The sequence below is a fragment of the Mauremys reevesii genome, unplaced genomic scaffold (assembly GCF_016161935.1).
Source record: "Mauremys reevesii isolate NIE-2019 unplaced genomic scaffold, ASM1616193v1 Contig78, whole genome shotgun sequence".
Lineage (NCBI taxonomy): Eukaryota > Metazoa > Chordata > Testudines > Geoemydidae > Mauremys > Mauremys reevesii.
In genome coordinates, this window is record NW_024100893.1 from 1,769 (window position 1) to 72,239 (window position 70,471).

The window sequence follows — 70,471 nt, forward strand, 5'->3', positions numbered from 1 at the left end:
TGCTAGAAAGCGACATGGCCCGCGTTCAGCGTGCTACGGGCGTGCTCAAAGCGACCGCGGCAGCGTTCATTGTGCTCACGGGCTCTGCTAGAAAGCGACACTGCCCAGCGTTCAGTGTGCTCACGGGCTCTGCTAGAAAGCGACACTGCCCTCACGGTCAATGTGCTCTACGGGCTCTGCACAAGCGACCGCCCAGCGTTCGGCATGCTCACGGGCTCTGCTAAGCGACCACGGCCCAGCGTTCCAGTGTGCTCACGGGCGTGCTCAGCGACACTGCCCAGCGTTCGGCGTGCTCGGGCTCTGCTAGAAAGCGACACTGCCCAGCGGTCAGCGTGCTCACGGGCTCTGCTAGAAGCGACACTGCCCAGCGTTCCAGTGTGCTCGGGCTCTGCTAGAAGCGACACTGCCCAGCGGTCAGCGTGCTCACGGGCTCTGCTGAAGCGACACTGCCCAGCGGTCAGCGTGCTTTTTCACGGGCTCTGCTAAAGCGACACTGCCCAACGGTCAGCGTGCTACAGGCTCTGCTAGAAGCGACACTGCCCTACGGTCCAATGTGCTCACGGGCTCTGCTAGAAGCGACAAGGCCCAACGTTCCAGTGTGCTCACGGGCGTGCTCGAAACAACACTGTCAACGTTCAGTGTGCTGGGCTCTACTAGAAAGCGACATGGCCCAAAGTTCGGTGTGCTCCCGGGCTCTGCTAGAAAGCGACACTGCCCAGCGGTCAGCATGCTACGGGCTCTGCGAGAAAGCAACACTGCCCAGCGTTCAGTGTGCTACGGGCTATGCTAGAAAGCGACACTGTCCAACGTTCGGTGTGCTCACGGGCTCTGCTAGAAGCGACACTGCCGGCGTTCAGCGTGCTCACGGGTGATGCTCGGCGACACTGCCCAACGTTCCGGCGTGCTACGGGCTCTGCTAAACGACGCGGCCCAGCGTTCAGTGTGCTACGGGCTCTGCTAGAAAGCGACCTGCCCAGCGTTCAGCGTGCTACGGGCTCTGCTAGGAACAACACTGCCCAGCGTTCAGTGTGTGCTGGCGTGCTCGGCGACGCTGTCCAGCGTTCAGCGTGCTCACGGGCTCTGCTAGAAAGCGACGCCCAACGTTCCCGGTGTGCTCACGGGCGTGCTGGCGACACTGCCCTACGGTCAGTGTGCTGCGGGCTCTGCTAGAAGCGGCCGCCCGCGTTCATTGTGCTCGGGCGTGCTCAAGCGACGCGACAGCGTTCAGTGTGCTACGGGCGTGCGGCGACACTGCCCAGCGTTCAGCGTGCTACGGGCTCTGCTAGAAACGACATGGCCCAACGTTCAGTGTGCTCACGGGCTCTGCTAGAAAGCGACCACCCAGCGTTCAGCGTGCTACGGGCTCTGCTAGAAGCGACACTGCCTACGGTCAATGTGCTATGGGCGTGCTCAAAACAACACTGCCCTGCGGTCAATGTGCTCACGGGCTCTGCTAGAAGCGACATGGCCCAGCGTTCGGTGTGCTCACGGGCGTGCTCAAAGCGACACTGTCAACCTTCAGCGTGCTACGGGCTCTGCTAGAAGCGACATGGCCCAACGTTCGGTGTGCTACAGGCGTGCTGAAATGGCCTGCCAGCGTTCAGCGTGCTACGGGCTCTGCTAGAAGCGACATGCCCAGCGTTCCGGTGTGCTCACGGGCTCTGCTAGAAAGCGACACTGCCCAGCGTTCAGCGTGCTCACGGGCTCTGCTAGAACGCCACTGCCCAGCGTTCAGTGTGCTACAGGCGTGCTCGAAGCGACACTGTCCAACGTTCGGCGTGCTCACGGGCTCTGCTGAAAGCGACACTGCCCAGCGTTCAGTGTGCTACGGGCGTGCTCGGCGACGCTGCCCTGCGGTCAGTGTGCTGCGGGCTCTGCCGGGCGACCTACGCGCGTTCAGTGCTGCGGGCGTGCTCGGCGACGACCCAGCGTTCAGCGTGCTCACGGGCTCTGCTAGAAGCGACTGCCCAGCGTTCCCGGTGTGCTACGGGCTCTGCTAAACGACGCGGCCCCAGCGTTCAGCGTGCTACGGGCTCTGCTAGGCGACACTGCCCTACGGTCAATGTGCTATGGGCGTGCTCGAAACAACACTGCCCTACGGTCAATGTGCTACGGGCTCTGCTAAGCGACATGGCCCAGCGTTCAGGTGTGCTGCGGGCGTGCTCAACGACACTGTCCAACCTTCAGCGTGCTCACGGGCTCTGCTAGAAAGCGACATGGCCCAGCGTTCGGTGTGCTACAGGCGGTGCTCGAAATAACACTGCCGCGTTCAGCGTGCTACGGGCTCTGCTAGAAAGCGACACTGCCCAGCGGTCAGCGTGCTCTGGGCTATGCTAAACGACGCAGCCCGCCGTTCAGCGTGCTACGGGCGTGCTCAAGCGACCGACCCAGCGTTCAGTGTGCTACGGGCTCTGCTAGAAGCGACACTGCCCAGCGTTCAGTGTGCTCACGGGCTCTGCTAGAAAGCGACACTGCCCTAGGGTCCAATGTGCTCACGGGCTCTGCTAAGCGACACGGCCAACGTTCAGCATGCTCACGGGCTCTGCTAGGCGACACGGCCCAACGTTCAGTGTGCTACGGGCCGTGCTCGGCTTGACACGCCCAACGGTCAATGTACTCACGGGCTCTGCTAGGCGACGCGGCCCAGCGTTCAGTGTGCTACAGGCGTGCTCGGCGCGACACTGCCCAGCGTTCAGCGTGCTACGGGCTCTGCTAGAAAGCGACACTGCCCAGCGGTCCAGCGTGCTACGGGCTCTGCTGGCGACGCTGCCAGCGTTCAGTGGTGCTACGGGCTCTGCTGAAAGCGACACTGCCCAGCGGTCAGCGTGCTACGGGCTCTGCTGAAACGACACTGCCCAGCGGTCAGCGTGCTACGGGCTCTATGAGCGACACTGCCCAACGGTCAGCGTGCTCGGGCTCTGCTAAGCGACACTGCCCAGCGGTCAGCGTGCTCGTGCTCTTCTGAAAGCGACACTGCCCAGCGTTCAGCGCTACGGGCGTGCTCGAAGCGACACTGTCAGCGTTCAGCGTGCTACGGGCGTGCTCGGCGACACTGCCCAACGTTCAGCGTGCTGCGGGCGTGCTGAAAGCGACACTGCTTAGCGTTCAGCGTGCTACAGGCTCTGCTAGAAAGCGACACTGCCCTCGGTCAATGTGCTACGGGCTCTGCAAGCGACAAGGCCCAGCGTTCAGTGTGCTACGGGCGTGCTCAAAACACTGTCAACGTTCGGTGTGCTACGGGCTCTACTAGAAGCGACATGGCCCAAAGTTCAGTGTACTCACGGGCTCTGCTAAGCTTGACACTGCCCAGCGGTCCGGCGTGCTACGGGCTCTGAAACAACGCCCAGCGTTCCAGTGTGCTGCGGGCTGTGCTAGAAGCGACACTGTCCAGCGTTCGGTGTGCTCGGGCTCTGCTGAAGCGACACTGCGCGTTCAGCGTGCTACGGGCGTTTCGAAGCGACACTGCCCAACGTTCAGCGTGCTCACGGGCTCTGCTAGAAGCGACATGGCCCAACGTTCAGTGTGCTACGGGCTCTGCTAGAAGCGACACTGCCCAGCGTTCAGCGTGCTCACGGGCTCTGCTAGGAACAACACTGCCCAGCGTTCGGTATGCTACAGGCCGTGCTCGAAACGACACTGTCCAACGTTCAGCGTGCTACGGGCTCTGCTAAACGACACTGCCCAGCGTTCAGTGTGCTCACGGGCGTGCTTCGGCGACCTGCCCTACGGTCAGTGTGCTGCGGGCTCTGCTAGAAGCGACCGCCCAGCGTTCATTGTGCTACGGGCGTGCAACCGGCTGACGACCCAGCGTTCGGTGTGCTACGGGCGTGCTCCGACACTGCCCAGCGTTCAGCGTGCTACGGGCTCTGCTAGAAGCGACATGGCCCAGCGTTCGGTGTGCTCACGGGCTCTGCTAGAAGCGACCGCAGCGTTCGAGCGTGCTGCGGGCTCTGCTAGAAACGACACTGCCGCGTTCGGTGTGCTATGGGCGTGCTCGAAACGCACACTGCCCTACGGTCAATGTGCTACGGGCTCTGCTAAGCGACATGGCCCAGCGTTCGGTGTGCTGCGGGCGTGCTCAAAGCGACACTGTCCAACCTTCAGCGTGCTTCGGGCTCTGCTAGAACGGCGACACGCGGCGCGTTCAGTGTGCTACAGGCTCTGCTAGAAGCGACACTGTCAGCGTTCAGCGTGCTCACGGGCTCTGCTGAAGCGATGGCGTGCTCATTGCTGGCTTGACATGGCGGTCAGCGTTCCAAAGACGCTACGGGCTCTGCTCAAACTTGACACTACGTAACGGTCCAGCGTGCTACGGGCTCTGCTAGAAATGACACTATACAGCGAGTCAAGGCGTGCTCACGGGCTCTGCTGAAAGCGACACTGCCCCGGTCAGCGTACCTGCGCTCCTTCCACAAGCGTACTGCCATAACGTTCCCAGCGATGCTACGGGCGTGCTCGGCGACTTACTGCCCAGCGTTCCAGCGTGCTCACGGGCGAGCTCGAAAGCGACACTGCCCAGCGTTCAGCGTGCTCACGGGCTCTGCTAGAAAGCGACGCTGCCCTCGGTCAATGTGCTACGGGCTCTGCTAGAAAGCGACAAGCAGCGTTCGGTGTGCTCGGGCCGTGCTCAAACAACACTGCTTATCAGCGTTCCAGTGTGCCGGGCTCTACTAAACGGCATGGCCCAAGTTCAGTGTGCTACGGGCTCTGCTAAACGACACTGCGCAACGGTCAGCGTGCTACGGGCTCTGCTAGAAGCGACACTGCCCAACGTTCAGTGTGCTACGGGCGTGCTCGGCGACACTGCCCGCGTTCGGCGTGCTCACGGGCTCTGCCGAAACAACACTGCCCAACGTTCAGTGTACTCAGCTGGGCGACATGTTGGGTTGGTAGTACTCACGAAGATACACGTGCGCAAGCGTACTGCCCAGCGTTCAGCGTGCTCGGGCTCTGCTGAAGCGACATGGCCCAACATTCAGTGTGCTCGGGCTGTGCTAGAAAGCGACACTGCCCCGCGTTCAGCGTGCTCACGGGCTCTGCTGGCGACACTGCCGCCGTTCAGCGTGCTCACGGGCGTGCTCGGCTGACACTGCCCTACGGTCAATCTTCTTGCTGGGCTCTGCTAGAAAGCGACCATTGGCCCATTAGCGTTCAGTGTGCTCACGGGCGATGCTTTGGCGCTGACACTGCCACGGTCGGTGTGCTACGGGCTCTGCTAGAAACGACACGCCCAACGCGTTCATTGTGCTACGGGCGTGCACCGGCGCGGCGCGACCCAGCGTTCAGTGTGCTACGGGCGTGCTCAGCGACACTGGCGTTCAGCGTGCTCGGGCTCTGCTAGAAAGCGACGGCCCAACGCGTTCAGTGTGCTACGGGCTCTGCTAGAAGCGACACGGCCCAGCGTTCGGCGTGCTACGGGCTCTGCTGAAACGACACTGCCCAGCGTTCAGTGTGCTATGGGCGTGCTCGGAAGCGACACTGCCCTACGGTCAATGTGCTGCGGGCTCTGCTAGAAACGACATGGCCCAACGTTCAGTGTGCTACGGGCTCTGCTAGAAGCGACACTGTCAACGTTCAGCGTGCTCACGGGCTCTGCTAGAAAGCGACACTGCCCAACGTTCCGGTGTGCTACGGGCGTGCTCGAAGCGACCGCGTCCAACGGTCAATGTGCTATGGGCTCTGCTAGAAAGCGACGTGGCCCAACGTTCAGTGTGCTCCCGGGCGTGCTTTCGGCGACACTGTCAATGTTCAGCATGCCACGGGCTCTGCTAGAAAGCGACATGGCCCAGCGTTCAGTGTGCTACGGGCTCTGCTAAGCGACACTGCCCAGCGTTCAGTGTGCTAGGGCCGTGCTCGAAACAACGCTGCCCAACGTTCAGCGTGCTACGGGCTATGCTAGAAACGACGCGGCCGCGTTCAGCGTGCTCACGGGTGCGTGCTCAAAAGCGGCCACGGCCCAGCGTTCAGTGTGCTCACGGGCTCTGCTGAAAGCGACACTGCCCTACGGTCAATGTGCTACGGGCTCTGCTAGAAACGGCGCGGCCCAGCGTTCAGTGTGCTGCGGGCGTGCTTGAAACGACCTGCCCGGCGGTCAATGTGCTACGGGCTCTGCTAGAAGCGACATGGCGTTCAGTGTGCTACAGGCGTGCTCAAAGCGACACTGCCCAACGTTCAGCGTGCTCACGGGCTCTGCTAGAAAGCGACACTGCCCAACGGTCAGCGTGCTACGGGCTCTGCTAGAAAGCGACACTGCCCAGCGTTCAGCGTGCTGCGGGCCGTGCTCGGCGACACTGCCCAGCGTTCAGCGTGCTCACGGGCTCTGCTAAACGACACTGCCCTACGGTCAATGTGCTACGGGCTCTGCTAGAAACGACCGCCCAGCGTTCAGTGTGCTACGGGCGTGCTTGAAGCGACGCGGCCCAGCGGTCAATGTGCTCACGGGCTCTGCTAGAAACGACATGGCCCAACGTTCCGGTGTGCTACAGGCGTGCTCGAGCGACACTGCCCAGCGTTCAGCGTGCTGCGAGCTCTGCTAGAAACGGCACTGCCCAGCGGTCAGCGTGCTACGGGCTCTGCTAGAAACGACACTGCCCAACGTTCAGCGTGCTACGGGCGTGCTGCGACGACACTGCCCAACGTTCAGCGTGCTGCGGGCGTGCTCGAAGCGACACCGCCCAACGTTCAGCATGCTGCGGGCTCTGCTAGAAACTACACTGCCGCTGTTCAGCGTGCTGGGCTGTGTCATTCGTTGTGGTACGGGCCGTGCGATGAATGACCTGAGGTGCCGTTCGTTGTGCCACAGGCTGTGCTACGTGCTGGGCAGTCGTTCCTCCCCTGCCTCTCCCCAACATCCCCGCCCCAGGTGTCCCTAGGGCTGGGGCTCTGCCTGCCCCAATAACCCCCTCCCGGTGCTCTGCCTCAGACTCCGCCCTGCCCCGGCCCGAGGAACAGACACTCACCGGGGAGGCAGAGCAGGACACGCAGAACCTCGCGGGCTCGGGGCAAAACCAAATGGCGACTCGCTCCTAACTCTGCGGGCGGGCGCGGGTCCGCAATATGCAAATAATATCCCGTCGCAGCCTGGGATTGGGTGACAGACCCTGCGCGGGGCGGGGCCGGGCCGGCGGCGGCTGGTGCTGGCTCTGCTCAGCACAGACCCAGAGGCGGGCGCGTCTGGACAGGAGCTGGAGACCTGCCGCTCCGCTCCCTCGCCGGGCCGGGGGCTCTGGCTCCCACCGTTCCCCAGAGTCGCCCCTCAGCCGCCCAGCACGGACCCCTCAGCACCCGCTGCCCCGCGCAGGGTGTGGCCCCGGGCAGACCGGGCCTTTGGGGTGTGTTCACACTGGGCAGCTGCCGGCGGTGATTTCTGAGCCCCGGAGAAGTTCTTCGCCTCCCCGCACAGTGTCAGGCGCGTTTGTTGCTGCCTCGGCTGGACTTCGAACCCCGCGACCGGAGCAGTCACTCCCGCCCACAGTAACAGGAGAGGGCTGAAGTTTGAACTGCTGGGACTTTGGCTCAGCTCCAGGGGAACTGCCCAGGGCACAGGCAGCTCAAGAAATGGAGTTTATACCAATTCCACCTGCCTTCGTTTGCTCTTCCAAGACTCCCCCTCGCCTGGCAAGAGGCTCCAGGCGTTCAGTGTGGGCAACTGTTGTGTGAGATGAAAACCAGAGCTCAGCTCCTGGGAGCTGCAGGTGTCCCTGCCCTGTCTCAGCAGCAGCTCACAGCAGGCCAGGGCACCCTCAGCTAGGGCCAGATTTTAGAGGTGGATGCAGCACCCACCACTGGGACCAGGTTTCTCAAAGGGCTCTGTTTTCACTTAGGCCCCTACATAGGGGTCAGCTTTTCAAAGGATGAAGGAAAAGAAGGGGGTTCACCATTGTCTTCAAGGGAGCTGAGCGCTTGGTTGTGGGCGCTGGGCCCTTCTGGAAATTCAATCTTACTGCCACATGGAGAAAACAGCCCTGGAGTTATGGAGCTACGTGTAGTTATGAAGTCACACCGCTCTCCTCTGATCTCCCCAGTTTAAGTTTCTGTACATTTCACAAGTTCCTGTAGAAGGTCTGTAGGTTGCCTGTCTGGAAGGTGGCTCTGCTTTCTGTTATGGGGGGCAGGAGGGGATGAGATATTTTGAAACTACATGTGACTTTCAAAACACAGTCTAACCACAATAGATTCTGTTCTTGTAAAGCCCTCAGATGGATCTGTGCTTGCACAGCCCGTGAAGGAGTTTCAGCCCAGCTCAGGTGCTGAGCTTGGCTATGCTCATGTTTTCCTAGTGAGTGATGAAAAATGTGGGTTTGATTTCTCTGTCTCTGCGCTGACCATGTTGCTTTGGGGACCTTTTACACTGGGGATCAGGGAGACTCAGCCCAGCAGAGCAGGAGAGCAACGAGGGCTGTGGGAGGAAATGGGGTCTGGGGAGATGAGGGCCTGCCCCATCAACCTCAGAGACAAAAGGTCAGGAGAGGCAAAATGGGGTGAAGGAATTAAAGGAGGACTCAGATGTATCGACTCTCATAGGGCAGGGGATTGAGTGTACAGAGAGCGAGGAGGGGGCTGAGAGGAGAGATTGAGCTGTATAGATACCCAGGGAGAGGGACCCTCACAATAGTAGCCTGGTCCCAGTTCTGGAGGAGCTTGAAGGCTTCCAGGGGCTGATGGGCTCCCTTTTCCTGGGGAGCTTAGGGGACTGGACTGCCTTGGCCTGGGCTGGGAAACTTTCATGTTCCTTCCACGCTCCAGTGTGTTGCAAGAATCCCCACACACACACGCAGTGGAGGAGTTTCCCTCCCTCCCCACTTCCTGATCTCCCCCTGCACCCTAAGCACAAGAACTTCCCACCCAACGTAGGTTCCCTTCTCACACCCTCAGAACTGCTCTGCTTTGGCTTCCTGGGGTGGAGAGAAAATATTCCACCCTGTGACTCAAGCAATATGATTGGCCAAGTGCCCAGAGCTGCGGAAAAGGACCCTCACTGCAGTCACTGAGGCTCACAGAGTCGCTGGCGCAGAGCTGTGGAGCAGAGATCCCTCCCCGTTCCTCCTGTGGCACTGAGGACTACACCTTTAATGGCTGAGCTTCCCAGACAGAGTCTGGGCAGAACGCTGGGCCGCTCTTGTGGCTCTGCATGGCCAGGTCTCAGACCCAGAATAAAGCCTGACTTTTGCAAGCACCATAAGCCCGAGGCCCAGATCCCCAAAGGTATTTAGGTGCCTCACTTCCAAAATGGGGGCATTAGGTGCCTAAATACCTGTGAGGATCTGGGACAGTGTAATCACTGACCACCACAGCTCCCCTGTCCCTGCAGAGAGTGAACCCTGTCCCACCTTTTGGGCACTCAGCACCTAACAGTGCCCAGCCCAGCTCAGAACCGTTCATTTGGGCACCATACTGAGGTGCGGCGGAGAGGGAGGATGAAGTTGGAGAGGCCCCCAAAGCAGAGTGTGTAGGATCCCCAGATCCTCCTTGAACACCACCAATGGAGGAGTCTCCTCCCAGCCCAGGTTCTCCCTGGTCCCCCAGTACAGGAGTCTACCCAGAAGGGAGAGTGAGACCCGTGGGGGCCTGGCCCACTGACAGGGTTTGTGCAAGAGACTGTTCAAAAGCTGGGGCATAGCCTGTGGCTCTGTGACAGGGCCTGAGTGAGAGATTTGGAGGCAGTTGGAGAAAGTGACAGGCCCTGTAGACACCCAGGGAGGCAGACGCGTGAGGGGGGAACTGGAGAGAGAGGGGAGAGATTCAGGCCTCTGTGACCCACATTTGACCCCTCCAGCTTGGCCTGCCCTGGTTCCCATAGCTGCTTTTCAGCAGCGGGAGCATAACACTGACACCAACGAAAGTGTTGGTGGATTCCAACTGACAAAAGGCCCCGTTTGCTCCAGATGATCCATGGGTCTGATTCTCACCCGCTGCCCTGTGCCTTATGTCATCCCTTACACATGTACACCACAGCAGGGACACTACCATGGCGCACAGGGAGTGGGAAATCAGGCCTAGTTCTTACAATGTAAGAGAAATGCAAATCCAGCTCTGCCTTCAATTTGCTGTCCCTTGGCAGTGCTCCCCCAGCGTTACAAAGTCCAGGCAGTTGGGGTGGAAAATAACCACAACCCGCCCACTTCGGCTAAATCAGCAGCTCCGGAGCAGCTCAGGGCTTTGTTGTCTGATCCCGGCTGTCAGGCTCCTCGGTTTATTACTTTAGTACAAGGCACAGTACAAAGTAGCTCTCTTCATACAACAGTTGACTCAGACTAAAGAGAACTGCCCATTATTCTGCACTCGTAGAGTTGCCAACTTTGTATTTAAAAAATAAGGGACTTCTTTCTTAGTACCCTCACCGCCCCGCCCCTCTGGATATTAATACTACTACTACTAAGCAAAAGTCTAAAAAAAAAAAAAAAAAAAAAAAAAAAACTATGGTAAAGATATGGGGAGGGTAAATTGTCCACAAAATGCCAAGTTTACACAGCTGGTGTGTTCCCTTGTCTCCTACACTCATTAGGGACCTGCCTCCTTCATCGTCACCATATGAAAAAAACAACTGCCTGCAACAATGCCACATGCACAGCGGAATAGGAATCAAATGGCCTGACAAAATCACCACAAATGAAATGCTATGGCTGGCAGCCATGACCTAACATAGGAGGCAAATGACCTAAGAACGGCCTTACTGGGTCAGACCAAAGGTCCATCTAGCCCAGTATCCTGTCTTCTGACAGTGGCCAATGCCAGGTGCCCCAGAGGGAATGAACAGAACAGGGAATCATCAAGTGATCCATCCCCTGTCGCCCATTCCCAGCTTCTGGCAAACAGAGGCTAGGGGCACCATCCCTGCCCATCCTGGCTGATAGCCACTGATAGACCTGTCCTCCATGAACTTATCTAGTTCTTTCTTGAACCCTGTTAAAGTATTGGTCCTCATAACATCCTCTGGCAAGGAGATCCACCTAGGTCGGCCCTGTCATATGTATGGAAAACAAGCAGCTGACTAAGAGAGTGTTGTACTTAAAGTCCTGCACAGGATCTTTTCAGGGGGAATAAGGCAAAATGCCACATTTATTAGTAATACATGTATTAATGAACACTATCATATGCATATGATAAATATATATTACACTCATGCACTCACATACACACACACAAGCACACTCCATTTTGTTGTTACCATTGGTCCTTTGTGCTGCTTCCCTCTGGGTGTTGTCCCAGTGCTTTCAAAAGAAGGTGCTTGCGTCTAACCCCCCAGGCTGTCAATATGTCTGCTCCACTTGACAAGTTTTATTGTCCTTGGGTCTGGCTTCCACCCCCTCTCCAAGGGTTGCGGCTGTCTGGAGGTGCTGTCTTCCATGCCTTCCTCATTCACACCTCATTCATTCAACAGGGCAATTGATTAAGGGAGTGGGGGCGGGGAAGATCTTATTTTACTCCTAGCAAAAAGACATATTTCTTCTACTTTAACTATCCTTAGGGGCTATAATATTATACCAAGGCTTAACACAAAGTTTCTACATGGGGCTCCGATACAAAGTTTCCATATACCAAGGCTCATCAGTACAAGGTTTCTATAGGAGGCTTTGATACAAAGTCTCATGAAAACAGAGGTCACACGTGGGTAGACCCACTAGAAGGTTATATGAAGAGGCACAATGTAAAGTCATATGAAAATTATGTAGAGATGTATCTACCAGAGCTCTGTACAGCAATTTAAAAGGCAGTAGGAAGGGTGGCCGTCCCAAATTCCGCTACAAGGATTCCATCAAGCGGCACGTACAAGCTGTCGGGCTGCACTTAATGATCTGGGAGGATACGGCTCATGACAGGTGATCTTGAAACTGCTTCCAAGGAAGCAGAATGAGCAACAGAATATCACTGTGTCACCTGGGCTGACAATAGGAGGAAACGTAGCAATTGCTCAGGCTTCTTATGCCTAGTGCTGGCTCTGCTCCCCTCAGTTCCTGCACAACCATTACCACTTCCTCAGGGCTTGTCCCCACACAAAAATCAAACGCTTTAGCTACCCCGGTATAGCCAAAGCCATACATACAACCCCCCTAGTCTGGATGCAGTTACACCGCTATAGTAGGTCCTTGTACTGGTGTAGCTAGTCTCACCAGGGGAGAGCTGTGCAGTTACTGACAACAGCTAAAGCCTCTAAGCCAGGGCTAAGCTAAAGGAAGAGCGCCCCCCACAACGCTGTCAGAGCAACGTGACTGGTAAAATAGTGCGTGTTGTTGGCCAAGCCTGAGTAAGCTGGACAGGAAGATGCAGCACAGGAAACAGAGCATCTGTGGGCAGATCAGCTCGCGCAGGGCTTGTGAGAAACAATCTGTGTCACTCGCAAACAAGCAGGCTGGGGCTGGCCCGTTGCCAGAAGCACGTGGTTCCCCACCGCCACAGCTACACAAGCCTTGTGCTGTGCTAATGCGCCCTGGCCCTGGCCCTGGCCCTGGCCTGGCCTGGCCGGTGTCCCCGGGGCGCCCACCCGGCGCTGAGCAGCCCGGCGCTAAGGGGTGACTCCGGGGAACTGGCGGGAGCCGGGAGCCCCCTCGGCTCGGCCCGGCCCGGCGAGGAGCGGAGCGGAGCGGCCGGTCTCCAGCTCCTGTCCAGACGCGGCCGCCTCTGGGTCTGTGCCGAGCAGACCCAGCGCCAGCCGCCGCCGGCCCGGCCCCGCCCCGCGCAGGGTCTGTCACCCAATCCCAGGCTGCAACGGAATAATATTTGCATATTGCGGCCCCGCCCCCGCCCGCAGAGCTGAGAGCGAGTCGCCATTTGGTTTTGCTCCCGAGTCCGCGAGGCTCTGCGTGTCCTGCTCCGCCTCCCCGGTGAGTGTCTGTTCCCCGGGCCGGGGCAGGGCGCGGCGTCTGAGGGGAGAGCCCCGGGTGGGGGCGGGGTTGTGGGGGCAGGCAGAGCCCCAGCCCCAGGGACACCCGGGGGCGGGGGGATGCTGGGGGAGGGGCAGGCAGAGACCCAGCCCGGGGGTGGGGAAATGGGGTGGGGTGGACGGAGCTGGGGAGAGAAGAGACACTTGGGGGCAGGGTGGGGCGCAGGGGGCTGCTGGGGGTGTCACAGGCTGGGGTTCAGAAGGGCTCGTGGGGGGACAGACTCGGGCATGGACTCAGTAACTAGTGGGGTGCCAGCATTGGGATGGGGGAGGGCGCTAGAGAGACAGGGGGAGATGTGCCAGACTGACTGGGAGAGGCCTGGGGTCAGCCAGGGCTCCCCAACTCCCTAACAGCTCCCTGCCCTGCCCCCAAAAAACTCTGTTCCATACTTCTCCCATCCGCAACACCTTCCAGGTTCAGGCTCCTTCCCTCCGCCTCAGCTGCTTCGGATGGTAGAGTGACCAGACAGCAAGTGTGAAAAATCGGGACCAGGGGGTGGGGGGGGGGTAATAGAAGTCTATATAAGAAAAAGACCCCAAAATTGGGACTGTCCCTATGAAATCAGGACATCTGGTCACTCTATCTGATGGGGGCAGGGAATATAGTTCTGTATTGTAATTTAAATGAATTACTCAAATTTCTGTATTAATATCCCCCACCCCCTGCCGTCCCAGCCCTGGGCTCCCCACCCACAAACGTGACCTTCTTGTTCACCACAGCAATCCCCGTTTACACTTGCAGTGGGGATCAAACCGTTTCTCCTATTTTTATTTCACTTTAGTATAAATCTCGCCCCCCCGTCCCTCGCAACCCCATCTTTAGTGCTCCAAATGCACATGGAAGCCATAGGGACTAACCCTCAAACCTTGTACCCAGAAAGGGATGGGGATCTAGTAAAGAGGGTGCAGGCAGCGGAGCGGGTGTGGGGGCGCGTGGGGGCTCGACACTGGCAGAGAAGCGGGGTGTGATGTACTCGGAGGAGGAGAGGGGGTATCAGGAGGGTTGCGGGAGAAGAGGGGAAGGGGGAGGTGCGGGAGGAGAGGACTGGGGGTGGGTACAGGGAGAGGTGCGGGAAGGGAGAGTACAAGGGGAAGGGGTGGGGCGAAGGGCGATGGGGAGGTACAAGTGGAGGGGCTGGGAGAGGATGGGGGTGCAAGGGCTGAGAGGGGCAGGCGCTGACAGCTGCTTCCCCAGCCCCGTGCAGGCAAAGCCGAGAGGACGGACACTGACCCCCAGGTGCCCGAGCTGCGGGGGTCCCCCGGCAGGGCAGTATCCCCCCTACCCCGTTCGGAGCCGGGCTCTGCCTCTCCCCACCCAGGGCAGGCAGCGCGGGGCTGAGGCGGGGGAGGTGCGTGGCGGGTTGGGTCCGGGGGCAGCTCCCTGGCAGCTCGGGCTGCCCAGCCACTCGCCCTGTCAGCGCAAGCCGGGATCTGCCCCCCTTGCCCAGCCCGGTGGCTCCCTGCACAGCCCACTGCCGCGGGGAAACGCCTCCCCCGTCCCTGCATCCCGGGCCCTGCTTCCCTCCCTCCCCGGCTCCTCACACCCAGGCTGGACTGCACTTCAGGCTGCCCTGCCGCTGGAAAGCCGGAGCTGAGCCCCTCTCGCCGCAGCCTGGGCCCAGCTCCGGGAGTTGATGCTCGGGCTCTGCAGCTGCAGGGCAGCTTGAACTGCTGTCCAGCCTGTGCAACTCAGGCTGCCATGAGCGCCATCTAGTGCCTGAATCCAGAACTGCAGTGTCAGTTCCAGCTCAGCCTGAAAGCCTCAGCCGACAGGGAACATGTTGGTTCAGGGCCAGCTCCCGGCTTTATGCTCCCCAAGGGGAAAAAAAGTGTGTGTGGGGGGGCGGGAGTGCCGCCCCTTGGAAAGTGCCACCCAAGCACATGCCTGGAGTGCTGGTGCCTAGAGCCAGCCCTGTCCCCAGCTCCTTTCCCACTCTGGGAGGCGCGTTACTAACTAGGGCTCTGTAGAAAAGTAGGGATGAAGGAAGCTAGTTTGGAGACAGGCCACCGCTCCAAACAAGGGATAGCTGCTAACAATCTTGCTCAGTAAAGCTAAACACCCAGTGACTCCTGCTCTTTGTTCCCCAGGTTCCAGCTAACAGGCGCTGCTGACAGGGAGAGCTGTGGGATGATCAAAGGGAACCGTGCTATTTCGGAAACCTGCAGGGCCGTAGCTAAATGGATTTGTGAGAAAGTTGCACTGAAGGACCACTGCTCTACAGCCAAAATGCTTCTGAAATAAATGTAGTCAAACTTTATTAATTCTGGGTCACTGAGAACGAAAATGATGCTTAAAATTGTTGATTTGGCTCTAGTTTTCAAGATATGCTACTGGGTCAGTATATACGACCCTTGACTTGGGAATAGCGGAGGATAATTGAGTTAAAAAGGGAAGGGATCTCAATTTAAACCAGAAATGACTAAAATACATCTTTGAGTGGATCTATGAATGATTCTATGACTGGTTTGGACAGTACTTGCTTTTAGGCAAAACAATGAATGATGCAATCTGAAGCTGGTATTGTGTCATACATGATATGAATTGCATCATGTTATTCCTAGAAGTCATGGATGATGCAATCATAACGAAGCTTACATCACTCTGCTGAACAAATTGCCCTATATCAGCTCTAGAAATCATACAGTGTCGTGCTCTCGTATTTGTCAGTGTTTGATTTTGCAAAGGGACACATTTCTGTTTAGCCAAAGTGAGCAGAGATGCCTCGTACTTGTGTGAACAGTGCAGATAACTTCTGCTATGTTTGTGGTGAAGTGACTTTTGCATCACAAAAGCGCAGTATAACCACTATGGTTAAGAAAGCCTATCACCTTTATTTTGGCTGCAAAATTGGAGATCAGGACAAGAGGTGGGCCCCACACATATGCTGCAACATTTGTGCAACAACTCTTGCCAGTGGTTGAACAGGAAAAGGAAATCTATGCCTTTTGCAGTGCCAATGATTTGGAGAGAGCCAACAGATCATACCAGCAATTGTTACTTCTGCATGATGCCTCCAGTTGGGAAAGGTGTGTCAAAGAAGAAAAAGTGGACTGTGCTTTATCCAAACATTCCATCAGCTATACGCCCAGTACCCCACGGAGAAGGACTGCGGTTCCTGATGCACCAGAATCATTCTCACTTGAGTCAGGCGAGGAAGAGAATGAAACTTCTGGTCCTGAACCATCAGTGTTACAGGATCCACATTTTCTCCCATCCTCCTCCTCTGAACCACACCTCATAACACAAGGTGAACTGAATGACCTTGTCAGGGATTTGGAACTACCCAAGAGTAAGGCAGAGCTGTTGGGCTCCAGACTACAGCAGTGGAATCTCCTGGCAGGAGATGCTCCATTTAATGAATACAAGAGACAAGCCAAGAAGCGCCAAGTAGAGACTGAATAGGACTAAACTATGTACATAATAGTTTTTTTGCCTTTTGTTTCATAATAAATTTTATTTACATAACCCTTTTGCTGATTTTTAAAGTGTTGCATAAACAGGACAGGTGAAATATCATGTAAAGCAACCATAAACACATGAAAAGACCTAGGTTTACAATTTATGATTAAAATTTATCTACACAGTATACATAGACATAAAATGTAAAAACTTAAATATCTTAGAAACAGTAGCCAATCAGTTATTTTAATTGTCATATTTGAATTCAGCACATCAAAATACATAATAAATAGCACATTTTATCTCTGAAGCAGACGACTTCTCAAAAATTGTAGACCCGTGAATCAGTCAGACCAAGGAGCTGCACTTGTGTAACTGAAATAGCAAGTACCCTTGTTGTTCTCTAGCTGGAGCCTGTTTGCCCCTTCCCTTCTGAGAGGTGGCAGGGAAATCTCCTTTGTTTGAACATCATGGTCACTGAGGTTCCCAATTGCCTTTCCAAATTCTCCTTTGATCTGGGTTGGTTTCTACCAGTCCTTTAATGACCCCTTCATACCTCCCCTGACAGATGTGTGACTCCACCACTCCATAATCTTCCTCCAAGAGCAGGTTTAACCCTTTTGCACCCCCTGGGTAGCAGTGCAGAGAGAAACTGAGGCACACGTGAAAAATATTACAGAAAATGCCCACTTTGTCTGAGATTCCCTCCCCCTTGAATGTGCAGTTATGAGCGTGCTATGAGACCTCCCCTTGGAAAATCTGATCCTAAAATCTTTGCAGACACTGCTCTGGGAATCCACAGGATTCAGCGCCTGCACTTGCTAGCCACTAAGAGTCACCCTCTGTCCATAAACTGCTCAGCCAGCCCCAGTTTTTCAGCTTTTCTGGTAGTGGAGGCAGGGCAGTGTCACTGACACACAGGGTCTGTGCTATGCCCGAACCTTCCATCAGTCTCCTGCTAGTAACTACTTTAGGGTCCTGGACCCCAAGGATCCCCACTGTTCTGCAACAGCCAGACTGTAACCTCAGTGACTCTGAGATCGGAGCCTTGGGGTCCAAGCAACCCACTTGGCAGCTGAACTGAGGTAGGGTCCTGTTCAGACTTTCCTCTCCAGGGTGCAGTGCCCTCAGTGAGTATCTACAGCGACCCCAGGCAGCCTTTTCAACATAAGGTACCAATTCATCAGTCACCTGCAATACAGAGCTTAAATTATTCTAAGAGACGTGTTTAGGCTTCAACCCAGATTTATGTGTACGTAACCCTTCTGCCAGGCCGAGTTGATAGCAGCAAGGGCTGGGTTCAATACAGAGGGGTCCCCTCCCAACAACGTAAAGCAAAACCAGCTTGAGCCCCCACCCAGTGACCTGGGAAAATCTTACACACACCCCTGGGTGCCTCGAAGAGGCAGTACTTCCCCTCTCGCAAGCACAGCGTCTCGGTGTAGCAGAAAATGTTTAATAACATGAGGTAAACGACATCAGCATTAAATTGGGAAAACACCACAACTAGGGTTCATGGACCAAACCATGAGCAAAGACCCACTCCAGAAAATTGGGCTGTGTCCTTTCTCTTTGGTTCTTGACTCCAGCAACCCAAAAATCCCCCGAAGTCCAACACCCCAAAAATCTCTTGAGTCCGGCAACCCAAGCATCACCCAAAGTCCCCAAAGTCTCTGTCCTTGGTCAGTTCAGCTCCAGAGTTCAAAAGTTTATCTGCAGGGTTTTACCCCCTGCAGCCTGGGTGGAAATGGGGGGGGGGAAAGGGGGACATGCAGGGTATTAAGGGGCACCTTACGTGGTGTGAGGTCGACTACCCACCTCTCCATGGTGTTCCACTGCAGCCTTCAATACGAGCTGCTCCTGCTGTCCCACGAACTGCTCTGCTCTACCACCCATGCTGCTCCTCCATCCATCCCCACAAACTGCTCCACTCCGCTTCACTGTTCCATGGGCTGCTCCAACCCTTCCACAAACTGCTCTGTTCCACCAGCCGCTTAGCAATAGATCTTCAGGCTCCCCCACTAATTAACACAGCACTCAGTAATTTTTCAGCTTCTAGCAGGGGAGTCCCAGTGCTGATGCACCATTGGGCCAAAGTGAATTCAGCTCAGTAGCCTGTAATTAGACTCTTATTAGACTCAGCGTTAGCTCTGACATGCAGCTGCAGCAATTGGTGTGTCAGGCTCATAAGCAGACCAACAACACTAAGTACAAATCTCAACCTCTCTTACTTCACTGTGTTTTGGAACCCATGTCCCTTGTCTAGCGAGTGCTACTTAGGTGATGGTGAGTCCCTCTGTCATAAAACAGTTTCATTGTCCTTGATTCACATAATCAGGATAACACCACTTTATTCCTCCTGCCCCAATAACAGAGAAATTGAGGATCCCACAGCTGTCAAAGTGATCATTTTAGGCTGCCGTGGGCTATGCTAGGCAGGGTGGGTGTGCCTGTGCAAACAAGATCACTCCCTGAAGTTCTTTTCCACACTTGCCGTAATTCACCACCAGATGTCAGGGTAGAGCTCATCTTGACTCTGCTTACGTGTAAAAAAAATAAACTTGTTTTAATTTAAATAAAAAATTCTGAAAAAAATCCAATTTTGAATTTTAAAGTCTCAGCGTATCCACCTGATCAGCCCCATCCCTGGGATCAGTTTATTATGAAAACCTTGTGCAAATACTCCATAACAACAGGTTCCAAAACATAGTCCATTTATCAGCCCCCATGCATATAGTCCTTAAGATCCCATGACATCTGGTCCATCAATGTCTTTCACCACCCAGGGCTCTTCTCTGATCCGCTCCTGTCCTTCTGCCATGTCAGCCACCCCAGCTGGAGTGCAAACCCACTCTTCCCAGCAGCCTCTCCCCCGGGAGTTCATCCTCACCCGAGAAATATCCAGCACTCGCTCTGTTCTGTTACCTTTCATCTCTAGCAGATCGGCCCTGCCACTGCTCCCCTGGCCCTCAGCTCCCTCTGGCTCCAGCATGGAGACATCAGCTGGTAAATCCCTCTGCCATGCCCTTGCCTTCAGCCTTTCCTGTATCACCAACCTAGAGCAGTGTTGCTCTCTAATGTGTCTCCTGAAGCGCTTGATATTAAAACACTGCAATTTAAATATTAACTAAGTTATTAGTAAAATCATCCTGATTGGTTATGTTACTAACCAATTGCAGTTGATAAAATACTTGGACAGTCATAAAATAAAAGAATACTTGGTCAGTTGCTGTGAGAATACACGGCGCTGTATATATCAGATATATAATAGGAAATGAAACAATGGATTCACATGAGTGTGGTTCTTTTGGGTCACACGGATCCCTAATTTGGCTCCTGAATCACTGAGGATCTGACCGGAGTTTGCTGAAGTGCTAAACCAGCTTTTGAAGAACAGCAGCCTCTTCTGCAGGTGTAGAGAGAATATTTTCTTCTTTTCAATTTATTCAACAAGTTCAGTTCGGTGAATGGTTCGTTCAAAGTTAAGAGCTGGAAAAGCTTTTCTGCTTCCCCCCACTCCTAATGGGTGAATAAAAACTAGAGAAGCCCTGGGGAGAGTCTGTAAGGAATAAAGACGCAGCTTCCTTCATTTACAGGTAGTGGAAGGTGTCTCCCCAGTACAGCTTTTCCAAGCCTAGTTCCTAAGAGTCTCAAAGTTTTGACTCCACAGTTCATCCCTTCCCCATTGTACGGGCATCGGGTTTGCTGCAGATCCAGCGTCTCCATGTTCTGCACCGCGAGCTGCCGAACCAGTCCTCATCAATCAGAAAAACACAGTCGCCGCCTCCTCTTATTGGAAACCTGCAACAGAGACACCAGGGGTGGGAGTCAGGGAGGGGCGGGGCATTGCCCATCACTCACGGACAGGGCGGCACCCAGAGGCATCGGCCCCATTTCAGACTCCTCCCTGGCAGATGTAGGCAACAAGTACAGTAACTCCTCACTTAAAGTTGTCCCAGTTAACACTGTTTTGTTGTTACATTGCTGATCAATCAGGGAACGCGCTCATTTAAAGTTGTGCAATGCTCCCTTCTAATGTCATTTGGCAGCCGCCTGCTTTGCCCACTGCTTGCAGGAAGAGCAGCCTGGTGGAGCTATCTGGCGGGGGCTTGGAACCAGGGTGAGCCGGCAGCCCCCCCATCAGCTCCCTGCTCCCCTAAGTTCCCTCTGCAGCAGCTGCCCAGCAGGCTAGCAATTGCAGCTGTCCCTCCCCCCACTGCCATGTGCTGCTCCTGCCCTCTGCCTTGGAGCTGCTCCCCGAGACTCCTGCTTGCTGTGCGGGGGGGAGGGGGGGGTTAATGTCAGGGTGTCTCCCTCCCCCCTGCTCCTGCACCCCGCTTACCCCATCTTCCATAGAGCAGGGGGGACACACGACAGGGCTCAGGACCAAGGGAGTTTGCTGGCAGCAGCTGTGGTCTCAGCAAGCTGATCTAATTAACAAGGCAGTGTACTTAAAGGGGCAATGCGCATCTCTCTCTCACACACACAAGGTGCATGTCTCTGTCTCTGTCCGCGATGCTGTCTCCTCTCCCTCCATTCCTGCTGCCTTGTAGAGTGTGAGAGTTAACCCTTGAGGGCTCAGCCAAGTGCTAGTTCATCATTTAGCAGTAAGGCATCCCTGGGAAATATCCCACCCTCTGACTCCTACACCTCAACCAAGCTTCACAATCATCATCACTGTGTACCAGTATTAAATTGTTTGTTTAAAACTTATACTCTGTGTGTGTGTGTGTATATATATATATATAATATAGTCTTTTGTGTAGTGAAAAAAAATTCCCTGGAACTTAACCCCCCATTTACATTAATTCTTATGGGGAAATTGGATTTGCTTAACATCATTTCGCTTAGAGTCGTATTTTTCAGGAACAGAACTACAACGTTCAGTGAGGAGTTACTGTAGTGGCTATTGCAGGGCAGGGAGAGGAGAAAGGGGGTGGAGCTGAAAGACGACAGCTGGGGCTTCCAGACGAGTCTTTATGCTGGTAGATATTAGGCACGACTTGCCCACTACTCAGCTTTGCCTGACACGCTCCCCTAGCCCCAGCTTTCTCTCCAGTCCCATTTGGCCCAGAGGGGAGAGAATCCACAGGCCTCTCACAAGGCAGCGAGCAGCAGCAGCTCTCTGCGGAGAAGAGTTTGATACGATCCTGCCCAGGCAGCTGGGGGACTGTCAGAGAGGCCGCGGGCCTGTTTCAAACCAGATGGGCTGTCAGGACAGACTGTTAGTAGTGAAATGAGATGTCTCCCTACAGCCTCAAATTACCCCAACAGTGAAGGACCCTGTTCTTCTCCGCACACCACTCCTCAGAGCGGGCTTAGGGAGTCTAACTTCCACCCGGACAGCCCAATGGGGAAGGGGGAGCTCAGTTAGTGTCTCCTCCAGGAACCTCCCTTGTGCCCAGAACTGCGGTGTATTGTAAACCCCGTGGGGCAGGGACCATCTTTCTGTTCTGTGATCGTACAGCGCCTGGCACAATGGGGCCCTGGTCTAGGACACTGAGGTGCTACGTTACTACAAATTATAATAACGCTGCACGGGGGCTGCAAATGCTGGTGGAATATTGGTTTTAGTCCATGAAAACCAAATACCAAGAAGAGCCCAAACAACCTTGGTTGAATATATTCTTCATCTTTTGGCAGCATGGCAGACACTCGTGATCTAACATGGAGAATGTTACTAGAGGGAAAGGGACTCACCGGTTGTCGAATTCGGTGCCGTTGGGCCATCTCCAGGGCTGGCCTGGCTCCCTCTGGAGGCCGATCCAACGGTCGAGGAAGCCCTTATAGCGCAGCAGGAAATCCTGAAAAATAAGACAAGGCAGATTACGTTTAGGCCCCTGGCTCTGGTGCTCATTTTCCCCTGTGGCTCTGTGTGGTACCCAGTCAGAAGTTCTGGTTGGGCCACCTGTAGTTTGCCAGCTGAGAGCCCCAGGTCCGATGACACCAGCCCAGCCCATGGCACAGGGGGGCTGAGAACACGTTGCAGTTTAACCAACCAGCTGTGGGTCATGAAGACAGGACTCAGTGACAGCAGCAGTTCTCCCCTCCACCAGCCCCGCTCTACGTTTGGAAGGGGTCAGAGCTGGCAAGGGAAGGGCCATCAGGAGAGCAGCTGGAAGCTCCCTCCTCTGACAGCAGCTTCAGCCGGTGAACCAATCGCTGGCTGAGAATCTCAGTTTGTTGGACGTCCCATCAGACTGGGGCCTGCTCAGCTGGGAGCCTGGGGACACGTGCAGGAGCTGGGGGCTGCTCAGAGGCCATTTTACCCCCGTCTGTCTCCATCTCCACATCCATGTTACATGGACAGACCTGCCCTTGCCCCATCCTTCTCCACTCCCCTCTGGGACTGGGCATCTCTTGGGTTTTGCTGGCACCTCTGCCCTCCTTGTCAGGCTCCTTCCCAGCAACGCTGCATATAGCACCCACCCCCCCGCCAGAAGGCAGGAACTACTCTGCAGAAGGGCAGAGCTCACTCCCTGCACAGCCCGAGTGTTTCCCCTGGCACCCATGGGGTCACTGGCTGTGGTGTGCTGGAGAGGCAGGTCCTTCAAGTGCTTGCTCATGTCAACTCCAAGTAGGTGTGTGCACAGTCGTTGGAAGGTTTTTCCCCTAGTGGTACCGTCGGGTCGGCTATGGAGCCCCCTGGAATCATGCCTTCCTGGCGGTGTATGTAGGTCCCTGCCAACCCGCCGCCTCCTCAGTTCCTTCTTACCGCCAGTGACAGTCACTGGAGCAGCTCTTCTCTTGCCATGGCAAACGATCCCCTAGTGGACTTTTTTTGTTGTACCTGTAAATAGTTGAAAACTTAGCTTTTTACATGGAAAGGACGGAGCCATTTTGAAATTCGACACAGCTCTTCGTTGCAAGTGCTGAGCGGATGAGGGGACTCCCGGTGTGGTCCCAAAGGATCTCGTCATGGATTACGGCCTGTAGCAGAGCGCGCTGCCACCCAGCAAAGATACCTGCCCCAGCTTTAACAGCACACAGGCTTCCTCAGTAGTGTTCCTAGCGCAGGTCCCCATTCAGGACATCTGCAGGGCAGCGACGTGGTCGTCAATCCACACCTTTACATCGCATTATGCCATGACTCAGCAGGCTAGAGACCACGCAGCGTTCGGCAGGGCAGTGCTGCAGTCTGCGACTTGGCAAACTCCGACCCCTCCTCTTAGGAGATGCTTGGGAGTCACCAACTTGGAAGCGACATGAGCAAGCACTCATAGACTCATAGACTTTAAGGTCAGAAGGAACCTTATGATCATCTAGTCTGACCTCCTGTCGTGACTGGTGTGGAGAAAGTGAAGAAGGAAGTGTTATTTACCCCTTCACATAACACAAGGACCAGTGCTCACCCAATGAACAAGGGTGCTGGGCTGGGATCTGAGTTACTACAGAGAATTCTTTCCTGGGTGCTGGCTGGTGAGTCTTGCGCACATGCTCAGGGTTTAACTGATCGCCATATTTGGGGTCGGGAAGGAATTTTCCTCCAGGGCAGATTGGCAGAGGCCCTGGAGGTTTTTAAGAAGAAAAAACAGAGTTACCGACCTTTCGTAATTGTTGTTCTTTGAGATGTTGCTCACGTCCATTCCAAGACCCACCCACCTCCTCTCTGTCGAAGTATCGGGCAAGAAGGAACCTTTATACACTGCCATGAAAGCACCACTCCAGGGGGCTCCACAGCTGATGTGACAGGTACCACTAGGGGAAAAACCTTCCGACACCCGAGCACGCAGCGCACGCACCTACTTGGAATTGACATAAGCAACACGTCTTGAAGAACAACAGCTACGAAAGGTAGGTAACTTTTTTCTCAACAGGCAGCCCATTGGTCAGGAGCTGACCGGGCCGGCCCAGCCCTACAGAGGGGGATCCTCCCCTGTGGGGCTCTGGGAAAGAGGAGGGTGGGCTGGGAGTGATCCCTGACTGCAAACCCAGCTCTAGCCAGGGCTGGGATTCGGCCACCAGAAACACACTCAGCTTTCCTAGCATGAGAGGCAACAGGTCAATTTCTGGACCTCTGGGGCTGAGCCCCGCCCGTTTCCAGCCCTGCCAAGCCCAGTCTGCTGGGATAAAGCATCTGCCGCTCTCTCACCTTTTCCTGCTCACTGTCGATCGCAGCCAGGGAGGCGTTGAGTGCAGAGCACCGGCTCTGGCTGTAGGTCCAGTTCCCGTCAGTCTCTGAGAAATAGTAGCATTTCCCTCGGTACCCGATCCAGCCATCCGGGCAGCAGGGCGCAGCAGAGGGGCCCGGAGCAGCCAGAGGTTTGGATTTTTCCACTGAAAGTGAGACAAGTAACACAGGGTCAGAGACACTGTTCCACTCAGCCTGATCCTGTAGCTGAGTGAATGAGGGAAGAGAATCGCTTCAGATCCAAGCTTAAACCCCTGGTAGCTGTGCCAGGGAGGAATGAGACTATTTGGATCAAGAAATAGGCAACCGCCTCCCCCCACATCTTCTTTAGTGGTTCAGTCTCTGGGGGGGTCACAATCACAGGAAGTGCAGCTGACGAGCAACCCAGAGCAGAGTGCAGCAGCACCGGAGTCACCGTGAAGGCGTGGAGCAGGCAGGTAGGGGTAGGGCGACCATATTTCCCTACGCTCAGTACAGGACAGCTGGTAAAATTACTCATAGTCAAGCGAGTTCAGTGGCAATCGATCAGAACTAGGCAGTGCAATCATTTAAATTAACATCACCTTGACTGAGCCCCAGTGGGGGAAGGAAGGAGCCTGCCGGCCAGGCTGCCCATGTGCTGATCGCTCCGACCAGGGGCTGCTTTTCTGCACGGCGCTGGGAGAGGGACGGGCCCTGCCGGGGAAGGGGGGATATGGAGGAGCAGCTGGGCTAGGGAGGGTGAAGGGGCAAAGCAGGGAGACAGGGAGCATATAAAGGGCTGATGGGTGGGCAGCCTGGGAGACATGTAACTTACCTGGACACCGCACTCACCAGCCACCGCAGCTCGCAGCCAGCGCTGGCTGGCTGGAAACAGGATGGGGGGTGGGGGAAGCAGGGCCTTGCTGGCTGAGAGCCGGCACACAGCAGGGGCTGTGCTGATGGACCAGCAGTGGGAGCTGACAGCCCCGTGCACTGGCATCTTCACCCCACCACCACTCCCATCATTGGCCATTGCCCCCCACTCCCCGCTGGTGGGTGGGCACCTGAACTGCTCGACAACAGCAACCGTAATGTACAGTGCACCTGGAACTATATAAACAGCAGCCCTCAAAGCCCTCACTGCTCACGGGTGGGAGCTGGTGAGCAGGGATCCGGCCAGAGCAGGACCCGCCAGTACTGATGGGAAGGAGATAGAAAATTTGGGACAATTTCCCCATTTTTAAGAAAAAGTCAGGAGACCTGCAGGAGGGCTTAAATACGGGACTGTCCCTTTAAACACAGGACGTCTGGTCACCCTAGGTAGGGGGAACGATACCTGATGGTCGGCACAGACCAATATCGACACCAGACAGAGTTCAATATAATTACATGGGATGCTGGGTCTGCTAACCCAGGGACGTCCTGCTGCCCCAGCTGCCTGGCTCCCCTTCCCAGGCTCTTTGCTTTGGAGATGCCTTGAGATGAAGATGGGATTAGACTCACAACAGGGAACCAACCCAGGTGCTTCTTGGAGCAGCTTGTCTTGGAACCCACCAGAGGAGAGGGAATTCTTGAGTTAGTCCTAAGTGGTGCAGAGGATCTGGCCCAAGAGGTGAATATAGTTGAACTGCTCAGCAATAGCGACCATAAGGTGCAGTGCGCCCGGAACAGTATAAACAGCAGCCCTCAAACGGCACCGACTGGGCCAGTTAGTGCCTCTGGGGGACCTTCTCTTCCGATTTCCTTCGTCTGTGGGTTGAACCACTCAGCCTCAAGGTGGGTTTTGATACTGAATGATACGGCCTGAGTCAGTGACACAGGAGCACCCACCAGCCCTGAAAAGGGGCTGCAGAAAGGCCAGCCCGATAACGGCAGAGCAGCTCAGTGCTGCAGATGGGACGTGCTGCTTAGCAACGGTGAGATGGCAGGTATAGAAGTCAACAATAAGGTCTGTCAATAATGTGCCCTTTTAGCGATGCTGATCCTACAGTTCCACGTGCACTTTACCCTAGACACGCAATATGTGTATGGGGAGCTGGGAAGCTCTGAGGTGTAGGAAGATTTAGCACCTTGAAAATGCCCCCACTTGATATCTCTGGGCCTCAGTTTCCTCATCCAGAAAACAAGAGATAACAAGCGCTCTGTGCCTCACAGATCTCCAGTTACTAAGGTGCCGGGGCTGCATAGGCCTTTAGACAAACTCCTTTCTCACCTGACTGCTGAAGCCAAAGGGGACACGGAGGAGAGATTCTGTGACTGTGACAGCTCCAGGGGGAGCAGAGACTGGCTGATGCACTTACCTGCTAAAAGTACTGTTAGAGCAGCGATAGTGATGAGGGCGATCAACATAAAACTGCGGCTGCAGCTGGGACGGCAGCTGGGACTAGGACGTGACGGAAGCACATTCCTGAGGGTGTGGTTAGAACCAGGACCTGAAGAGACAAAGCCGTGAGTGCTTCTGGGGAACAGACTCATTAACGGTATCCGTGCTTGAGCGGCTGTGGAGCAAATATCTATTGTGATTTCCAGGCTGCTGCCCTTCCCCCTCTGGGTACAGACAGACATTAACTACAGCCCCCAGTCAGAGGGATAAACACAATCAAACTCGCCCAGTCCCAAATGACCCCACGTTCACCCAACCAGGATGGCCCAATACCAATACTTATTTAATCTCTCCCATTGCTCCTCCCAGACTCTCTCAGAGCTGCTACCCAGACTGGCTCTTGGCTCAGTTGACCAGAGGGTGAGGATGGGAACATGTCTCACGCTCACCTTTACTCTGCCCCATGCTCGGCCTTTGCCCTCTGCCTGAAGGAATCAGACTTCCCTCCACACCCAGCCACTGAGCCTGCCAACTCCAGCTGCGTCCACCCCCACCCCACAGCCTGTGACTGGACCCTCAACTCCTTCCCCTCCCCTTAAGGGAAGCTCATGCAAAGTCTCTCTGGTGTCAATGGTGTCTGATTGAAATGTACCATTGATATCACTGATATTGCCACTGTTAGATAATTGCAACAAGCCTTGTCCAACATACGTCATGGCAGGTGTCAATGGAAAAGTTAGGATTTGCTCAACATAATTAACCTGTGCATGAACATGTATCATCTTTGTATCTGAAGTTATGAATATTGACTTATGTACCAATATTTCAAATGGGTTTGCTCCTGGAGAAACACCTACAAGGTAGTTTATTTACATCCAGTCTGGTCAACACATTGTGAATAAGCTATTCAAGTTGGTGGCTCGTTAAAGAAAACCAGGGCCGGCTTTAGGCACTGCGGGGCCTGATTCGAAGGAGCTGCTGCCGAAGTCCCAGCAGTGTCGGCGGCGGCAGCTCAATCGCTGCCGCAGAGGAAGGTCCCTCTGCCAAAATGCCGCCGAAGACAGCAGCAATGATTGAGCTGCTGCCGCCGACACTGCTGGGACTTTGGCAGCAGCTCAATCGGCTGCCAGTGTCTTCGGTGGCATTTCGGCGGAGGGACCTTCCTCCGTGGCAGCGATTGAGCTGCCGCCAAAGACAGTGGCGGGACTTCGGCGGCAGCTCCTTTGGGACGTTGCGGGGCCCAATTCCTGGGAATCGGCTGAATTGCCCTAAAGCCGGCCCTGAAGAAAACTTAACTTTTCCATTGCATCATAGAAGAATCTTTCCCCCCACCCATGAGCCTTCCTGGGGATGCTTTAGACAGAATTTGGGCCATGGCTGCTCCTGAGAGTCAGCAAAGCATGCATGAGCATGTGACTTGCTCATGTGACCTTGGCCTCCATCTTGTGCCTGTACTTTTCCACACACTGTGCTGGGGGCTTTGTTTTGGGACAGTGACATTCCATCCACACGGGAGAAGAGATAAAAGACCTTGGAAACATCTCCAGTTTGTCTTCATTTCCTGCTTCATTTCTCTGGTCTGGATTTTTAACAAGGAAGCTCTAAACGGGACTGATGACCCCCAACCTGTTTGGGTCATTTCCAGGGAGACTTTTGCAAACTTGCAGTTCATTTCATCACTGCTACAAACCTGATCCAAGACCTTTGCACTGAGCGTATTCATTCGATTTCCTTAACCACTTTATCTTTCTCCTTCTTTTCTCTTATAAATAAACCTTTAGATATTAGATACTAAAGGACTGGCAACAGCATGATTATTGGGTAAGATCTGAGCTATGTATTGACCTGGGTCTGTGAATGATCTTTTGAGAGCAGAAGAACCCTTTGTTTGATTAAACTGGTTTTAAATAACCACACATCATTAAGTTCGGTAATATAAGAACTGGAATGACTAAGGAAACTGCTTTTCTGACTTCTTGTTAGCCGGTGAGGTGAGACAGACGTTTACTTTTATTACTGGTTTGGTATATCTAATGGTAGACTAACCACCAGTCTGGGGTGTGTCTGCCCTATTCATCAGCAGTTTATCCTGAATTTGTGACCCACGGAGGCCCGGTGACACCCCTCCCTTAAGGGAAGCTCATGCAAAGTCTGCATGGTGACCATGCTGTCTGAAGGCATCTTCAGCCCAGACTGCAGCCACTGAGTCTGAGAAACAAGGAGTTTCTGTCCCAATTTTCCACACTTGCTGTCTGGTCACCCTATGCCAGTGGCACTGGCAGGGAAAGGTGAATGCACTGGCGTGGCATGCGCCCACATGAGTTACCTGCTGTCCCCTGACACCTGCTTGTTACTCACACAGAGCAGGGCCCCGGGTACATGCACACAGCTGAGCCTGCCTACTGCTCTCCTGTTTCAAAGCCTGGCCTTTGGATAAGGAGAGAGAAAGAGAAGGGAAGAGGAAAAATGAATGGAGCCCTGGGCCAGCATTTCAGACGGGTGAACATTCCTCCCCCCGTCCTTCAAAATTGTCTCTGAGTCCACTACCAGGCCACTTGGGTCCACCCAGGAACACAAAGTACCAGCAGTGGGAGCAAGCTGGGTCCCTGGGCCATAGGAGTCCCTTGGGGTGATCAGCTTCCTGCTGCTCATGCACACAGGAGGTCGGACAAATTGCAGCTGCCATTGAAAATGCAGCCCCATCTGAGTCAGTCTCGTTCTCTCTGCCCATCCAAGCCCCTTGCATGGAGGCTCCAATTACCTTTCTCCACATCTCCACTGCAGTTAAAGTGCTCCTCCGTCTCGCCTCTCCCTTGGAGTCCCTGGGGGGCATGCTGGACTCTGAGCAGCTCAATCTCACTGCCTACAACTCTCTGCGATTCAGGATCCATGTAAATTCAGTTGTGCACCAGTTTAGTTTAAAGGCGTGATGCTCAGCCAGTGAAAAGCGTGTGAATGTGTTCCCATTTTAACCAGACTGATTGCGATTTAGCTCCAAGTCCTCTAGGAAGAGGTTTAAGCTAAACTGAAATAAGAGTGTCCACACACGCGCTTGCACCAGTTCAGCTGAAGCGGTTCAAGTGTGGGTACACACGGCCTCAAAACAAAGTCGGTTCTGATCAGCAGCAGATTCTCAGTTCTGCCTCCATCTTCTTTGGTAGTTTTTCTGGATGAGAGGGAATCCATGCTGTAAAAAATTCATAGACTCTGAGACCAGCAGGGACCATTGTGATCTGTACAACACAGGCCATAGAACGTCCACACATATTTCCTAGGGCGGATCGTTTAGAAAAACATCCGCTCTTGTTTTTTAAATTGTAAGTGGGTGCTGTGATAATCAAATCCCATCCCCTCAGCCCAAAGTGCTATACAGATGAGTCAGACCTATAGCTACACCCACCACTGATATGCAGTGCGGCGAGATGTTCACACTATGAGAGGCACACGGGAACTGAGACCAACTGAGGGAACAGCAGATTCACATCTCCCATCTCACGGGGCATACGCTCACTGAGTGGAATGGTGGGCGGAATCATTATTTTTCTTTTTTTTTGCCGATCATGTATAGTTGAATTTGCATAAGTTAAATGTGCGTATAATGCGACTCCACTGTATATGCAAAGCAGCCCGTTGAAGTAAAGTCACGTATTAGTCAACAAGATACACACAACAGACAAACAGGCATGCAGGCAAGCGCTGAAGTGTGCGCGCATCTGACTGTATGAATCTCAGGCCCCTCATGTACATGTTTCAAGCTGTTAACAGACAACAGTTTATGACACACTAAAATGGGAATAAAACGAAAATCTGTCTCAGAACACGGTTCAGAACACAAGGGAGTATTCAAAAGTTTTTCAAACACCAAAACAGGAGAAAAGGATGCAGTTGAGTGTAAACACCGCAAGCAGGGCGGGTGCAACCACTAGGAAAACTAAGCAGTCGCCTAGGGCGCCAAGTGGTTTGGGGGGCATCCGGGATTTTTCCTCCCTCCCCTTCCTTCCCCTCACACAGAGTGCGGGCAGCGGCTAATTGGGCGCCTGGGCCTGATTTAGCTGCTCCCATTGGCCTCCAGCAGGTAGAGTCCCTCCACACACACACCCCAGCAGCGCGCTGCGGGGGGGGGGAGGACCAGTTGGCATCCGGCCTGCAGGGCTTGTGTCCAGCTGCTGCTTCCTCTCCACAACTGGCTCCTTCCTCTCAACGCCCCACATCTAACCCCACCCGCTTCCCCTCTACACCCAGCCCTGCCCAGCGATCTGTCCCTCGGCCTTAGGGTTTTATCCGGCTGACAGACACCAATATCTAAGCGCCTCCTACATAACATCAATTGCAGTGGCCCAATCCCTAGTGGAGTCTCTGGCTCTTCTCCCTTGATGGGGTCAGATCTCAGGACTTAATGACCCCTGCAATCCCTGACTCTCTTCTGCACTGGGGCCAACACTGCGGGTACCTGCCGAGCCCTCACCCCCCAGCCCTCCGGACCGATCCCTTCTGCCTGCCCCAGGGGATGTTTACAGGGGCTTTCCGGCCACCACCTGACGCCGGAGTGTGCTCTGATTGGCTGCAAAGCGGGAGTGAAGAATTGCTCTGGCGTTTCTCCTCCCCCCCCCAAAGTCAACAAAACGACGTGTCCTTTCCCTTTTCTGCACCCCAGGCCCCCCCAACCCAGCCTCAGCACAGGAAGGGGGCTCTGCCCGGGCAGGGACTGGGGGGCAGGGAGGGGGAGAGACCCAGCAGAGGGAGGGGCAGGGAACTGGGCTCTGCCCAGACAGGGGCTGGGGGGCAGGGAGGGGGACAGACCCAGCAGAGGGAGGGGCAGGGAGGCGGGCTCTGCCCTGGCAGGGACTGGGGGGCAGGGAGGGGGAGAAGCCCCACCGGGGAGCAGGGAGACGGGCTCTGCCCTGGCAGGGGCTGTGGGGCGGCGGGGAGACCCAGCAGAGGAGGGGCAGGGAGGCGGGCTCTGCCTGGCAGAGGACCGGGGAGACCCAGCAAGGGGACAGAGACTGGGGGACAGTTGCCCCCGCAGGGAGGGGGCTCGGCCCTGGCAGCGAGGGGGGGCAGAGAGGAGGGAGCGCCGTGGAGGGGTGGGGGGGCAGCACTGCAGGGGCCAAGCCGTGCAGCGGGTGGGGAAGAATTGGGGGGTCCCTGCCCGAGGGCCGCCATAAGCAGCAGTGGAAACTTACCCGCCTCGTGGGTGGGTCCCAGCGCCGAGTCCCAGGCAGCACCGGAAACAGATCCGCGCCACGGAGCTCTGACAGCAGCTGCTGCAAACCGGTAGCGGGGCTAGTGAACTTCCTGCCATTGTCGCCCTCGCCATTGCTCTCAGCACGAACATCCCCAGCCCCTCCCTGCTCCTCTGGCACTGGGCTGAAATCCCCAGGCCCCACCCAGGAAGGGGGATTACACCCTTGTTTTACACCCTTGTCAGCGCCAATCGGATAGATTACATCTCATGAGTCCTTCATCTCCGCCCTTCCTCGCAGCTCACGGAGAGGAACTGGGACAAGAAACGAAAAACCCAACCCCAACCTGCAACACGCTGACAAGTTTGTGGAAGATTTTAGAGGCAGTGGGGCCAGATAACCTGAGCCCTGATCTCAGCTGGGGCAGGGACTGTCTCTCGCTGTGTGTCTGTGCAGCGCCCAGCACAACAGGTCTTTCATCTTGACTGCAGGGAAGGGAAGGGTGCGGGTCTGTGTGCTGTCTGCCATAATAGGAAAGGGGAGGTGATTTTGATTGATGGTGGCAGGGAGGGAGGTCTAGGTGCTCCAGGCACCAGTGCTCCAAGCGCGTGCCTTTGGCGGCAAGCTGCGAGGGGTGCTCTGCCAGTCGCTGTGAGGTTGGCAGTCAGGCTGCCTTCGGCGGCATGCCTGAAGGAGGCCTGGCTGGTAACGTGGATTTTGCGGCAAATCGGCAGTGGGAACGCCAACGCCGTGGGACGGGGGGACCTCTTGCCGGCCTGCCCCCGAATCCGTGTTACCAGACAGACCTCCCGCGGGCATGCCGCCGAATCCGCGTTACCAGCCAGACCTCCTGCGGGCATGCCGCCGAATCCGCAGTACCAGCCAGACCTCCCGCGGGAATGCCGCCGAATCCGAGTTACCAGCCAGACCTCCCGCGGGCATGCCGCGAATCCGTGTTACCAGCCAGACCTCCGCGGGCATGCGCCGAATCCGTGTTACCAGCCAGACCTCCGCAGGCATGCCGCTGAATCCGTATTACCAGCCAGACCTCCCGCGGGCATGCCGCCTAATCCGCGTTACCAGCCAGACCTCCCACGGCTTGCCGCCCCAGGCACGCGCTTGGGGCAGCGAAATACATAGAGCCACCCCTGAATATGAATAATAAATAATTTATGGGTAACTCCCCGCCTGGTGCTCCCTCGGGGCAATGACAGCATTACATTTCCGGGGGTGCTTTGGGGCATGTCTCCCATTTAACCCTTGCAATGTTGCTGCATTTGGAGAGACAACTGGCTCTTGTAAACAAAGTAGACAGAATTCTATCGGTCAGTTGCCAGCATGGCCACCTCCAAAGCTCTGGTACCACCGTGTGGCCATTTCTTGTCACTGAATTTCAGCACTTTTGTTCACCTCCCCATTCTTACCCTAGAGTTCATTTCTAATGTCAGAGGTGGATTTACAATGAAACAGACTGCCCAGGGCCGAGCAGCCCAGCACCATCCAGCACCCCCTGTGGCGCAGTGTGGGGTGGGTGCAGGAGCTGTGGGGGAGAGCAGGGAGGGAGCCGTTTAAGAGCCGTGCAGGAGGTGCGGTGTGCAGTGCGCTCTCCCAGGACTCCTGCTGCAGGCCGGCGCTGGCGGCCAGGTGAGGTGAGGGGCTGGCTGGGGGAGCGCTGTAGGGGAGGTGGGCGCACTCCCCTGTTGGGGCATCTGCCTGGGCCTGTCCTGCTGCCCTGCTCCTCTAGACGCCTGGCAGCGCAGGTGCAGTCCCGGGTATGCACTGCTGCTGGCGGCCCCTGGAAAAAGGCCAGGGAGGTTTCAGCTCTCCCATGCTGCTGCCGCCACAGCTCCCTTTGGCAGCGAACAGGGGCAGGGACGTCCCCAGCCAGCCAGGTAAGATAACCCAGTGGCTGCGACTGGGACTTCCCCAACCTGGAGCTCTCATCCAAAATGCTTTACAATAGTTCGCTAATGGTACAAATAATATTTGGAAAGTGGTCAGCCAAGACCCATAGCAATTTTCAACTGGTCTGTGGGGAAAAAAAAGTTAGACTATAAAAACAAAGTACTTCACTTTATTTTCATTTAGTTATTATTACTTATTATATAGGAGGAGGATGAAGGAAAACAGAATGAAAAACAGGGATGGGGGAGACAAGAGAGAATGTTTTTATTTGGCTAGGTCTGGGGTGGGGGGTGGTGCCAAAAATGAAGCTGAGCACAGGGCCCCACTAACTCTAAATCCACCACTGAGTTTATACAAGTTGTAAACAGTCCTCAGACAGCGAGAGAGAGAAGACAGGAGACAAAGAAAAATCTGCATTTCAGGAAACAGAGGTGAGAAGAAACAGCACAGAACTTTTCACCACCAGACATCATGTTGCCATCTTTACTGTGAATAAACTTTGCTTTGAGGGGTGACCTTCAGGAAACTGCATCTCAAACAGTGACTGGACTATAAAAGTGAGGGGCAAAACACCCCATGTTCCCTCTCCCTACCCAGCTCTCTCTTTTCACCTAAGATGACAAAAGAAAAAACTGTTGGACTTTGGGAGCAGATCCTGGCTTGAGAGTTTGATCAGCAACGTCACTGTGAACTTGTGGTGAGGGACGGCACCTTGTGCCGAGTCTAAGTTGTTTAGTGTAGAAAGTGTTTTATCTTTATTGCTCTTGCAGCCGTTCCTGACTTTATGCCTCATTACTTGTACTCACTTAAAATCTCTCTTTGTAGTTAAATAAACATGTTTTAGTCTTTAATTTAACTAATACAGTGCTGTGACCTGTTTGGGTAACTCCATTTAAGGTAACAGACTGTGTATGTTACTTCCCTGAGAGGGACAATGGGCCGAGTAGATCTGGACTGTCCAGGAGAGGGCTGGACAGGGCAGAACATGTTTTAGGGGAAGTCCAGGACTGGGAGCGGGTTGGGGTCACCCTGCAGGTAGTGACCAAGGCTGGTGGACCCAGTGTGGCGCGGGTGACAGGCTGCTGGACCAGGGCTGTGGCCAGGCACAGACACTCAGGACGTGACCTGCAGGCTGTTTGGCCCAGGTTGGGAGCTTCTGCACAGGACTGTGAGGCACCCGAGGCTGCAGGGCAAGTGGTGACCCAGCCTCTCCCTGGCTGGGATTGCACCCTGGAACGTTTGGTTCCCACACACTGGCTCACAGGGGGTTTTCCAGAGACTGAGACAGAATTTAGGACACTCAAAGGCTGAATTTAAACAGATTCACAGCCTTCCTTTTGATTCAAACAGGACTTCCTCTCCATGCAGGGTGTGTGGGGGGGGGGTGGACCCCAACCCCACAGGGAGGGCCTGGAAGTGTCCTTTGCTACTTGACTACCCTCTGGGAGAGGGATGATTTCCGGTGGGTTTAGTGAGGGGGAACTTTTAGTGATTTTTGTACATTTTCTCCATAATGCTTTTGCCCTAGAACAGTGGGGTTCTCAGAAAAAATTCTGTACTGGCAGACAGAGCCGTCCTTAGGGACCCCAGGCGTGGGGGCCAGCAGCCCGAGCCCTGCAACCATGTCTTCCTGGCAGAACATAAACTTCAGTTGTGCAGTTATATTGGTTTTAGTGGACTGATCCATCTAGTGTTTTTTAAATTAGCATGAAGAACAAGTTTAAGCTTTGTTGTAGTCTGCATGGTTTGCCTGGACTGCTCAAGACCCAAATGCTTGTGGGAGGAATTCTGTATTTGAGCTGACTTCTTAAATACCTTCCTCCCGGTTTCACATCTGGTGCTCCTTGATGAAACATGTAGGATGTTTAATCAAAGTGATATGAGCTAAAAAAGTGAAATCTTGGAAGAGTGTTGCCATTTTCATAATGTAATAAAATAAATAATGTAATGATAAATAATGCAATAATAAATAGTGTGTAATAAGCATGTCATAAAAAAATCCAAATTATTTCCAAGATCACTCCTTCTATTACACTGCTCTACAGGCAAAATGCTTCTGAAATAAATGTAGTCAAACGTTACTAATTCTGGGTCACTGAGAACGAAAATGATGCTTAAAATTGTTGATTGGCTCTAGTTTTCAAGTTATGCTATTGGGTCAGTGAGTTATAAAGGGAAGGGATCTTAATTTAAACCAGAAATGACTAAAATACATCTTTGACTGGATCTATGAATAAATCTATGACTGGGTTTGGACAGTACTTGCTTTTTAGGCAAAACAATGAATGATGCAATCTGAAGCTGGTATTGCGTCATACATGATATGAATTGCATCATGTTATTCCTAGAAGTCATGGATGATGCAATCATAACGAAGCTTACATCACTCTGCTGAACAAATTGCCCTATATCAGCTCTAGAAATCATACAGTGTCGTGCTCTCTTATTTGTCAGTGTTTGATTTTGCAAAGGGACACATTTCTGTTTAGCGAAAGTGAGCAGAGATGCCTCGTACTTGTGTGAACAGTGCAGATAACTTCTGCTATGTTTGAGGTGAAGTGACTTTGCATCACAAAGCGCAGTATAACCACTATGGTTGAAAGCCTATCACCTTTATTTTGGCTGCAAAATTGGAGATCAGGACAACATTTGCAACATTTGTGCAACAAATCTTCACCAGTGGTTGAACAGGAAAAGGAAATCTATGCCTTTTGCAGTGCCAATGATTTGGAGAGAGCCAACAGATCACACCAGCAATTGTTACTTCTGCATGATGCCTCCAGCTGGGAAAGGTGTGTCAAAGAAGAAAAAGTGGACTGTGCTTTATCCAAACATTCCATCAGCTATACGCCCAGTACCCCACGGAGAAGGACTGCCGATTCCTGATGCACCAGAATCATTCTCACTTGAGTCAGACGAGGAAGAGGATGAAACTTTTGGTCCTGAACCATCAATGTCACAGGACCCACATTTTCTCCCATCCTCCTCCTCTGAACCACACCTCATAACACAAGGTGAACTGAATGACCTTGTCAGGGATTTGGAACTACCCAAGAGTAAGGCAGAGCTGTTGGGCTCCAGACTACAGCAGTGGAATCTCCTGGCAGGTGATGTTAGGGTTTCCATGTTCCGTGACCATCAAAAGGATCTTGTCCCATTCTTCTTCATGGAAGGAGATCTTGTAGCCTGCAACAACATCGATGGTGTGATGGCATCCCTCAACATCGTTCACGATCCAGATGAGTGGAGACTGTTCATTGATTCATCGAAGACGAGTCTTAAAGCTGTTTTACTGCATAGTGGCAATGTTTTGCCATCAATTCCAGTTGGTCATGCAGTCCATATGAAGGAAACCTATGACAACATGAAAACTTTTGAGGTGCATGAACTATGACCAACATCAGTGGCAGCTTTGTGGCGATTTGAAAGTTGTTGCTCTCTTGCTTGGTCTGCAGACTGGATACACAAAGTACTGCTGTTTCCTCTGTGAATGGGATAGTCGTGCAAGAGATTCCCACTACATCAAGAAAGATTGGCCACTGTGACAGTCATTGGAGCCTGGGAGGAAAAGTGTTCAGCATCCACCACTTGTTGAATCAAGGAAGATTTTGTTACCACCCTTACACATCAAGCTGGGTCTGATGAAGAACTTTGTCAAGGCCATTGACAAAACACAAGCAGCTTTCAAGTAAACCTTGGAAATTTTCCACGGAGGAAGTGAAGCTAAGATAAAGGAAGGTGTCTTTGTTGGTCCTCAGATTCGTGAACTTCTTCGAGATGATGCATTTGACCATGCACTGCGTGGCAAGGAAAAGATGGCATGGAAAGCCTTCCAGTTAGTGGCAATAAATTTTCTCGGAAACAACAAGGAAGACAACTACAGGTTGTTGGTGGAAAACCTCCTCGAGGCATACAAAAGCCTTGGTTGCAACATGTCACTAAAGATACATTTTTTGCACTCTCATCTAGATTTTTCCACCGAACTGCGGAGCAGTGGTGTGGTGATTTCACCAGGACATTGCAACAATGGAGAAATGCTATCAGGGCAAATGGAGCCCATCAATGCTTGCAGACTATTGCTGGACAGTGACAAGAGATGCTCCATTTAATGAATACAAGAGACAAGCCAAGAAAGCGCGAGTAGACACTGAATAGGACTAAACCATGTACATAATAGTTTTTTGGCTTTTGTTTCATAATAAATTTTAGTTAAAAATCAGCAAAAAGGGTTATCTAAAGTGTTACATAAACAGGACAGGTGAAATATTATCATGCAAAGCAACCATAAACACATGAAAAGACCTAGGTTTACAATTTATGATTAAAACTCTACTATCTACACAATATACATAGACATAAAATGTAAAACTTAAATATCTTAGAAACAGTAGCCAATCAGTTGTTTTAATTATCATATTTGAATTCAGCACATCAAAATACATAATAAATAGCACATTTTATCTCTGAAGCAGACGACTTCTCAAAATTGTAGACCAGTGTAATTTGTGCTCAGGTAAGGAAAATCCTGGAAATATTTATTTTAGAGGGGTTCGCGTGATTTGATAATTTTCATGAAAAGGGTTCACGGGTTGTTAACGTTTGGGAACCACTGCCTGTAGCAGGGCCGTTACCCCGCTCCGGTGGAAAAAGCTACGCTGACTGGGGAAGCAGCCACAGCTGGGGCCAGGCCCCATCAGGCCACAGCTTGCCCTATACAAGGACTGTGAGCCAGGAGCTAAGTCAGTCTCACTCTAGTACTGGAGTGAGCAGAGCAGAGGCGACAGGAGCTGGGGAGCGCCAGCCTGAGGCCTTGTTAAAGGCTGAAGAGAGGTACTGGGGCCACAGAGGTGCAGCCTGGGAATAGGCAGAGGCAGCTGGTCCTACCCCCCTTGCCAATGATTGGCCATTACAGACTGCGTCTGCCCCAGTGACCGGGGGGCTAGATGATGACTGGCAGTAGCCACTGAGGCAAGGTGGGTCAAAGGGTTGGGGGTTCCCCTGGGAAGGGAGATCAGAGTGTGGGGATACTGCTGGGGGCAGAACACCAAGGTAAAGGGCACCGGGGTTTGGGCTGGAGTCTCGAGACCTGACGGAGATGGAATAGAGATCCAGTTACCCTGAAACTGCGCCAGTCTCCCCCAGAGAAGGGTCACAAATGGCAGCATTAGGGTAATTGATTACTAGGACTGGATAAAATCCTGGAGACAGACTGACTAAGGCCTGGCCCACACTAAAAAGGGGGTTCAAATTAGAGATGCATGAAATTCAGCTACGGGAATAGCGTGGCTGAATTAATACCTAATTGAGCTTACTCACCCGTCCAGGCGGCGAGGTGAACTCGCGGCTCCCGTCGACTCCACCACCGCCGTTTGCAGTGGTGGAGTACGGAAATCGACGTGGCGCTTCGGGTTCGAACTATCGCGTCTAGATCAGGCGCGATGGTTCGAACTCCATCAATCGAACTCACCGCATCGACCCGCGCGGTGACCAGGCTGCAGCATGGAGGGACCATGGAGGGGACTAGAACAAGTCTTTGTCACAGCTGGTCTCTAATTCCCCTTGAGTTCACGAATCCCCTCCAACTGCTCCCTCCTCTCCCTTCCCAGGGGTATCAGGTTTACTGCAGATCCATTTTCTTGGTGTGCTGCAGCTTGATGTGACAACAGTGAAATCTTCGTCCAGCTGCGCACAGTCTGCGCCTCCGTGTATTTGAAACCTGTAACCCAGAAGCAATTGGAGCTAGAGTCAGTGCGTGCCAGGCACAGACCAGGGGAGACACCCCAAGTCAGGGAGGGGAGCTGCACTCACAGCCCCTCAGGATCCTCCTTCCTGCACCAGCACAAGGCCCCACTTGGGCAGGAAGGGACGTTAAAGCAGCTAGTGGGGCATTTCCAGAGCCTCTGATCAATGGGTGGGGGACAGAACTCACCAATGGTCAAACTCGGTCCCGTTGGCCCATTTCAGACCTGGCCGTGTCCTTCCGGAGGCGATCCAGTGGTCAGTTTGCCTTCGTATGGCAGCAAGGAACCCATAGAAACACAATAAAAGCATCAGCTGTGTTAGACCCTGACTCCGTGCTGCTCCCCACCTTGGGCAGTAGGGGATTTCTAGAGGCCTCTTCCATGGTTACTGGGTGAAGGATCAGATAAGTATTAACCCTTCACCCTCCCCCTCCTCCTTTTTGGGGCTGTGGCACCTGCTGGGTGTAGCAGGAATTGAGCTGCAAGGTCACTGTCCGCCCAGCAGCCCCTTCTCAGAGCACAGCAGGGCCAGGAGGGAGAGGAGCTGCAGGGGAGGGCAGACAGACCCTGCCACCAGGGCAGGGAAGCTGAGGGGAAGAGGCCTAAAGCAGACCTCACCTCCAGCTGGATTCCCCGCCCACCCAGGAGGAAACCCTGGGGCTGGGCTGAGCTGGGGGCAGGTTCTCACCTGCTCCAGCCCCAGGCAGCCCATTGGTCTGGAGCTGACTGGCCGGCCCAGCTCTGCACAGGGCGAGTCTCCCACCTGGGCTCTGGCAGGCGCGGGGTGAGGGGCTGGAGCCCCAGGTCTGCCAGGATTCAGCTGCCAGAACCGCACTGACTCTGGCTGCCCAGCCTGGGAGGCACCGGGCTCCTCTCTGCCTACAGGGGCTGAGCCCAGCCTGACTCCAGCCCTGTCAGTGGTGCCAGTGATCGCTGGGCTTGGCACAAAGCATCTAACCGGCTTCTCACCAGCTCCTGCGGACTCTCAATCCCGGCCAGGGAGGCAGCGTGTGAAGAGCAGAAGTTCTGGCTGTAGGTCCAGTTCTCCTCAGCCTTAGAAAAATAGTAACATTTCCCTTGGATCCGGATCCAGCCTTTCGGGCAGCAGGGGGCAGCAGGGGGGCATGGAGGAGGCTGCTTAGATGTTACCACTAGAAAACACAAAACACAAGGTGAGAGCTCGTCCCATCTCATCTCTGTGGAGAACGAGCAGAGACAGAAACAAGAACTGCCCGATGGGATCAGACTGATGGGAGAGACGGGCCAGGCTGAGAGTGGCCAGCAGCAGCTGCACCAGAGGCCACGGCCCAGCAACCCGACACGCAGCGTGGCTGGAGTTTGTTATGACACACACACTGCGGCAGCGCCAGAGGCCAACCAGGCCAAGCCCCCATCGGGCTGGGGATGTGCAGAGTGTGCAGCCAAGGGAATGGGGAAGGTGAGAGCAAGGGAGGAGTGTGTCTGGCAGGGGCACTGGAACTGGGGTGGTAAGGGGCCATGCCCCCATGTTTTAACGTGGGAGGCCCAGGCCTGCCCACTTGTTAACCTGGGCATGGGGCCTCGGGCAGGCACGGTGCTGGTGGCGGCAGGGGCTGCGCTTCATGGCCGGGAGCTGAGAGGGGATCAGCTCCTGCCATGATGAGCAGCCCTGCTAGCAACACCAGCCTCTTCCTGGCAGGGGCTGAGCTGGGCCTTAGCTCCCCTCCCGCACCATGGGGCCCCACTCCCTGCTCCTCTTCCCTTCTGAGTCCCGACACCTGGCCAGGCCAGAAGCCAGAGCTGGGGTGTGGTAAGAGCCACTCAGGAACCTGGGCTGCTGTGGGAGCCCCAGACACTCCACCGGCCCTGGGGAAAGGAGTGGGGAGGGCCACAGTTCCTGCACCGGTGCTCTGCCTCCCCGCCCCCAGCAGGTCCCACGCTCCTGCTGCCCAGCACATGGATTCTCGTACAGGGCTAAGGGCAGTGTCATGTGCTCACACCTTCCACAGCCACATCTACAGAGCTGGGCAGCTCAGTCCAGGAGGCAGCGCAGGGTGAACACCGAGCGGGTCATTTCTGTGACTGATCTCATGGGAGCAGGTACAATAGGCAGCGGCAGAATGTTAGAGGTTCAGAGCCCCCAAAACACCAGCAGGCGGCAGCCGAGAAGCTGCCAGACCTGCTGGGCCCCAGACAAGGACACCTTGAAGACGAGGGGCCCTCAGATCCAACAGCCTCTCTGAGCGAGTTTCCCTCCTCACCCAGCTCACGTATCAAAGCGTCAGATCCCCTGGAACGCAGCCTGCAACATGCGACTACACTGGAGGGGAACGTGGGGGCAGTGAGAGCATCTTCTAATTGTAGATAAATCTGATAATATTCATATGACTTTACATTGTGCCTCTTCATATAACTGTGTATTAAGCTGTTTTCATACAACTTTGTATCAAGTCCTTTGATATGGAGACTTTGTATCAAAGCCTCATGTAAAAACTTTGTGTTAAGCCTTGGTATAATGTTAGAACAAATGTCTTTTTTCTAGGAGTAGAATAAAGGTTCCCCCAACTCCCTTAATCAATTGCCCTGTTGAAAGAACAAGGTGTGAATGAGGAAGGCGTGGAAGGCACCACCTCCAGACAGCCTCAACCCTTGGAGAGGTGATGGAAGCCAGACCCAAGGACAATAAAACCTGTCAAGTGGGCTCATTAAAGACAAGCAGACATACTGATGGCCTCCGGGGTGAGAAGCCAGCACCTTCTTTTGAAATCACCCTCTTTGCAGCATTGGGACAACACCCTGAGAGAAGCAGCATAAAGGACCAAGGGACACAGATTCAGATTTCGAAGCTGGTACAGATTTGCATGAGAGGGAAGCTGCTATAAACGTGAGGTGTCTCGCAGAGGACCCCAGGTCTCGTCTTGTTAACATCAGAGCATCGATCTGGATTGGCAGAAGCCCGGCTCCACCCCTCCCCCATCTAACTCACCTGGCCAGTGCAGTTCAGGGGAGCAGCTAGTTGGTAACAACATTATGACGGAGTGTGCTTGGGTATATGAGTCTAATGTATCATATGCATATTAGACAGTGTTAATTAATACATGTATTACTAATAAATGTGGTGTTTTGCCTTATTCCCCCTGAAAAGATCCTGTGCAGTACTTTAAGTACAACATAATAACCCCAGCAAGCAGCACCAGACCCTCATCCAGCTGCTAAATCCTCCAGCACCCCACTGATAACCCCACAGCCCCACCTTGCTCCACATTAGAAGAGACTCACACTGAATGAAATAGCCTGTCACACATCTCGTGTGCACCAAGTTTAACATCCTGGGGAGTCTTCCCTTTGGAGATCCTGACCCCAGGGTTAAATGCTCAGCAACACCCTGCAGTGATGGGGCTCCTCCCACAACACCTCCCCACAGCTGAATAAAGCTTGTCCCGCGATGCCGTAGCCCCTGCCAGCCCTGCTGTGGGGACAACTGGGGAAGGAGGCTGGAAGATGAGGCCAGGCATGGAACCTCAGAGCCCTGAGCTGCAGGCAAGTTCGCTGCTCAGTGAAGATCGGACACTGGATCCGTGTCAGTCCATCCATCCAAGCGGGTGTGAAGAGAGAGTCCCCGGAGTGTAAAGGGGGCAACAGAGGCTGGAATCAGGAAAGAGCGACTGTCTTGTGTTCGCTGCCTGGGCGAACTACAAGGCTGAGAGATCTGGATTCAGTTCCAAGCTCTGCCAGACTCCTGCCTGACCCAGGGCAAGTCCCTGAGGCCGGATCCACAAAGGGATGGAGCGTTTGAGGTTCAGCATCACAACACCGAACTTTTACTCGCCTAGGAAACCCTGGAACAACGGGACCCACAGAGCCTGAGCTGGGTGCCCGGGTGCCCACACAGTGAATGGGGGCTAGAACGGGTTCCACAACAGCCAGCTCGCTGGACAGGGGCTGCCCAAGCCAGCCAATAGGAGACAGTGACAAGGCCTGTGCCCTGCGCCCGCCCCCTCAGGCTCAGCCCCTCAGCCTGGCTGCAGGGAGGTCAGCCCTGCTAACAACCTGCAGCAGGGACCCCGCCTGGAGTCAGGTACCTAAGTCACTTCTTGGGAGGCGAGTGCAGCAGCAGTCTCCTAAATCCAGTGAAACTGGCTGGGAGGTGGGGAGAGAAGACGACCTCCTGATCACCTTTAACCCACTGGCAGGGCTCTCACCCGGCGTGAGACCCTGCTTCAGTCCCTCTCCTGGTGAGCAGGGATTGGAGAACAGGGGTCCCACGGCTCAGGTAGGTGCCTAAGCACTAGATCAGAGGATTCTAACTCTCTGGCCCAATTAATATTTAATTATTCAATTAAATCAAAGTGGAACATCAGCAGCAGGAAATATTGAGACACCCCCACCCCAATCAGACTGTCCCACAGCTCAGTGGCTGGGCACTCCCGTGGGGTGGGCAACCCCTGGTCAGATCCTGTCTCCCCTCAGACAGAGGGTACTGGAACTGGGGTCTCACATCCCAGGAAGGGCCCTACCATTGGGGCAGGGTTAAGGGTGGGAGGGTCTCCTTGTCCCCACCTACCATATTGTCCAGTATAGGCACTTTTCCCCTAATTTAAGTCTTTAAATTGGGGTGCGACTATAATCAGAACGAAAAAAAAAAACAATAAAAATACTTCAAATCCCAGCCGCAGCCGGGAATCAGGCGCTCTGGGCTGCCGCAGCGTGCGGAGCCCAGGCGCTGTAATCCCAGCCGCGGCGGGAATCAAGCGCTCTGGGCTGCCCACGGCGGGAGCCCAGGCGCTGTAATCCCAGCCGCGGACGGGACTCAGAGCGCTCTGGGCTGCCACGCGTGGTGGGGAGCCCAGAGCCTTTAAATCCCAGCCACGCCGAGACTCAGAAGGCTCTGGGCTGCCCGCGGCGCGAGCCCAAACCTGCATCCCAGCCGCGGCGAGAATCAAGCGCTCTGGGCTGCCCGCGCGCGGTGAGCCCAAGCGCTCATCCCAGCGGCGGGGAATCAAGCGCTCTGGGCTGCCGCGCGGGAGCCCAAGCGCTTCATCCAACGCGGCGGGACTCAGGCGCTCTGGGCTGCCCGCGTGGCGGGCCCAAACCGCTAAATCCCAGCGGACGGGACTCAGGCGCTCTGGGCTGCCCGCCGCGCGGGAGCCCAGAGCCTTAAATCCAGCGCGGCAGAGATCAAGCGCTCTGGGCTGCCGCGCGTGGAGCCCAGGCGCTCATCAGCAGCGGCGGGATCAGGCGCTCTGGGCTGCCGCGCGGCGGAGCCAAGCCTTTCATCAGCCGCGGCGGGAATCAGGCGCTCTGGGCTGCCGCGCGGCGAGCCCAGAGCACTAAAAAGTTAAAAATTAATTTTTTTAAAATAGCACCAAACTTTAAAGAGTGCGGCTTATAATCAGAAGCGGCCTATACTCGGAACAATACAGTATTTCACAGAGGCCGGCAGCTGGCACACCTGCCATATCGCCCCACAGGTGACAGGCCTCTGGGTGCCAAGGGCCAAGCAGCACACGCCCAGAAGCAGAACATGAAGCGCTGGGAACTTCTACAGCAAAAGTGTCATCCCAGGTGAACTCAGGCACTGCCGGTTGGCAGATCACAGAGGTGCCTGGCAGGAACTTCGACCCTTCAGTGCCCTTTGTGGGAACCAGCCCGGTGTCTTGGCTCCGCGCCACAAAACAAGGACAAGGACACATCACTGCCTCACAGGGTGTGCGGAGAAATCCGTTAGTGTCTGTGATACTCTCAGGTACAATGGAGGGTGGGGGCCATGAAAGAGCCTAGAGAGACTCCTCTCTGACCTGACTGCTAAAGCAGAGGCCAGGGAGAGATGAGGTGGAGCTGTGAGCCACGAAGGAAGAAAGCTCCACCCAGAGACTGAATCATCGGGGTTGGGAACTTACCTATCAAAGCTGATACTAGAGCGATGATGACCATTGTAACCACGATTATGGCTCTGAGGCAGCTGGATGTTCCCATACTGCAGGTTTCCTGGAGCTGGAATTAGCTGGATGACCTGGAAGATCAAAACCTGTTAATCATAGAATATCAAGGTTGGAAGGGATATCAGTAGATATCATCTAGTCCAACCCCTTGCTAATTTTTTTAAATTCAGTTCCCTAAATGGCCCCCTCAAGTTGAACTCACAACCCTGGGTTTAGCAGGCCAATGCTCAAACCACTGAGCTATCCTGACTCAAATTAGAATGTTTGCCATCAGGCTCTGATCTGACACACACCAGATATTTATTTTGACCTCTTAAATGGTTCTGTCCTGGCTCTGAACGCAAATTTAACTCGAACTCCGTTCAGACTGCAAGGAGAACATCACCCCCAAACCACCAGTTCAATTAATCCCAGAAAGGACCCTGCAAATTCAGAGGGATTCAGGGGATGGAGGATGACCCGGGGCCTGGAAAATCCAAGACAAGAGTTTGCAAGCCTGGGATTGGTCGCCATGGAGAGGAGGTGACTGAGAGGACAGGATAAACAGTCTAAACTGTAACAGATGGGGCAGAAGGCGGACTGGGAGCTTCTGGTGATAAAGCTGTGAACAGTCCCTGCACGCCCTCTTGTGGCCTGGTGTGGTACTGGGTGCACCCCAATTTCCCTTGATTAGCACAGGTGCAGTATGCAATGGGACACGCCTGCCTTGATTACATCTACAGATGTAGCCTCTACTGTCCCTTAAAGGTAGTGCTCACTTTCCTTTGCTCTCCCTGTCTTGTAACACAGAGCAGGGGTGTAACAATGATGCCCTTTGGTGGGACCCAACTGAGAGTGTCAATTCAGGACAAATTGTATCAGAACAGAGGCAGTTCAGCCCAAGGCTGAGGTTCCTTTGCACACAAGGCAAACCAAACCAGCCAAACAGAGAGGACTTTGGTCTCACCTCCTACTGGCTAACCACAAGTCACTAGGCAATTCCTTAGACACTCCAGTCTCCCAGTATCACTACCACAGTGCCACTCATTAATGGGGCAAATAACTAAACTATTGTTGCATATAAAGTATATAAGGTTTTTAAATGTTTAAGAAGCTTCCATTTTACAAAATTAATTTAAAATGCAGAGCCCCCTGGACTAACGTGGCCAGGACCCAGGCAGTGTGAGTGCACTGAAAATCCCAGCTCACGTGCCGCGCTCGGCACACATGCCATAGGTTGCCTTTCCAGCCCTGGTTCTACGTGCTAGCTTTGAACCTTTCAGGAAAGCTCAGATGTGGATTGGCATCGCCCAAAGGTTCACTGTCTCTTAAGTGTTTGATTTGGGCACTTACTGAGAATAGCCCTTCTCAAGAGTTAGCTGACCAAATGTTTGCAGCTACAGGGCGTCACTAGAATCAAAACACCTGATATACAAAGTATGTAGCCAATATTTATAACTTCAACTACAAAAATTCACACACAGTGGAGATACTGGTTATGCATTTTCTGGTTACGATCCTATGCTTTCTATAGATAACCTGACACTTGACACCCTCTTGCACAATATTGGCTGCAAATATATAAAATAAGTGGATTGCAAATAAATGATCTATATGAGTCACAGGTTATGTCAGTAACGTCACAAAGGAGGATTGTGGCAGGGCAGGAATTAGAAATCCTGGAATGCCCTTAACTAAAATGCTGGCAGCTACAAAGCCTAAATCGTCACGGTAGGGAGGCCAGGTAGTCAGCAGAGAGCCCAGCTGCAGAGCTCTAGATGAGGGCTGGCTCGCACTGCTGAGCTGGTGAAAGTGGCGACAGCTGGGCTGAGGAGGGCTCTAAAGGCCCTGAGTGAAAGCTCAGGCAGGAGGCCTGGCCTGGGAGGGTTACATCCTGTTGCCTCACCAAAAGAAAGGGAGCCTCATGGGCCAGGAGACCCTGGGAGGGTCTGACTGGGGATAGCTGTTGCGGGGGAAGAGAGGAGATAACTTGCTGTTGCACTGTAAGAAATAAAGACTGCAAGGGTGAAGTGACCAGAAGGTGCAGATGTGGACTCTATTCTGCCCAACCAGCCAACCACATGCCCAGGCAGCAGAGAGAGTGGAAACTTGTGTGAGACCACTGTGACACTGGGGCTTGTCCAGGATCCCCTAGCCATCGTTAAGGAAAAATGCCAGCATGGAGGAGGACCAAAGGGCTGGTGACCACGTGCAAGAAATGCAACAGTCCCAAACAGCTGTAGAAACGATATGGCCCCAAGATATGCAGTGTAGACTAACAGCAGACACCCAGGACGTGATTGAAGAGTTTCTTCGTGCCAGTACCTAACAGGATTCTCTGGGTAAGTGCAGAGTCTTAGCACTGGGATGGGGACTCATAGATGCTGGGGTAATTTTTAAAAAGATGGGCCTTGTTAGGTGGACTCCAGTAGATGCATCCTGGGGACTGCTCCAATGGCATGCAGGCTGGCTGGGAAAGGGTGGACTTGGGCCTCCCAAGTAGCCAGTGAAGCAACCAACAAAGCCAACACAGCCCTGTGGGGTATAGAGGAAACCTGTGCAGACTTACGTGGACAGGGATATTCAATGAGATTAAAAGGTGAAAAAGGAACTATTTTTTCCAGCCTATGTATGATTAGACTGTGGAACTCACTGCCACAGGAAATTGATAAAAAGAATTTAGGAAAGTTAAAAAAGGGATTGAGCATTTATATGGTTAACATGAATATCCAGAGTTGTCATAATTAACCACCAAAGGTTGGTGGGAACTTTGGAAGAGCCTCCTCCATCCCAGGGAGTGTAAATCCAGGGAACCCCCGCTGGAGTTCAATCTTAGCAAACCCTCTTCCCTAGCGCCCAGAGACACATCTGAGGGCATGATACATTCACTGGCAAAACACAAATGAATGTGCTGTGGCCACAGGCAGCTACACCTGTCCCTGGCCATGCTCGAGGCAGGGCTCTGCATGGGTTATGAGTGCAAACACCTCTGCTCACACACTGGAAGGACAAACAACCAGAAGGAAAGAGCAGTGACAGGAGCGACCCAGGGAGACGTGAGCCAAACATTTTCAAGGGGGTAGAACACGTACAGTCCTAAAAACCATACATGCAACTGCCACACAAGAGAGCACGTGCTGCACGAGCCGAGTCCATTGGAGCAATACAGCCCCTGCTGCAGGAGGCGGGGTAAGGGTGGGGAGGAGGAAAGAGCTACACCTGCCCCTGAAAGGCATCTCCTCCCTCCAGCCTGTTCCTAGGCAGGAAGCTCCAGTTACCTCGTTCTCCTGAACCCTTCCAGTCTATAGAACTGTTAAGAAGCTGTCCAGGAGGATCTGCTTCTGCTCCCTTCCGCATTTCTCCTCTCAGTGAGGCAGCGGTGGGTGCTGGACTCTGATCAACTCGAAGCCAGCTGCAAGAAATGGCTCTACGCAGTCGTGGCAGAGTCAGTTCCAGTCAGTGCAGTGTCCTGGCTTTGGCTCCTCTCCCAGCCGACCTAGAATGTGAAATGTCAGAGTCAGGACAGCATAAGGGTCAGTGGGTTTGTTTGTGGTGTCCCATCCCCCATTCATCAGAACAGAAGCCCAGAGTAACAAAAGCCCAGAATAGTGCAGTAACCAACCCCTCCTGTGTCATCAGGCCCCTCACTGAAGTTTTCCGCATTTCCTCCACTCCTCAATTGGGAGTTGGGCAGGAAGGGCACACAAATGCAGGGTGTAGGGTGCAGGCAGGGATGCACACGGTGTGTCTGGAGTGACGGGCACACAATGGAGAACTGTGCGTGGTCCCTCTCCCTGCACTGGCAACTTTGGGAAGTTGGGGGTGGGGTGAGTTTGAGATGCAGCTTTGGGAGGGGCACAGACACAGCACCCTGGAAGGGCTCTAAGGGACACAGTCCCCCCCACACCGCGCTGGTCGCTGGGCCGGGCCCGTGTCCCTCCGCAGGCTGCTCCCCTCCCGCACCAAGGGCCGCTCTGGCTCCGAAGTTCCACCGTGCTGTGCAGAGCCGGATTCCGCTTTTCTCTGCCTCTTCCCCTCCCACCGCCGCCATGATGTGGGGGAGCAACAGCCACTGCCCCCCTTTAGCCTCCAGCTGGGCCCTGCTCCCCCCAACCCCAGGGAAACCAGCTCCTGCGGCCCCAGCCCTGCTCTCTCCGGCGGCTGCGCCGCGTCACCCCAACGCAGGTTCCGGGAATAGGCAGCAGCCAGAGCCCAAGGCTCAGCGGGGGACAGGGGGGTGCCTGGGGGTAGCTGCGTCCCTGGAGCTGACTCAGCGCGTCCCTGACCCGGCTCGGAGACACGCGTTGCCCGGTCCTCACCTGAGACCCGAGCGAGCAGATCCAGAGCCCAGCGAGACAACAACCGCCTGCGCGCGCAGCGCCCAAGGAAGTGACACACCACAAAGCGAGTCCAGACCCTGCCGCCCCCTTTCTGATTGGCTCCAAGTCAGAGCCGAGCCAATTGGCGCTAGTAGCGGGGACCCCACCCCAAGAAGGATGGTCCCACCAGCGCTCCCTATGAGGCAGAACCTGACCCAGGGGACAAGCCAGGGCCCGCATTGCGGGGTGCAGAACCCGCCTTCCCCGCCCGCCGCCTGCTGCTGTCTGTGCGCGCTGGGGAAAGGAGGCAGGTTGGAAAACAATCCCAGCGACACAGAGCTAATGATGGGGGGTAAATTGGCTGTTACCGCTCAAGAAAGGTCTTGGAGTCACTGAGCAGACTCAGCTCCAGCCAGTGCAGTGTCCCTGGCTTTGGCTCCTCTCCCTGCTGACCTAGAATCTGCAGTGACACAGTCAGGACAGCATAAGGGTCAGTGGGTTTGTTTGTGGTGTCCCATCCCCCATTCATCAGAACAAAAGCCCAGAGCTAAGAATACTGCAGTAACCAACCCGCTCCTCTGTCATCAGGCCCCTCATTGAAGATGCCCCATTTCCTCTCACTCCTCAATTCGGAGCTGGGCAGGAGAGGGAGAACACTGGGTGTGGGGTGCAGGCAGGGATGTGCACACGCCTTCTATGTCTGGTGTGCCCTGGTACATGATGCAGAGCTGTGCGTAGTGCCTCCCCCTGCACTGGCAACTCTGGGAAGCTGGAGGGGAGCGAGTTTGAGATGCAGCTTTGGGAGGGGCACAGACACAGCACCTTGGAAGGGCTCTAAGGGACACAGTCTTCCAAACCCCCTTGCTTGGATAAAAAAAATCAGTGGTTTAAATTTTGATTTTTTATTTAAATAAATATGGTTTTAAAAGAAACCAATTTAAAATTAAACTTGAAATAATAGTATGTTATGGCCTAAACTACTTATAATCCATTAAAATAATTTAAATTAAAAGGAATAATATTCCAGCAGAACATATTTGCTGATGAAGTCTTGAAGGAAGTCAGGCCACTGAAGTGGTGCCAGTCACTGGCTACGCACCGGTGACAGTTTGCTAAAGCAGCTTTGGACAGCAGTAGCCTCTTGTGATGGTACAGAGAGACCATTCTCTTCATTTCAGTTTATTCAAAGTTAAGAAACCGATTGGGAGCTGAAGAAGCAGCAAAGCTTGTTTTGCTCTTCCAATTGTTAGGCCTGAATAAAGATGTAGCACAAAAACCAGTTATGTCAATCTGACTGAAGTCAGCATGTTTCATAAAGCCCTGGGAAAAAGTGAGATACGAAAGGGAGGTGCATTCCTCAAGTTACCAGCTGCGTTAACTCCTGTCTTCCAGTGTCTGGTGCTTGGCAACTATGCTGATAAGAAAGTTGCTGGGGCATCACAACTTGCTTACATTATAAAGAAAGACAGATGTGCTTTGTTATTAGGGTTTGTTACTAACCAAAGGGGGGTGGGATATGGGTTGTGTGAAGTGAATAATTTATGACGTAATAAAACTGTCTATATAAGCTAATACTAAGCTGTTGGGGGGGGGGGGCTGGTTATTTTAGGATACGAGCAGTTATTTACTGATATGTGCACATTTCAATAAAGAAATTTTTATAGGACCTTGCTTGTGTTGCCTGTCTCACTGCGGTCAGACAACGAACTTCGCTGTTGGGGTTCGAGTCCCCGACATCTTTGGCGACTCCGGTCGGGACTTTGTCTGACTCTCCGGCGGGGGATCAGACTCTGAGGCAACGCAGCGCGCATCCTCTGATTTAGAGGAGCCTTGCCTGGTAATCTGATCTCTGCGTCGGCGATAAGGCGAGTTCTGTGAACCAGCTGAAGCTCGTAGAAATCCAGCAACATCCACCTACCCGTTGAGTAGGGTTAAGGTTGCCTGGGTTAGAGTCCCAGTGCAGATTGTCGGGGTTAGAGTCCCTGACAACTTAGGTCTGGGTTAGAGTCCCAGTCCAGGTTTGCACAGGATCCAAGTAGTCTGGGTTAGAGTCCCAGCCTGGGTTTGAGTCCCAGTCCAGATGTTCGAGTCCCCTGGAGAGGTAAGTGAGCGCTCGACGCGGGAGGTGGGGGTTAGAGTCCCCTTACAAAATGGAACAAGTTGGCAGTAAGTGTCTGGGGGACGCCCCATTGTCTCTAATACTTAAAGATTGAAAGAAGATTTCTGGAACCAGGTAGCTTTTGGAGCTGTATGTTTAAAGCTGTATGGAGAGCTCTTGTAAAAATCCCCCAGCATATGCCCCAGAGCCACACTGGGAGGAAGACTGTCCGTGGGGACGTCTGTCTCTCTTGGGCTCACGCCATCTGAATTTATTGACTGTGCAGCAAGATGAGATGCATCGTGGTAATAGGAAATAATGGCCTTGGTGTGTGTGTGTGTGTGTGTGTGTGTGTGGGGAAAATGGGGGAGGGACAGTCTAAATATTCCACCTCACCCCCTAAGGGTACCCCAGCATGTTACATGTACGTACATTCTGGTCTTAAAACCTGCAGGTATTTAGAGAATTGGAATCTTTACACGCGTGAAAATCTATCTAAACAATGCCCATTAGAAGGTACCTTCAATCTAGATAAGATCATATATCTCAAAGGAGCTTTTAATCACCAAAGAAAAGCCTCTGACACAGTGTGAGCAATTTGTCTAGGAACGGGTTAATTTGAAATTCAGCCTGACTTGGTGAAACTGGAGAAGCCACAGGCTGGAATCTGAACTGGACTCTCTGAAAGAGACACTGCAGGAGATTCCAGGGTGTAAAAAACAGCTCTCCCAAGAGCGGAAGCATGTTGGAAATTCTGGACAAGCTGTATACAGGATAATCTCCCGTCTGCCTATTCCCCTTCTCTGAACGTTATACAGACGTGGCCAGTTTGAACATGTGTGAGTATTAAAGTGGCTTAAGGCTTGGGGCATTCATGTTCTTCCTGAGTAATGTGGGAGTGTTCCCAACACTCTTCATTGTTGTTTTATTATTTCTAATGAAGCTTTAAAATTTGATTATATGGTGTGTTCCCCCAACGTCCTGCAGTAGATAAATTGGTAACAAATTTGTCACAGTTTGGTGAGCAATTGAGAATAGGGGAGCCCTATAGAATTTACACCATCTATCTGTTTTACCCTTGTTATTTTATGTTTGTTTTGTTTGGTACTGTTGGTCTTATATGTTGAGGATTGCATGATTAAAGGTGAGCCCACTCTCAGCTGCAGTGAGTCTGAGAACTGGAGAGGGGTTTAGCATTTTTCTCTCCACCCTGGTTGACCGGAAGGGTGGCAGGTGGATCTGCCCCCAGTCGTAGTAGGACTGGGCAATAGAGTAGTTGGAGAAAAGGGACGAGATGTGTACTTGATAACTAGAATTGAGCAATTAAGAGCATGGATCATGAACCAGGCGGCAACTCAAACCTGCGCCAGGGCAAGTTGCAGGCTTTGAGACAGGACTTCCAGTTAGAAAAGGAAGCCCTGGCTAAGCAAGTACCAGTCCTTCAGGGACTTGTTAAAATTTAACCATTTGTGCTCAGCATATGTTGTAACAGCAGTGTGTTTGCTACAAGAGGAAATTAAATAGTTCAACGCCAGTGGGCCATGTGTTTTGCCCAGGTGGCAAGCCTCACAGGGGAGGACTCGAGTAGTTTTGTGGGTAGAAATGTTTTAGGGAAAGGACCAGAAGGCTGGGGGCTACTTAAAAAGCCCACCCTCCTAGCTAACTGGTAGTGAACTACGTTGGTACCCATGGAAAGAAACGGTTCAAAAAAAAAAAAAAAAAAAAGGATCGGGCCCAGGCGGCCAGGCAACAGACAGAGAGCTTGGAGAACAGGTTGGAAACTTTTAGAGTGTAGTGAAAAAAACAAGAACAGGGTAAGTAAGTATACGCATAGGGGTTCATATACTCAGAAGAATATTTGGAATGGTGATCTGAGTTGGTAAGTGGTTGTTGAAAGGACAAGCAAGTGATTTAAAGCACAGTGAAAAGTTAACTCTATAGTTGCTGGAGGGAACAGCAGTTGAATTTTGTAAATGTACTAAAGTAAAAAGTTCTTGGTGTCTTTGAAATGTTTGTAAATAAATTCAGGCAAAGAAATTATTAGATTGCAATCATTTGGCTATGAACAATTTTATTAAATTAGCTGAAGAATGTATCCAGTGCTATGTAATTAAAATTGTATTAGGCTCTAAGAGCACTGTGAGTGATGATGTTTTCTTTCAGTGTTTACAAGCAGGAGTTGCAAGTAAAAAGTGAGCCAGCAAGCATCTGTATTAATGCAAATTATCTAACTAATATGGTAATTCCTTGTTTTGCCTAAAATCAACAAGAGTCTTTGTATATTTTTAGTAATGATTGCCTGCCCAAAAGAGGTAGACTTCTGTTTTTGTCTTTCAGATAATCAGAGAAAACTGATGCCGGCTGAACAGCATTCAACATACCATGCCTTTGATGGCACAGTAAAACTTGTGTTTTGTGTTCTATGTTCTGTCTTGTGGTGTTTGTCCTGTGGCCAAAATTGATGTGTTTAATATTTTTATGGGATGGTCTGATTTAAAATCAAGCAGCAGTGTTGGATTAAAATGCAGATATTTGTTTTGTTCAACTTAGAATACAAAGTGTTTGGATGCATCAGAAAAATGTGATATACTAAAGTCTTATACATTTTCTTAAGTAAGAGAAAGATACTACATTGGCCAAAACTTTTAATTGACAATTGTTATTGAAATTTGCATATTAACAGTCTTTGAAAGCAAGGGCATGGAAAGTTAACCCACTCCCCATATTGTACATGGGATCCTTCTGGCTACCTCAGACTTCTAGCCAGAGGGCTGGGGATGGTGGAAAGCTATTGGACTACAGTTTGTATTAAATGAACTCATCGAAGTGGGTGTGCTTGTCTTGGTTTGTTGTTCTCAAGTTCTGTAATAACATTATTTTAGTGAAATGGTATATGTGGCATATATTAGATAAGACTAATGTACTGTATAACAGCAATGTGTATGTGTTCATTGTTAACACCAGGTGTCTACGTAAAACATGAAAGTTTTTTTTTGTAGGTTAAAAAAAAAAAAAGCTGAGAAGGGAAGCGAAAAAAAAAAAAAAACAAGTTGACTGAAAAAAAAAATAGATAACATGCTCAGTTTAAAGCTGAGACACTGACTTTGTTCAAGGACACTCCTCACAGCTAAGACTTGGCTAACCCTCAAAAGGAACAAGGGGGGGACTTAAATTTGCCCATGCAGCTATAAAATTTGTAAACTCTGCAAAGACACTAATGCAATGTGTTAGGTTTCTTTTCTCACAGGTAAAGAAGAAACAACCCAAAGATCCTAGCAGCCCTCCCACCCCTTGGAACCAGGAGACTGGGTCTACATAAAGATCCATCAACGAAAGACTGCCTTGGCTCCATGCTGGAAAGGCCCGTATTGAGTCCTGCTGACTACCAACACCGCTGTGAAGTGCCAAAGACTGACTGTTTGGACCCAGGATTCTCTCTGCAAAAAGACCCCTCCACCTCAGAAGAATTCTCCTACTGATGATAAGCCTATTCTTTTTTCTAGTTCTATTGTGCTTCTGAACAGCATGGCAAAAGGACAAGGTAACGTGCTAGTTGAACCTCTCCCTTGTCCACGGACAAATCTATTGTGCCTTTGAATTTTTCTAAAAGAAGCAAAACCATTACAGGGTGATGTACTCATCATCTCTTCTCTGTAGAATGCTAAACTACATCTGTTTTGGGAAAGAAGAAAAAAACACTCACTCCACTGACATTGCCAAAGTCCAGGAATTCCTGACCAGAAAGGACATTGAGAACTGACCCTGGTGACGAAACAAAGAATTACACACTGGCAGGACTAAATTTGTGGGACTTATGTTTGGAACTGTGGTATTAATTGGATTTTGGGGTTTATTCTACAGGCTGCGCCCTGTGTTTTGGATAAATCCTTCAGCATGTATTGCCCTCCCTCATTGCATTTTGAATAGCATTGTCCTTATCCAGTTTTCAGATCGCTTTTACATACCCAGATTGCTCACAAGGGGCTGCCATTAGATTAGCACAACAGAGGGCCTGGGTTATTTCCTCTGGAAAGAAAGAGAATTGACCAAATCCCTGTGGTCTAGGGGCCAATGGTACACTGCCATTTGGAATATTCTTAAAGGCCAAGAAAATGATGAGAAATTGGGCCAACTAGAAAAGGCCACTAGACTTATTTTTGATGCTCAGCTATCTTAAGTACAGGCTGGAGTTGGTGAGTTACATGTCATTTCCACCCTTAGTTCTGTGACCCAGAAGTTACTGACAGAGATGGTACTAAATATCACTGAGGCTGGAATGGCATTGCAGTGGGATCTAGTATGTTTAAATTGATCCTGAGCACTGGACTTGGCCCACTGCCCTTACAGACACACAGGAGTACCATCTGATCTGTGGTCATGAAGACATACTTGGACACTTTCTGGATGGAAGTGTGGACATTCACAGTGCTCCTTCCAAGCATTTGGACCGGTTAGGGTGGGTGTGGGCTCCCACATACCAGATCCTGCCGGGTCCATGGGGAGGAGGCGTGTGGGACTGAATTATTTACAGAGACATCTGGGACATTAGACCCCTTGGTATACCTAACTGATTTATAGTCAGTGCCCCAGACCAATGAACTGTTACCCCTGAAGGCGATTTGAAGCTTCGTCTGCAACTGAAGAAACCGTAACCCGGTTGTGCCCTGCCAAGCGATCATTTGTTGTCCCAAGAGTCCCGTTGGTCCTCTAGGGACAAAGGGGGGATTGTTAGGCCTGAATAAAGATGTAGCACAAAAACCAGTTATGTCAATCTGACTGAAGTCAGCATGTTTCATAAAGCCCTGGGAAAAAGTGAGATACGAAAGGGAGGTGCATTCCTCAAGTTACCAGCTGCGTTAACTCCTGTCTTCCAGTGTCTGGTGCTTGGCAACTATGCTGATAAGAAAGTTGCTGGGGCATCACAACTTGCTTACATTATAAAGAAAGACAGATGTGCTTTGTTATTAGGGTTTGTTACTAACCAAAGGGGGGTGGGATATGGGTTGTGTGAAGTGAATAATTTATGACATAATAAAACTGTCTATATAAGCTAATACTAAGCTGTTGGGGGGGGGGGGCTGGTTCTTTTCGGATACGAGCTGTTCTTTACTGATACGTGCACTTGTCAATAAAGAACTTTTTATCGGACCTTGCTGGTGTTGCCTGTCTCACTGCGGTCAGACAACGAACTTCGCTGTTGGGGTTCGAGTCCCCGACACAATCTATGGATGAAAACTAGGTGTGAGAAGGGGAGCTCTATAGCCTTGGTTCTCAACCTGCAGGCCAATCAGCACACAGCTGCAGCTCATGTGACACCTCAGGGCCCTACAGGTAGTATTGGATGCGGCCCACAATGGTACATAGGCTGAGAACCACTGCTCGAAAGTCTTAACGAACATGGAGCGGGAGCCACACAGGACTCAGGCATTGCACCACAGCTCCTAGCTTGTAGGTGGATAGAAAATCCAGGAAACATCTTGTGATCCACAAAGCTGATTTAGGCCCACAGGCTCCTATCAAATGAATGGGGAGCCAACACGTTAGCTGGGGAGCCACTTAAGCCAACCAATGGGAGATGCTGACCAGTGGGGTGTGTTCTAACCTCTGCCCCTCTCTCAGCGATAGGCACCTAGATCCACACCACAGGGAAGCTATTGACTACAAAAGCCTGAGAAAGAGGAGATGCCACATTATAACGTCTAGTCCAGTGGTTAGGTCACCACCTGGGACGTCCAGATGAGTCACACGAGGCAACAATGCATATCCTCAAAGGCTAGAACAGACACCTAGAGAACTTTTAGTCTCATAAACTTAGGTGCCAAGTGAGTTTAGGGGCCTATCAGGTTTGTCAAAAGTTTTGTGGATTGAAGCAGAGTCGAAACTGGGATTTAGGCATCTAAGTACTTTTGCTGATCCCACCCATGATGACTAAAAGCAATCAGTTCAATTCACTAACTACAGATATTTATTACCTTTTTATTTATTTATATCATCATAGCAGCTAGGATCCCTGATCATGGCCAGGATACATGACTTTAAGTAATCCGTTTTAAATGCAAAACATGTTTTGAGAACCGTTTTTCCCCCTAACATATCCAGCATATTTAAAGGTATTTTTATTAAAAAAATTTAAATGCTGAATTTAAGTTTAATTTAATTCTGAGTTCCATCCAAATAAAGCTTGACCAAAACAAAAAACATTCCCAAAAATTAAAAGTTGAAAATCTGAATATTTGTACATGTAGCTATATTATTTAAGCAATTAATGTGTCTAGATATAGTGTATCCTCCTGGTTAAGAAAAAATACCAAAATTTACTGTAAAAGCTTTATTTAGATGTAGATCTAAAGATTTTAATGGTTATCAGTTTATGAGAATCAGCCTCCCTTTAGGAAAAGTAACTAAAAAGTAAAAATGGCAAATTAGATGAAAACTGTCTGTTTAAGTGGAGGTACCTGCTTGCTGCTTTAAATGATGATTAACAGTGGAAATTTAAAATCTGGTTAATTTAAGTCAATCTGCCTTCATCCCTCCCACCCAAATACTGACAGCTCTGAGAGGTGGAGATTTGCATGGGGCTGGGGGGTTTCACTCCCCCCTGCACTGACAACTCTGGAAGTCGGGTGGGGCCACTCTGAATAGGGCAGGGGTGATCTGTTATTTTTTGTTAAGGTCCAGTAAAGATCCAGACACCAGATAAAATAATACCAAAAACCCCAATAACAACAACTGTAATGATAATAAGTAAATAAAAAGATTTCACAGTGCATTCAAAAGTGTCTGGTGGTCCGGATTGGTCCGCCTATTGACTACCCCAGTGTAGGACTTGGAGAGACATCAGCCCACCCCCACGCACTGGTAGCCCTGGGGGCAAGGGGCGGGGCGGGGGGTGGTGGGCGCGGGGCTCTGCATGGGTTGGGGGAGGGGCAGACTCCCCCTCCCCGCACTGAGAGCTCTGGGACCGGATGGGGGGGTGGGGCGGGGCACGGGTGTTTGGGCTCCCGGTTACACACACCCAGGGCTACAGCTGCACGTCCTGCCCCGCGCTCACCTGCTCCTCCCCTTAGTCCTGGGCTGAGCTCCCCGCGGCCGCCGCAGGGGTCGCTGGGCCGGGCCCGTGTTCCTCTGCGGGGAGCTCGGGGCAGTTCCCCTCCCACCCCAAGAGCCGCCATCGCTGCGGAGGTCCCGGTGCCCCGCGCAGAGCCCGTGTCCGCTTTGCTCCTCCTCTGAGCTGCCGCCATGATGGATGGGGGGGTGGGGAATAGCCGCAACCTCCCTCCAGCCTCCGGCAGGGCCCTGCTCCCGCCCCCCCCCGCCCCCCGAGGGAAACCGGCAGCTGCGACAGATGCTGCAGCCCCAGCCCCGCTATCTCCGGCCGGCTGCGCTGCCAACCCGCCAGCCGCCGAAGCCAAAGTTTGGGGGAGGGGGTGCCTGGGAGTAGCCGCGTCCCTGGAGCTGACTCAGCCCATCCCAGACCCGGCTCGGACACACGCGCGGCCCGGCCCGGCCCTCACCTGAGACCCGAGCCGGCGGCCCGAGACCTGGCAGATCTGGAGCCTGCGCAGAACAACAACCGCTTCCGCGCGCAGCCCCCAGGAAGTGACCCATCCCAAAGCGAGGCCGGACCCTCCCACCCCCTTTCTGATTGGCTCCCAGTCAGAGCGGAGCCAATCGGCGCTCATAGGGGGACCCCGTGCCTAGGAAGGACGGTGCCGCCGTCGCTCCCTACCAGGGAGAACCTGACCCGGGGGACAAGCCAGGGCCCACACTGCAGGATGCAGAACCCGCCTTCCCGCCCCCCACCCGTGTCTGTGCAGGCTGGGGAAGAGGAGGCAGGTTGGAGAACAATCCCAGCTGCACAGAGCCAATGCTGGGGTGTAAATGGGCTGTTACCGCTCAGGAAAGATCTTGGCATCACTGAGCGGATGTTTTCAAAGAACTACAATGTGCAGCGGCCGCCACACCAGCTCACAGCCTGTTAGGAACGGGAGAGATATTTTCTGTCTTATCATAATGCCACTATATAAATCCAGGGCACACCCACACCTTCTGTACTGCATGCAATTCTGGCAGCTCCATCTCAAAAGTGATATTTTAGAACTGGAAATGGTACAGAGAAGGGTGACAAAAATTATGGGGATGTGGAACAGCTTCCATATGAGGAGAGATTAAAAAAGACTAGGATTGTTCAGCTTGGGAAAAAAAAAAGAGACAACTCAGGCGGGATATGATAGGGGTCTATAAAATCCTGAATGTTAGAGAAAACATATTATTTACCCCTTTGGATAATACTAGAACCAGGAGGTCACACAATTACAGGCAGCAGGTTAAAAACAAATCTAAGTAACTACTTCACACAATGCATAGTCAACCTGTGGAACTCATTGCCAGGGGATATTGTGAAGGCCAACACTATAACTGGGTTCAAAAAAGAATAGGATGCATCCTCCATGAATGTATCTATCAATGGCCATCAGCCAAGATGGTCGGGGCACAGCCCCATGCTGGGGGTCCCTAAGCCTCTGACTGCCGGATGCTGGGACTGGACAGGTCATTCAATAATTGCCCTGTTCTGTTCATTCCCTCTGAAGCATCTAGCAACAGCCACAGTCTGAAGACAGGATCCAGGGCTGTGTGGACCGTTGGTCTGACCCAGTTTGGCCATTCTTACGCTCATCAGCAAACTCAGCACAAGGAGCACGGAGTCTCTCTATACCAGGCTGCTACATTTCAACTAAAGCCAAAAAAACTAAAGGTGTCAATTCACTAGCAGAGACTGAGGAAGGTCCAGGTGCAGTAGTGCCCAGCCACAGATTCCCCAACAAACAGAGGGGACGCCCTGTAACAATGACAACACTCAACACTGACACCCCCCCCAATAACAGAACAAAAAACTCTGAAACAAGCCAGCCAACCAGTTCAAAAAAAAGCCAAAACGTACCCCACGCAGAGTTTTACCTCAAAAGGGAAGAGTGCAGGAGACTCCATGAAGACCACTAAGGGTCTAACTATTGATTTTACATGGAAGGTGCATAGACACCACAGTGAAGAGTGTCAATACAGAACAGTAAAGTGAGACAGGCAGTTCTCCTTCTGGGGAGGGAAACAGAGACAAAGGAAAACACTGATTTCCATGGAGGATGCTCAGATACTGCGGAGAATGGGCAGCTCAGACAGGTGCTACTCACACCACTTAGCTAGCACACAGATCCCACGGGGATGGTGGTTACAATAACCTGAACAACCACATATGAAATCACACTTTGATGCCACCACCTTGCAAAGCACCATAAAACTCTGCATCAAAGTAATCCACACAGCCACAAGTTATCAGTGAATGGGTTCTGGAAGAGGCCCTTACCTGGCCTGGCATCCGGTGAGCCTGTTCCTCAGTTGAACTCGGGCCATGCCTCAGTTTCCCCTCAGCAGTTGGGTAATAAATTCCGTGTAGCTCTCCAGTCACCATGGCAACAAGTGTCCTCCCTTTTCTGGGATAAGTGAGAATCCAAACAAAATAACACAAGCCCTTCGCCCTTCCTGGGCCACAGTCCTCGTCCCAGCATCTCCCCTTGGTTGCAGGGTTCACAAAAGTCCATAATTCCCACTCCAGGGTCTGGGCACCACTTTCTTCCCATGATGCAGGGGAATGAAGAGGGCAAGGAGATGGTGCACTCTTCCCCTCCTGCCACATGCAGAGTCCTTTACTGCAGTGGTCTTGATGGGGGGGGGGGCCTCCCCAACAGCAGGTTTTGTGGTTAACACTCCTTTGAGATGAAAAAACAAAACAAAACAAAAAAACAACAACAGTCTGAGGTAATCACATGACTCCAAGAGCCAGGGCCCTAGTCAGAGTCGATAATGTGGCCCTGATCAATCCCACTCACAAACAGACTCGCTCCTGCTCTCTCATTACTTGGACAGATGCAGGGTTATCACCATGACAGGTTTATAACCTTTTTCCATACCAGGGACCCCAGCCCTTGAGATCTGCTGTCTAGCTGGGACCCCGCTCTCAAGTAGGGAGGTACCAATGCAGCTGTTTGACAGCCGTTCACAACCCTCCTAGGCTGAGAACACCTGAACCCTACGACCAGCTGTATCTTCACATCGTGCTCACAGCTACTCATGGAGAGAGGAGCCCACAGCCAGAGAACCTCCTTCCAGCTGGGGGGGGGGGGGGCCTCGCCATCTACTAGGCAGGCTCACTGCTGGACTCAAACTGATACACCCTCCAGGTTTTGGGTTAAACGCCTAAACACCTTTGAGGATCTAGGCCTTGCTCCCTCCCAGCTCTGGGAAATCAACAAACTCAGGAGACCAGGGGAGCTACAGAGCGAACTGGTTTGTAACCTTCTCCAGAGCAGCCAGGCCTGAATCCCTGTGGGTCTATCACAGGAGTGGGTGACTAAATTTGTTAGTCTCTAAGGTGCCACAAGTTCTCCTGTTCTTTAAACACAAGAGGGGATGAGAACTGTAGAAATCAGAACGTGCGGAGCCCTGTCATTTCCCACCCAGCTCAGCAGGGACTGGGGGAGGGGTCTCGCCTTCACTCCCCCCAGGCCACAGCGACAGGGCAGGGCTAGCAAAGAACCAAGGCACCACCTACTGCAGCGGCTCTTACACTTTTGTACTGGTGACTCCCCTTCACACAGCAAACCTCAGAGCATGAGCCCCCTTATCAATTCAAAAAACACTTTTATATATTTAACCCCATTCTAAATGCTGGAGGCAAAGCAGGCTTTGCCGTGGGGGCTGACAGCTCATGATCCCCCCCCCATGTAATAACCTCACGACCCCTTGAGGGGTCCCGACCCACAGTTTGAGAGCCCCTGACCTACTGGCTTGGCTGGGAAATCAACACGAGCCACACTGTGCATGCTCCATTTCTACATAGCTCACTGTGCCCCCCATCACCCCCAAAAGATCAAACCTGCCCCCCACATTCACCTCTCGAAAACAAACCCAGCCAGCCTGGTTACAGCCCCCACAAAATATCCACCTGCCCGAGCCTGGTCCCCCAAACAAATACATTCCCGCCCAGCCCGGAGCGGGGAGAAGCTCAGATCCCTCGTCCCGTCCCCTCTCACCTGGCCTGGGGCTATGGCGCTTCTGTTCACAAGCACAGCTGGAAAAAATGTGTCAATCAGAAGCGGGTTATAGTCAAGACTGGAGCTGCTCCCCCCCGCCCATGAGCCGGAACTGCCTCATCCACCCTGGTCCCAGCCTCAGCTCCTGCAGCCTGCTCGGTCCGCAGCTCCCTGGGGATTTCTTCCCTGCTGCTGTTTTCCCAAGAACTGGGTCAGGGTCCTTCCTCCTCCCTGGCCCGGGGACGGGGATGTGCAGCGGGGAGGGAGTTTCTTGCTTAGCAGGTTCCTCCCAATGCAAACCCTTGGGACAGGGAGTTTGGGGTCGCTGCTGCTGGGTGATTTCCAGGCCGATTTCTCCACACTGCACCACAGCCTGGATTTTCAGACCGGCCCAGCACCCATTACAGGGGCCAGGAGGTCAAAAGAGCTCAGCTCCCCTTGGAAATAACAGAGTGGAGACGTGCCTCAGCCAAACACCAGTTACTGGGCTCAAAAGGAAGAAATTCCACTGCCCCCCAATCCATAGAGGGGCAGAGATGTAGCTGGGAGTGCGAGGGTTAGAAGTGAAGGACTCAGCCCTCGAGAGACTCCTGGGGCAGGGGATCTGGGGTGCAGATGAGAAAAGCTGAGGTCGGGTGGAGGGATTGAGAGGGGAGACTTGGCCCCATAGACAGCCAAGGAGTGGGAGCCACCAGTGAAGGGCTTGGAGCAGCAGGGCTGACAGGGTCCCCTTTCCATGGGGTTGCATGGGGGGCTGGCTGGCCCCATCCAAGATCAGATGGAGCTTTTCCAAAGCTCTTGTGTTCATCCCCAGAGACAGGGTGTTGCCATAATCCCTCCCTCCTCACCCACAGCCAGGGGTGGCTCTAGGCATTTTGCCGCCCCAAGCAGGGCAGGCAGGCTGCCAACCTCACACAGGTGTACCTGCAGGAGGTCCAGCGAAGCCAAGGGACCAGCGGACCCTCCGCAGGCAAGCCAGCCTGCCTGCCGCCCTCGCAGCGACTGGCAGAGCCCCCCCTCTTGACGCCCCAAGCGCTGGTACCTGGAGCCACCCCTGGCTGTTGGGACGCAGTTCACAGGGGGCATTAGGACACTTTTGCCCATCAGTTCAAAGGCAAAGAAACAGAGTCTGACCCGGATAGTAAGGCAACAACAGGGACGCTTTTCTCAGTACAGAGAAACATCATTTTCCCTCCCACCCCAAAACCATCCGCTCTGTGCATGGGCGCCAACTTATATGGGCTCGTGGAGCTAAAGCCCCAGGAATATTCAAAATCAGGGGCTCTGCTCCACCAATATTTGGAGCTAGGTTTTGCCCCTTTAAATCCCAGATGCGGCTGGGAATCAGAGGGCTCTGGGCTGCCCGCTGCGGCGGGGAGCCCAGAGCCTTTTAAATTCCAGCCGCGGCTGGAATCAGAGGGCTCTGGGCTACCTGCAACCGTGGGAGCCCAGAGCCTTTAAATCCCAGCTGCGGCTGGGATCAGAGGGCTCTGGGCTGCCTGCTGCGGGAGCCCAGAGCCTTTAAATCCCAGCCGCGGCTGGGAATCAGAGGGCTCTGGGCTGCCGGCAGCAGCGGGGAGCCCAGAGCCTGTTCAATCCCGGCCGCGGCTGGGACTCGGAGGGCTCTGGGCTGCCCGCTGCGGCGGGGAGCCCAGAGCATTTAAATCCCATCTGCGGCTGGGAATCAGAGGGCTCTGGGCTGCCCGCTGCGGCGGGGAGCCCAGAGCCTTTTAAATCCCAGCCGCGGCGGGGAGTCAGAGGGCTCTGGGCTGCCCGCTGCGGAGCCCAGAGCCCTTTAAATCCCAGCCGGGCCGGGAATCAGAGGGCTCCGGGCTGCCTGCAACCGCGGGAGCCCAGAGCCCTTTAAATCTCAGCCGGCTGGGAATCAGAGGGCTCGGGCTGCCCGCTGCGGCGGGGAGCCCAGAGCCTTTTAAATCCCAGTCTCGGCTGGGAATCAGAGGGCTCTGGGCTGCCTGCAACCGCGGGAGCCCAGAGCCCTTTAAATCCCAGCAGCGGCCGGGAATCAGAGGGCTCTGGGCTGCCTGCAACCGCGGGGAGCCCAGAGCCCTTTAAATCCCAGCCGCAGCTGGGAATCGGAGGGCTCTGGGCTGCCCGCAGGGGCAGAGAGCCCAGAGCCCTTTGAATCTCAGCCGCGGCGGCTGGGATCTAAAGGTCTCAGGGCTCCCCGCGGCTGCCAGCAGCTCAGAGCCCTTTGAATCCCAGCCCCTGGCCGCTGATTGCCACCTCCCCGGACCCCTGCCCCAACTGCCCCCCAGGACCCCCACCCCCTATCTAAACACCACTGGTCCTTGTCCCCCGTTACCCACTCCTGAGACAACGGCCCCTACCTGCCCCTTCCGACCCCAGCCCCTATCTAAGCCGCCCCTCTCCTTGTCCCCACTTGCCCCCTCCTGAGACCCCACCCAACTTTCCCCAGGACCCCACCCCTACCTGTCCCTGATAAACCCCCTGGACTCTCATGCCTATCCAATTGCTGCCTGTCCCCTGACTGCTCCTCCGACCCTCTGCCCCATCCAACCCCTGCTCCTTGTCCCTTGACTGGCCCCTGGAACCCCTACCCCTTCTCCAACCTTGTAATCTTGTGGTACTGACGTGTTGTAGCTTCATTTTATATCTGCTTACAGGGCGGGAGTAGGGGGGGGCACCACCGTTTTGGGCCCCACCAAAAATGATACCACCCTGCCGCCTATGTGATTTGTTCCCCAGCAGCGGAGTTCGTGTCTCAGGTGGAAACTTCAGCTCCTGCAGTTTAACCGCTTCTTTGCCCCCACCCCAATAGACCCCCACCCGATCAGCGCACAGCCCTCCCCACTTCCCCGCCCGACCCCTCCCCACCCGATCAGCGCACAGCCCTCCCCAATAGACCCCGGTTCCCCAGTGTGATCGATGCACCCACCCAACTCCTGCTCGCCCCCTCCCCGGTCCGTGCACAACGCCAGCCCCGCCTCACCTGCTGGCGGGGACACGCAGCCCCTGATCGCTCCGCGGGCAGCCGGAGCCCGGCTCGCAGCTCGCCCAGGCTCGTGTCCCCCGGAGCCAGAGCCCCCCGGGGAGCGGGCTGGGAGCGAACCCGGCTGGCGGGCAGAAGGAGCAGCGAGGGGACGGGCGGCCCCGCCGGGAGCTGCCCGGCTCGGGGAGAGGGTCCCGGTGCAGCAGCCCCCACAGCGAAATGCCCCGGGAGCGGGACAGGAGCAGAGGCTCCGGCAGCGCAGCGCCGCGCCGCGCCCCTGCACCGGCCTTTTTATACCCTCCGTAACGGAGGCGCTAACTTTTTTTTGCCACCCAAAGCAAAACAGAAGAGCCCCGCCCCGCCAAGTATGCGCCTCACCGCCCAAAGCCCCGCCCCCTCCGAGCGGTGTGCCCCGCCCGGCCTCCGCCCCCCACAGCGCCCTGCACCAAGCCCCGCGCCCTCCGAGCGCCCCATGAACCGCCCCGGCCGAGCCCCGCCCCCGAGCCCGGTCCTCCAGCGCTGCTCTGCAGGAACCCAAACCCCCCCCCCAAATCCTGCGCAGCCCCGCACCAAGGTGCCGCCCCAAGGACGTGCTTGGTCATCTGGTGCCTGCAGCCCCTGCCTGCAAGGCAGCGCTGGCCTAAGCTAGAGCTGTAACCGGCGAGAGAAGAATGACAAGTTAAAATGCAAATTCAAGGACGTTTCTCTTTTCTTTATTCATTCGTTTTTCAGTAATGGTGTAAAAGAAATTTGGGGCACCGCTTATTGGCACCCAAATTTTGGCGCCGTGGCGGCCGCCTAGTGCGCCTCGCACAGCCCTGCACAACCTGCCGGCCGTGTGGGCTCACGGTGAGGCTCGTGGGGTGAGTAGGCAAGCGGCAGGTGAGGAGGGGGCTGAAGAGACGGGTGGGCAGTGGCGGGGGCTGAGGAGGCGAGCCAGGGGTGGGGGGTGAGGAGGTGAGCGAGCGGGTGGGCAGTGGTGGGGACTGAGGAGGCGAGCCGGGGGTGGGGGGTGAGGAGGCGGGCGGGCGGGCGGGTAGTGGCGGGGACTGAGGAGGCGAGCGGGTGGGCAGTGGAGGGGCTGAGGAGGCGAGGCAGGGGTGGGGTGAGGAGGCGAGCGAGCGGGTGGGCAGTGGCGGGGACTGAGGAGGCGAGTGGGTGGGCAGTGGAGGGGCTGAGGAGGCGAGGCGGGAGTGGGGTGAGGAGGCGGCGGGCGGGTAGTGGCGGGGACTGAGCAGGCGGCGGGTGGGCAGTGGAGGGGCTGAGGAGGCGAGGCGGGGTGGGGGTGAGGAGGCGGCGAGCGGGTGGGCAGTGGCGGGGGGCTGAGGAGGCGAGCCAGGGGTGGGGGGTGAGGAGGTGAGCGAGCGGGCAAGCAGTGGTGGGGACTGAGGAGGCGAGCGGGTGGGCAGTGGAGGGGCTGAGGAGGCGAGGCGGGGGTGGGGGGTGAGGAGGCGAGCGAGCGTGTAGGCAGTGGCGGGACTGAGGAGGTGAGCGGGTGGGCAGTGGAGGGCTGAGGAGGCGAGGCGGGAGTGGGGGTGAGGAGGCGGGCGGGCGGGTAGTGGCGGGACTGAGGAGGCGAGCGGGTGGGCAGTGGAGGGGCTGAGGAGGCGAGGCGGGAGTGGGGGGTGTAGAGGCGGGCGGGCGGGGCGTGGCGGGGCGTGAGGAGGCGAGCGGGGGGGCCGTAGAGGCGCGGAGGAGGCGAGGCGGGAGTGGGGTGAGGAGGCGGGCGGGCGGGTAGTGGCGGGGACTGAGGAGGCGAGTGGGTGGGCAGTGGAGGGGCTGAGGAGGCGAGGCGGGGGTGGGGGGTGAGGAGGTGAGCGAGCGGGCAAGCAGTGGCGGGGACTGAGGAGGTGAGCGGGTGGGCAGTGGAGGGGCTGAGGAGGCGAGGCGGGAGTGGGGGGTGAGGAGGCGGGCGGGCGGGTAGTGGCAGGGACTGAGGAGGCGAGTGGGTGGGCCGTAGAGGGGCTGAGGAGGCGAGGCGGGGGGAGGTGGGAGGCTGAGGAGGCGAGCGAGGAGTCAGTGGCTGACCTGTTCTACTGATCTGGTCTGGCTCCCATCCCCTCTCCAAGCGTTGCAGCTGTCTGGAGGTGCTGCCTTCCACACCTTCCTCAGTCCCACCTCGTTCCTTCAACAGGACAATTGATTACGAAGTGGGGGGAAGAGCCTGTTCTACTTCTAGCAAAAAGACATTTTTCTTTTACCTTAATTATACTACCTTAGGGGCCCCTATAACATATTACCAAGGTTCAATACCGTTGTTTCGGTGGGGCAGCTCAGGGGAAGGAGGGTTTATTTCTGCGGGGTGGGCGGGCTGTGCTGGGGGGAGCGCAGTATTTCAGGGGGCTGGGCGGTGCTGGGGGGGTTCGGCTAGGCCAGGAGGCTTCGGCCCTCAGCTGTTTTCTTTGGAATAATATGGCCCTCGCCACTTTACGAGTTGTGCAGGCCTGGCTTAGCGGTTACACTGGCCCTGCCCTCACTGCCTGGAGTCACTGGACTATGCCAATTACACCACTAAAGATCTGTCCCAGTGAAGTTTGATATGGGGGCTGTCCCTCTACCGAGCTTTAAAGGGGTCAATGAGGCTCTGAGCTGCCTCTCTGGCCTTGTCATTGTTTACATTTTGTCTTTTCCAGATCAGGCTTTGTTGCTGCTGCTGGTTCCTTTGCTACAAGAGTTCTCAGAACAGTGGCGTAGCCAGGTTCTAAGAGCAGCACTCGGAGCCGGGCTCTGCCTCTCCCCACCCAGGGCAGGCAGCGCGGGGCTGAGGCGGGGGAGGTGCGCAGCGGGCTGGGTCCGGGGGCAGGAGGGGGCAGCTCCCTGGCAGCTCGGGCTGCCCAGCCACTCGCCCTGTCAGCGCGAGCCGGGATCCGTGCCCCCTGCCCAGCCTGGCGGCTCCCTGCACAGCCCACTGCCGCGGGGAAACGCCGCCCGCCCTGGGGAGACTCGGTGCAGAGCAGCAGGACCCCTCCCCCCTCCCTGCATCCTGGGCCCCTCTTCCCTCATCTCCGCAGCCCGCAGCCCGGGCCCAGCTCCAGGAGATGCTGCAGTCCAGCCTGGGCAACTCAGGCTGCCGTGACGCCATCTAGTGACTGCAGCCAGAACTGCGGTGTCAGTTCCAGCTCCGCCTGGAAGCCTCAGCTGACCGGGAACATCTTGGTTCAGGGCCGCTCTTTGCGCCCCAAGCAAAAAAAAAGTGTGGGGGGAGGGCGGGAGCACCGCCCCTTGGAAAGTGCCGCCCCAAGCACATGCTTGGCGCGCTGGTGCCTAGAGCCGGCCCTGCCTGGAGCTCCTGCTGGTGCAGAGAGGACTCGCTCGTTGCTCAGGGAGAACTCACAGCGGATTTTGCTTTGTCTCCTGTTCCCCTTCATCTCAACTAAGTCGCCCAGCTGGGGGTGCAGAACGCAGGCTCGGCTGCTTCTGTACCAGAGAGAGGAGCAGAGGGAATTCATGGGTGTCTGATGTCAGAGGGTGCTGGGTCTGAGGGTGACTGCAGCAAAGTGAGCTGTGTACCCATGTATCTTAGGGTTTCATGCGCCACATAGGTGCTGGAACTAGGGGTGCTCTTCCTTAGTCATAGACTCCTGTTCCTGGCAATGTAGGGTTGGCAGGGACCTTAAGGGGTTGTTGTCCATAGGTTCTGGAACAAGAGGTGCTGGGGGTGCTGCCGCACCCCCTGGCTTGCAGTAGTTTTCATCATATGCAGGGTTTGCAGTTTTGTTCAATGGCTCTCAGCACCGCTCCCGGACACATTGTTCCAGCAACCCTGGCAGCCCACAACGGTAGAATCTGGCCACATTTCCTGTATAATCAGCCACAACTGCAAAGTCCTTGTGGACTTCACTCTGGCTCTTCTCCCTTATTGGAGTCAAAATTCTGCCTGGGAGATGGATTGACGGGGGAGGGGAGGAATGATTTTTAAAAATTGTGTTTTTCCTCTGTCATGTTTTGGTTGTTTAGGGTGAGATGGGGTGTCACTGCTGGAGGAGCGGGGGAGCCTTCTCCACTGCTGGGTTTAGGGGGAGGCTCCTGCATTGAGGGGAAGCAGCAACCTCACACACTCTGCAGAGGGAGCACCTGCCTGATCCCCAGCACTACCCCACTCTCTTCCCATCCAGTGTCCCAGCACAGAGCTCCCCCAGCTAATCCCTCGGTGCAGCGGGCTGGGCTGGTCCTGCTGGGTGTGAGGTACCCCAGGAGGGGGGGGGCAGCGCTCATGGGCAGAGGGAGGAGAGGAGGAGCAGGGAGGAGAGCTCTGCAGGTCTGTGTAGGGAATGCGGGGAAGGGCGAGACTCTGCGGCTCTGTGCAGAAAGGCAGCAGTGAAAGGCTCTTGGCCAAACTGAGAAGGAGGCTGAGGAGGGGAATGTGCGAGTGTTGAGCGCTGAGACACTGGGCTGCTGGTGTGAGCTGTTCAGCAGGCTCTGAGCTTAACTTGCAAAGTCTCTGCCTAGAGCAGTTTGCTTCTTTGCTCACGCCCAGCTGATCCGTGCTATGGGGTTTCAGTCACTCCGCTGTCTGCCCAGTTGGGATTCAAGCAGGGACCAAGACTCTTCTCTTTGGGGTCCAGGGAAGAT

The 70,471-nt window shown here is 54.0% G+C and overlaps 1 protein-coding gene and 1 long non-coding RNA gene across 2 annotated transcripts; both read right to left on the reverse strand.

The window, feature by feature from the left end:
* Positions 1 to 18,917: 18,917 nt before the first annotated feature.
* Positions 18,918 to 25,405, reverse strand: LOC120394786 (C-type lectin domain family 2 member D-like). Its single transcript, XM_039518939.1, has 4 exons — positions 25,208 to 25,405; positions 24,373 to 24,618; positions 21,981 to 22,084; positions 18,918 to 20,081 (listed from the first exon to the last, which is right to left on the reverse strand). The coding sequence occupies exons 1-4, from the start codon at positions 25,403 to 25,405 to the stop codon at positions 19,952 to 19,954; spliced, it is 678 nt and encodes a 225-aa protein (XP_039374873.1). The 3' UTR covers positions 18,918 to 19,951.
* Positions 25,406 to 29,020: 3,615 nt separating this feature from the next.
* On the reverse strand, positions 29,021 to 32,071 carry LOC120394780. The gene is made up of 3 exons (XR_005592400.1): positions 31,879 to 32,071; positions 29,457 to 29,882; positions 29,021 to 29,122 (listed from the first exon to the last, which is right to left on the reverse strand). It is a non-coding gene; the product is annotated as an uncharacterized LOC120394780 (long non-coding RNA).
* Between the last annotated feature and the right edge of the window lie 38,400 nt (positions 32,072 to 70,471).

Bases quoted from the DNA above. Each gene is read 5' to 3' on its own strand.
- LOC120394786 (XM_039518939.1), bottom strand. From the start codon at position 25,405: ATGGCCAATGATGGGAGTGGTGGTGGGGTGAAGATGCCAGTGCACGGG. The intron at 24,619-25,207 runs GTAAGTTACATG...TCATTCACTCAG, and splicing joins CTGGTGAGTGCGGTGTCCAG to CTACAGGATCAGGCTGAGTG. The intron at 20,082-21,980 runs GTGAGTCCCTTT...TCTCTGTTGCAG, and splicing joins GGCACCGAATTCGACAACCG to GTTTCCAATAAGAGGAGGCG.